Below are 72,089 nucleotides of genomic sequence, written 5' to 3'. Positions count from 1 at the left end.
TGTGTTAAAACATTAAAAGAAATTAGTTATATTATGTTAAAATATTTAAAGAAATTATTAAATTATTAAAACATTACAATATTGTTTTAAAAACATTAATTTAAAAGAAAAATATTACAATATTGTTTAAGAAGTATTACAATATTGTAATATTTAAAAACAATTAGTCATAGAGTCTGTTTAGAGCTCGTTTGGCCCGACCTTTTTAAGTCTTAAAAGTTACTTTAAAGTTAAAGTTAAAAATAAGAGCTTTTAAAATTAAGTTAAAGTTGTTTGGTTATGATTATTTTTTAAACTTTAGAGTTATTTTTAATTTTATTTTTTTCATTAAAATTATATATATATATATATATATATATATATATATATAATGCGTATTGATTAATTGTTGTATTAACATCTATAATATCTATAATATAGTGTATAGTTTAATAATATTATTATTGAAAATCATTATACAATAAAATAAGATATAATATACAAAACGAATAAAAAGTTGAACAAAACTAGTATCTACAAAAATGATGATGTAAACAAAAGAACAAAAAAATAAAACATAACTCTAGATGTTATGAACCGTAGAAAAAATTGAAAAATTGCAGTTTACTGCACTAGCGCAATTTTTTTAAAGAAAATGCTTTCGTTGGGATTCGAACCGCGACCACATGTTTTAAGCTCTTAAAAAGTTGGTTTCAACGCCTTTTTTACAAGCTCTTTTTATTTAATTTTTTGCCTTGAAAAAAAAGCTACTTTTTTCGTAAGAGCTTTATAAAAAATGTGTTTGGCCCTCCATCTCCTTATAAGGAGAAGAAAAGTAGATAAAAAGTTAAGTAGCTTTTAGCTTTTAGCTTTTCAGCTCGTATCAATAAAAAAGCTTTGTTTGATAACTGTCATTTAGCTTGTAGCTTGTAGCTTTTTTACTAGCTTTTGGCTTTTTTTTTCTCAAAAGCTAATTGAAGTAGCTTTTTAGCTTTTAGCTTGTTATCTTTTCTTCCATTTGTACCCTCAGTATTTTATTAAAAACTCATTTTTATCCTATATATTTTATTGTAATTTAAATTAAATTAATTGTGTTTTAATTGAGGGAATAAGAAATGTTAGTCATTATTTTTACGACAATAAATTTAATTTTATGATTATTATTATTAAAAACTAATGTAATTGAATTGAAAATTACAATATTATTATTTTAGTTATTTCGTTAAATTAAATTACAAAATTTATATGTTTACTATATATTTTTTTGTGTTATGTTTAATTTTATAATATTTAAAATATTTTGCATGTGATTATTAATGCGTTTATTTTTATTGAATAAAAATTAATAAAAATTATTTGTATTGATACTCGCATTTATTTTTTTGAATGTCCTTTTATGTCATTATGCATTTATCAGCTAATGTAACAGCTAATTTACCAAACACTCAAATTAGCTTATCAGCTATCAGCTATCAGCTACCAGTCACCAGCTACCAGCTATCAGTCATCAGCTATCAGCTACCAGCTAGCTTATCAGCTATTAGCTAGTTTTACCAAACAGAGCCATATTGTGTTAAAACATTTTAAAAAATTATTAAAACATTATTCTGGGCCGACCCAATCAATCTAATTGGGCCAACCCAACCTTCAGCCCAAGGCGCTTTGGACCACGCGTGACTACCTCCTCCTGACCACTCCGGGCAGACGCTTTGGACAACCGACCACGAGGCACACTCGTGCCCGGCAAATAGCCAGCCCTCGCGTCACCAAAACCTCCTCCTTAAAGGACGAAGCCAATTTCGCATAAGGGTACCCTATAAATAGCCCTCTCATAACAGAGGGCAAGGTAATCTTTTCCACCTCAAATTTTCTCACTTTATTGTACCTTGTGGAATACCTACTTACTTTGGCATCGGAGTGCCTTGCAGGTACAACCCTTTTTTCCCATCAATCATCCCGAACTTGAAGCCTTCATTGTTGTTGGCCATCTGATTCGCTCAGTAAGATCAGTGGCGCCATCTGTGGAAAACCTAGCTCCCCCGTTCCTTTTTCTTGCACCTTCTTGATCCATTCTTGCCTCCTGCAAGAACCTAGGAACTAAAGCTTTAATCAACTAATTACTCATGGCCGACAATAACGAAGATCCCTCTTCATTAGACGCTGCGATACTCAAGAAAAACGACATCTCCGTCGTTCTCCCTTCTAGAAACACCGTCCCTCGAGACGGTGTCACGGCGTCTCCTTCTCCAAAAGATCTCCAAGATGATCCATTTCATCATCTCGAAAATACCAGCGGGAAGGACAACCCCGAAGAAATTCCGGGCAACCCTCCTCTCTCCAAAGGTCAGAATCCCCAAGACCAGACCATGAACGATGTTCTGGCCGCCCTTGCCCAGACCAACGCGCTCATACAACAGCAAAACGATAGGATCGGGGCTCTCGAGCAGAAGCGCCGCTCTAAAACTCCCCCAGGTCGCAAGCCTCGTCCCTAACACGACGTAGGGACCAAGAAACGCCCTCGTTCCCCCTCCCCTAGAGGGAATACGGGTCCCTCCTCCAAGAAAGGGTCAGGCGACCATCACTCTCGACGCCAATCACTATCCCATCGGCCAAAGAGAAAATCCCGATCACCCCCGGCAAGGCACGACGACAGCCGGAGGCGACGCAGGCGTAGCCACACCCGATCTTCCTCACCGTTCGCCAGCGACGAGGAAGAGGAGCGCCATGGTTCTCTGTCCCTCGCAATCTTAGAAGCACCGCTACCAACCGGTCTCGAAAAACCCCCTCCGTTGGGAACATACGACGGGACCACTGATCCGGACGAACACATAGAGAACATTGACGCCCTTCTCGACTGCAGAGGAGTGCCCGGTGCCATCAAATGTCGTTTGTTCCCTACCACCCTGCGCAAATGAGCCAAGACTTGGTATAAAAGTTTGCCCGATGAGTCCATCACTTCATGGAAGGTGCTCAGAAAACTTTTTTCCAAACACTTCATGGCCTCCCGAAGACATCCCAAGTCAGAAGCCTCCTTGGAAGCCATCATCCAAGGAAAAGACGAGTCCCTACGAGCTTACATAGAAAGATTCAATAAGGAAGCCGTGCAAGTATCCACCACTGCCCACATGAAGAAATTCTTGCTCGAGCGAGGCCTCCGACCACGCTCAGACTTCGCCAAAGCCGTCGGGATCGAAACACCGGCCACTCTAGACGAGTTCTTCCTTAAAGCCTAGGTGTACATACAATATGAGGAAAAAGAGGTCGCTCACGCGGTACACAATTCCAGACAGGAAGAAAGCAGCAAGAGTGGTCGCCAAGACGACTCCCGTCGGGGAACGGACAAAAAGAAAGACGACAAGGGCCGGAATCCCAAAGATTACAAAGCCCCAGCTGGGAAGTTCCGAGAATACACCCCGCTCAACGCCTCAAGGGAACACATCTTAAACGAGTGCGCAAATGCTGAATTCCAGACGGGCAAGGTCCGCTTCCTTAAAACTATGCCTGCACGGCCGAACGTGGATAAATCAAAGTTCTGCCGATTCCACAAGGGCCACGGGCACAACACCGAGGACTGCATCCACCTAAAGGATGCCATAGAGATATTAATCAGGGAGAGACACTTGAAGCAATACGCGAAAAAGTAGGAGGCCGCAAAAGAAGCCAAACCAATCACCGAGGAAAAACCGGCGGAGGATACGCCCGTCATGCAAGTGGCCATGAGCATCACTAGGCCGGAAGACTTTTATCTCCCTGTCTGGGCCAAATCATCGACCGCCACCTCTTCTCACAGCAGATGGGAGATGTTCCCCTCTGTAACACCCTTCTAATACCCCGCATAAATAATAAATAATAATCAGAGTAAACATGAAAAAAGGGCATTACAACTTCCAAATAATTAAACAATAATACTCATGTCATGCCATAAAAGAGAACGTCAACCAAATTTATTCAGATCATCATGTTTAACACAGCGGAATTATCTTTAACATCTGAATAACAAACAGCCAAGTCACAGACTTAAGACGTTAACATAAAAATCCATCCAAAATAAAAAGTTTAACAAGTAACTCTAAACGACGCCCCCAGTGTTACACGACCAGAGCATGACACGGACCCAACTGACTCTAACGAACTACTTGACGAGCTAATCCTCACCAAGTACGAGAGCTACTCCTCAATCTGAAAAATAACAACAGTAAGGGTGAGTCTCATTCACATTTAACTAATGTTATAAGATATAGATAATAAAATATCATTTCACATGCCATTCACCCAATCACAGTTATGATCAGATTCAAACCATACAATCAGCAAGCAAACAACCAAATTAACACATATTATAACATTGGACAATCTTCCATTCATGTTATAATAGCAAAACAGCCTAATGCAATGCAACTACATGCATGTGGTACCAAAATCTGGGATAACCCAACTCACCGACCCACCATCGTCAAGGATACGGTAACACCCACTCACTAATTCCACACAATGGGAATTAGCTACCACTGATCCACCATCGTCAAGGACCAGCCACCAAAATGATTATGAATGCATGCATCAACCATAACATGCTCATCACCCACATACATCGATCAATGTCATAATCATCAATAAAACACATATTTCATACCAACAATACATGTATAATAAACACCAGTTATACCACGTCATCATACAGGTAAGACATTCATTAGTGAACCTATAAGCATATCCCACTACAACAAATAAGATTGAGTGTTTTAAAAATAATTCAAGCCACAACTCAAAACACCATTTGAGTATATAAATTATTTGATTAGCTTCACTGTACTCGAAACGGCACCAAAATCCGGCTTACGGTTTAAAAGTTACACATTTTTAAACTTTTCAAAACGGCATGTCGCAACAACTAACAGCACGCGGCGCCACACACATTCGCGGCGCGGAACGAATCGGAACAACGCCTTCGCGGCGCAAACAAGGTTTCGCGGCGCGGAACGAGAAGAAACTACGCCTTCGCGGCGCGGCCATACCCTCGCGGCGCGTACTGAGCACAACAAAACTTCCTGGCCTTCTGCCAAGCGGTTCGCGGCGCCAACTCCTGGACGCGGCGCGAACTGGCGATTTCCAGAACTCCGAATAGCAGAAAACAGCCTGCGATTTCGTCCCTCTTTCACCGAATCACTACCAAACCAATCTCATTCCAACCAGATTTCGCATACAGTGAAATAACACATATTATAACGCATTTATAATACATTCAACCATCCAATTATCACCATACATGATCAATACAATTATTATAACTCAATTCTCCCAAAACCTAACATTTCTACAACCTAAGCATAACCCAATTGATCCGAATAACACGATCAAATTCTATCATACTACCTATAATCCCATAATAGAAGATAAACGGAAGAGTCCCCCCTTACCTGAAGGTTGATTCTTCGCTCTTCCTCGGTCGCACTTCTCCGCTCCTCTTCTCTTTTCACGTTCAGACTTCTTTTCCCAAAATGCTGTAACCCTCTCTATTCCACAACTCCTCCTATTTTATTAAAATTGAAATAAAATTGTTTTAATTAGTAATAGGGCCTACCAATGCACCCCCTTCCTTACTAACCACAACTCAAGCCCAATTGTTTAATTCCTCATAATCTTCCATAATTCCAAATAATTCCCCATAATTCAATTAAATTAATTAAATTAAATTATGAAAATAAATGGAGTGTTACAACTCTCCCCCACTAAATAGTTTTCGTCCTCGAAAACATACCTTAGGCAAATAACTCTGGATAGGAATCCTTCATCTGACTCTCCAATTCCCAAGTCACATTCCCACCTGCTGGTCCTCCCCAAGCTACTTTGACCAGTGCTATCTCCTTGCCACGCAATTGTTTCAGCCTTCGGTCTTCAATCCTCATAGGCAAAGTTTCAACTGTCAGATTGTCCTTTACCTGTACATCATCGACTTGGATCACATGAGATGGATCAGCAATGTATTTCCTCAACTGTGATACGTGGAATACATCATGCAGATTCGCAAGCGTCGGTGGCAACGCAATACGATACGCCACTTCTCCCACCCTCTCCGTAATCTGGAACGGACCAATAAATTGCGGAGTCAACTTCCTTGATTTCAGTGCTCTACCAACACCAGTTGTGGGGGTCACCCTCAAGAACACATGATCTCCTGCTTGAAATTCAAGTGTCCTCCTTCTTTTATCATGATAACTCTTCTGACGACTCTGAGAAGTCTTCATCTTCTCCTGAATCATCTTGATCCTTTCTGTTGTCTCCTGAACAATTTCCGGTCCAATCACGGCACTTTCGCCAGATTCATACCAACATAAAGGCGTTCTACACCTCCGACCATACAAAGCTTCAAACGGAGCCATACCAATACTCGAGTGAAAACTATTATTGTAAGTAAATTCGATCAAGGGTAGATAACTATCCCAAGCACCGCCCCTTTCCAACACACAAGCACGCAACAAATCTTCTAGTGATTGAATAGTTCTTTCCGTCTGTCCATCCGTCTGCGGATGATAAGCAGAACTCAATCTCAGCTTAGTACCCAAAGCCCTCTGCAAACCTTCCCAGAATCTGGATGTAAACCTTGGATCTCTATCCGACACGATACTCGAAGGAATACCATGTAAACTCACTATCCTGTCAATATACAATTGAGCCAGCTTATCAACCAACTCTACATCAGTCTTCTGACCTTCTCGGATTTCCTCAAGAATACTACTAGTCAGCTTCAGCATACCCAATTTAACACTGGTAGGAGTGTCTTCACATACTAAACTCAAATCTCGGAATTGCTCAATTAAATCCAATTCTCTCACCATAAGCATAGACATATGCAAGGACTTCCTACTCAATGCATCGGCAACAACATTTGCTTTACCCGGATGATAATTCAGTTCAAAATCATAATCCTTGAGAAATTCTAACCATCTTCTTTGTCTCATATTCAACTCTTTTTGGTCAAAGAGGTACTTCAAACTCTTGTGATCACTAAATACTTCAAACCTTGAACCATATAGGTAATGCCTCCACAACTTCAACACAAATACCACTGCTGCCAACTCTAAGTCATGAGTCGGATAGTTTCTCTCATGCACCTTGAGTTGTCTCGACGCATAAGCGACTACCTGTTTGTCGCTACCCCGCGAAAAATGGAATCAGAGTCGCCACTAATATATTCATCCCATCGCGGGAAAGGAATATCAGAAACCTAACTCGAAATAAGAACACGGTCTTTCGACCAGAGAACAGGGCACGGGAGTCGGTTACGCAAGGGGAAGGTTCTAGCACCCCTCACGCCCATCGTACTCGATGGTATCCACCTATGTTTGTTTCTATCTAAAGGGTGTCTAATGTCTAAAACCTAAATGTGAATGCATGCAAAAGAAATACGGGGAAAAGAAGGAATTATTTACAAGTGTGCTCGCTTAGGCCCCGCGACCCAATGCCTACGTATCCCTTAAAAGGAATCAGAGCGACCGTAGTTCGGCTCCATAGTTTCCATTTGTTTTGTGTTTTTTAGTTGAACAGCGGTTAAGGTCACGATCCACGATGCTCGACCTTTGGAGACTTATACGCCTACTTTTGGAGAGGACTTAACTTGTTCTTAGGTGCCTAACAAGGCAAAAGAAAAACAATGATTTGGTTTGTGTTTTTTATTGTAATTCCACGATGACGAAGACCCTCTACAGGGCTTCGCATCGCTTCCTTACTCTGTTTTAAGTCAAAGCCTTTTATTAATCATTTTGAATGTTTTCTGGTTGAGTATTTTTTAAGGGATATTTACTTTGCGACTTAGATCACACCAAGAAAAAGAGTTTTGTTTTTGACTATTTAGAGAATGCACATCGAGGTCTACACCACAATCGATTCTCTAAATAACGGATAAGAAATACATCGAAATCTACATTCCAATCATTTCTTTCCGTTTAGTAGAAAAGAACGTACATCGGGGCCTACACCCCAATCATTTCTTTTCTACTAGGTGAGAAAGAACGTACATCGGGGCCTACACCCCAATCATTTCTTTCTCACTATACATCAGAAAAGTCACAGTGTGATCTTTGTTAGGTTTTTTATTAAGTATTTTAGAGTTGAAAAAGAAAAGAAATGAACAAAGGAGACTAACCTATTCTCTAATCCTAATAGTTGTTATTCTAGTCTAATTCTAATGTTAGTGACTAAATCTAAAAGGAGCATACAAATGATATTAACAAAATGGGCCAAAAATATGACCCAAGTCACACAACAAAATTATACTAAAAACGTACAAGGCTTAACATGGAAATGGCATAAAAGAATAAAAGAGGCAATTCAAAGATTAACCTAAAATACCACTATTTTTATGAGTTTTTTTATGAGAAAGTTCTATGACTAAAATCTAGCAATTAATTTCTAAACAAAACACCTAAAATCTAATTTAGAAAATGATGAATTTTATTATGTTTTCATTATCTAAAAAAATGTATTGTAAAATAAACCTAAAATCTACATGTTTTAATGGAATTAGGGGGGTAAACTTTGAAATAGAGGTGGTGAGTAGCAAGGGCGCAGGGCCCAGTCTGAGTTCAGCCCAATAGTTTTTTTGTTATAGTTTTTCTGAGCTACCAAAAATGGTAATGTTGGGCCATATGGGGTATGCTAGCAAATTCGTATGGGGAAGGCCCTAACAGATTCAAATCCTTTTCTCAGAATTTTGTTAATCAAACTCTACTCGGTTTCAATTAATCCAAACTAAACCAGATTTAATCACACTAAGTATGCATTAGGTTAATTAAAACATGTTAATTCAAGGAGAAATTGAAAGAGGGACTAGGTTGAAGAAATGTGACCGTTCACGTTGTTTCTCAGACTCATCTTCATCTCTAAAGCCTCCGAACGGCGCGCCGCTTGAGACCATGCCTCCTCCGGTCAACATCGCCGCCGTTAACACCATCAGACGGAGTGGACACCCCCTCTTATCTCGTGACCGACGACGTTCTCTCCCTCCAAGTTCTCTCATCCGTCTCTCGATTCTGAACGTTTCTGAAACTCTCTCGATTTCATCCCATACGAATCCCTCCGGTGAAGCTCTCATTCTCCTCGTCTCACTCTCTTTGTTCAAGCTCACTTCTCCATCTCAGATCCTCTCTCGATCTCGTCTCCCTTGCTTCTCCGACGTAATCTCGTCATTCCATCGGACTCGCTCTCTCATGATCTCGTAAAGAAATTCACGGCAAAGACGTCTTCTCCGATAACGAATCGGACCTGAAAATGGATTAGGTATGAATCATTATCCTTATCTTCTGTTCCTCTTCTCTCTCTATTCTTCTTTTGAATTTTCTGATGCAATGCGTGGTTGCGTATTGAATTTGCTTGCGATGCGAGGACCTGTGCTGTTGCGGATCACTTCGAAGTTTTAAGCAGATGCGATGTGGTGAGTTGAAGAATTGTGAAGATTGATGAAGAACGATGGTAGAAGATTCAACGAAGAGTATGTGGAAACCGTGAATTGAGAGGAGAATCGAATTGAGGATTGAAGGTTCAAAAGGTTAGTTGCAATTTTCTGTTACTTTTGTTGAATTTTTTTTTTATTGATATTCTGAATTCAAGAGGTTGGAGATAGGTTTTTTTGAACGATTTTCTGTTATGGATTCAATGAAGATTGATGGTGTGAAAGGTGATTGAAGAAGAAGGTTGCATAGAGGTTCAGAGGAGAAGATTGAAGATGGAATGTTGAAGATTGAAGAGAGTTAAAGTTACAGCGAAGAGAAAGATCGAGATTGAAGGTTCTGAATTTTTTTGAATGATAAAGATGGTGAAGAATTGGTGTCGTGAAGAAGAAGGTGAATTGTAGATGGTGATGATGAATGAATCGAGAGATAAAAATGATGAAGATAATCCAGAAAAATGCTGAATGGAGAGGGAACTCTGTTTTATAGAGGTTGAAGGAGGTTTGAGGTTAGTTCCTCTCTGATTTTTTCTGTTATGGTTTGTTATAGGTTAGTTAGAGTGAAATTGAAGTTAGTTACAAAACTGTTGAGAGGTGCCTGTGAGTTGGTTAGGATAGTTATTTCTGTTTTGGTGGTTAGAGAGTTAGTTGTTTAGCTACAGAATTTTGCTTTTCTTTACTCACTGCAGGGACTGGTTTTGAGATGCAGGGTTGTAATAATAAGATGATGATTTGGTGCTGCAGGGTTCGAATGCGGTTCAGTTAATTGTTGCAACAGGTCCCTTGCATTGCGTATGCAGCAGATTTTTTTGAGAGTGTTAGTGATTAGCTCGAGCTTTATGCCGTTCTTTATTTTCAATTCTGATTCGGCCCAATTAATTGCAAACTCACCCTTTCTTTTTAACCACTGATTGTAACTCCAACAAACCAGATGAAAATTTAAGGAACACTTTTCTATCTTCTTCATAGCATTTCAATGCATTCAATAGATTGTGATCTATTTCTCTAACTAGAGGTTCTGCTAAGTATTCAAATATCCCACCAAATTTGGCTTTTCCTGTTTCCTTTGAATTAACTGGTAGATTATGTGGACTTAGATGTTTTCATTTGCATCTGAAACTTACAGATTCAAAACTGCCTTGGAACTGATATGTTGTTTTCGTTTTGATGCAGGTTGGATGTGGAAAAGTTTGGCTTGACAGTAGCATATGGTGCAAATGGAATCCCCACACTCTTGGCACACATGATTTTGACATATACGGTTCGATGCGATACGGGAGAGCATGGTGATGTTGAAGACTTGGTGGAACTAAGTCAAGAGTAGTATTAGGATTAGTGGTCAGACTTTTGAAAAGCTTTGGGACCATTTGAGTTAGCATAGGGGCTGGTTGAAATGAGAAGATAATTTAGAATTTTGAGAATATTAAGGAGTAGCATGTAACTCCTTTTGTATAAACATTGTTATGTACTTGGATTTTGAAGATGTAAAAGAACATGACTTCTTTTTGAAAACGCAATGTAACATTTTCTTACATTCAATTGAATTTCTATATTTCCTTCCAATTGCTAATTCAAAAATCCTTCTCTTTTTCTTTCCAACAAACTCACGTGTTTCTTCTTTGCCTCCTTGTAATTTGAATGAAATTCACCATACAAATGATAAGCCAAGAATATAGCATGCCATGAATTTTGGTCAAAAGTCTCGGAAATGGTTGCAAATGCTTTTCTTCCCTCAATATGCATTAATAGTCAAGTTCCACTTGAAAAGAAAGATATCCCCACGCCTTTGATCAATGCAATAACCACAACTTGAACATAAACGGAAAAACTTTCAATGCTTAGGTCCAATGTCTCTAGGTAACCCAATATCCTCCTTTTCTGCCTAGCCTTTCATAAGACTTCCCCCAACAAACACCTTTTCTGCCTAGCCTTTCATAAGACTTCCCCCAACAAACACCCTAATTCAATTGAGATAGAAAAACACCCTCTTGTACCATAAGTAATATAAGGTACGTCAACCATACTCATCTGATTAAACCAGCAAGCTTGAAAGGATCCAAACATAGGGAAATAAACCCTGGCTCTTGACCATTGAAAATGTATGATGCAAAATAGCTTTGTATGATGAAGAGAGAGAACGCCATAGTGACCACGCCTCAAGACCTAGTTCCATAGTTCCATGCATTCAGAAGAAATAGTTAAGTCCAGCTTGTGTGAAGATGAGAGCCTTAAAGCCTAGAGAGACCTCAACTTCAAGATCCTTGGTCCCATGCCAAACTTTATTTGATTAATGAATGTATGAATGTTAGATGGCCTAAGTGAAAGATGCATATGAATGTGGAGTGAAAACCAGTTAGGAATAAATATGTGGGCAAATTTTGGGGTGCAACACTGTTGATTCTGCATCAGTACACCTCCTAATCCTGACAACGAAGCATCACAATACACAACAAAAGATTCCGTCGGATTCGGCAAAATCAAGATCGGCGCACTAGTCAACCTCTTCTTCAACTCTTGAAATCCTTCTTCACATTTCGAATCCCAAACAAACGCTTGACCCTTCCTAGTCAACTTAGTTAACGGTAATGCTAACTTTGAAAAACCTTCAATGAACTTTCTATAGTAACCCGCCAGACCAAGGAAACTACGGATTTCGGAAACTGACCTCGGAGCTTCCCACTGAGACACTGCTTCTACTTTCGTTGGGTCAACGGCAATACCATCCTTAGAAATTACATGCCCAAGAAAGCTCACTTCGTTTAACCAGAACTCACACTTTGACAGTTTTGCATAAAGTTTCTTTTCCTTCAATAGTTCCAATACCACTCTAAGATGATCCGCATGCTCTTTTTCATTCTTAGAATATATTAAAATATCATCAATAAATACTACTACGAACTGATCCAAAAAAGGATGGAAGATCCTATTCATATACTCCATGAAAACCCCCAGCGCATTGGTTACTCCAAATGGCATCACTGTATATTCGTAATGACCATACCTCGTTCTAAATGCTGTTTTCTGAATATCGTCCGTCTTCACCCGAATCTGATGATATCCCGACCTTAAGTCAATTTTGCTGAACACACATGCTCCAACTAGTTGATCCATCAAGTCATCAATCCTCGGCAAGGGATACCGATTCTTGATAGTAACCTTGTTTAGTTGTCTGTAATCCACACACAACCTCATTGAACCTTCTTTCTTCTTCACTAGTAACACCGGTGCACCCCACGGTGAGACACTAGGACGAATAAATTTCTTCTCAAGTAAATCTTCCAATTGATTCTTCAACTCATTCAATTCCGATGCCGACATACGATAAGGTGCCATCGACACAGGATTAGTTCCAGGAATTAGTTCAATAGCAAATTCTACCTCCCTCTCTGGCGGCAATTCTCTTACATCTTCTGGAAAGACTTCTGGAAATTCACATACTACCGGTAGGTCACTACTCACCGCTTTCTTTTTCACTTCCATGGATGCAATCAACATGAACACGACAGCCCCGTCCTTCATTGCTTCATCCACTTGTCTAGCCGTCATCGCTAAATCCTCAACACTGACATCTTCAGGAAAAATAACCGTCTTCGTGAAACAATTGATATGAACCCGATTAAATTGCAACCAATTCATACCCAAGATAACATCAAGTTGTTCCAACGGAAGGCACACTAAGTCCATTCCGAATTCTCTACCAAAAATATCAATTGGACAGTTCAAACAAGCGAACGAAGTAGTCACTGAACCCGACGCAGGAGTGTCAATGACCATACTTCCATTAATCTCAGATATTTCCAAATTCAGTCGTTTAGCACAATCCAATGAAATAAACGAGTGAGTTGCCCCAGTATCTATTATTGCAATTAAAGGAGTGCCATGGATAAAACACGTACCTTTAATCAACCGATCATCTGGAGTAGTCTCTGAACCAGATAAGGCGAACACCTTACCACCAGCTTGATTCTTCCTCGGCTTAGGACACTTAGGACTGATATGACCTTCTTCCCCGCAGTTGAAACAAGTTACATTGTTCCCTTTGCACTCAATAGCAATGTGACCTGCCTTTCCACATCTATAGCACTTCTTTTCCTCACTTTTGCATTCGTGAATGCGATGTCCAGGTTCTCCACACTTGAAGCACTTAATAGGGGCACTAGAGTCTCCCCCACTAGGCTTCTTCCAGCCTCCAGCTTTCTGGTTACCCTTACCATAAGGCTTACCACGATCCATATGCTTTTTCCCTTTCCTGTCGACTAACTCGCGAGAGTGCGACGACTTCAGTTTAATATTGTCCTCTTCAAAGATTCGGCTGCAGTCAACCAAATCGACAAACCTGCAAATCCTCTGGTATCTGATACCCTGTTTAATCTCATCGCGGAGACCATTCTCAAACTTAACACACTTCGAGAATTCACTAGCCTCATCATTATTGTAGTGGACATAATACTTTGCTAGCTCCACAAACTTGGACGCATACTCTGGCACAGTCATGTTACCTTGTGTCAGCTCCAAAAATTCAATCTCTTTCCTGCCTCTAACATCCTCAGGAAAGTACCTCCGCAAGAATTCTCTCTTGAACACAGCCCAAGTGATTGCAACACCTGCAGCTTGCAGTTCGTCCCTACTAGCCATCCACCAATCATCGGCTTCTTCAGACAGCATGTGAGTCCCATATCTCACCTTCAGATTTTCGTCACAATCAATCACCCGGAAGATCCTTTCAATCTCTTTCAGCCACTTCTGGGCGCCTTCGGGATCGTGAGTGCCTTTGAACAACGGAGGGTTGTTCCTCTGAAAACTATTCAGCTGCCTGTCAGCACCAATTCCAGCTCCATTGGCATTCCCTCCCAGCACACCAGCAATCATGCCCAGAGCCTCAGCGATAGCATCATCGTTTCTTCCTCCTCTTCCAGCCATTGTTCTGCTAAATATCAAACAATATCTATTAGAACAAGAAGTATCGACAGTGTCAACCTTACACTAATCGCATACGAGGGATTAACCGACACTAGACTCTGACTCAAACGACCGACAATGCTCTGATACCACTATTGTAACACCCTTCTAATACCCCGCATAAATAATAAATAATAATCAGAGTAAACATGAAAAAAGGGCATTACAACTTCCAAATAATTAAACAATAATACTCATGTCATGCCATAAAAGAGAACGTCAACCAAATTTATTCAGATCATCATGTTTAACACAGCGGAATTATCTTTAACATCTGAATAACAAACAGCCAAGTCACAGACTTAAGACGTTAACATAAAAATCCATCCAAAATAAAAAGTTTAACAAGTAACTCTAAACGACGCCCCCAGTGTTACACGACCAGAGCATGACACGGACCCAACTGACTCTAACGAACTACTTGACGAGCTAATCCTCACCAAGTACGAGAGCTACTCCTCAATCTGAAAAATAACAACAGTAAGGGTGAGTCTCATTCACATTTAACTAATGTTATAAGATATAGATAATAAAATATCATTTCACATGCCATTCACCCAATCACAGTTATGATCAGATTCAAACCATACAATCAGCAAGCAAACAACCAAATTAACACATATTATAACATTGGACAATCTTCCATTCATGTTATAATAGCAAAACAGCCTAATGCAATGCAACTACATGCATGTGGTACCAAAATCTGGGATAACCCAACTCACCGACCCACCATCGTCAAGGATACGGTAACACCCACTCACTAATTCCACACAATGGGAATTAGCTACCACTGATCCACCATCGTCAAGGACCAGCCACCAAAATGATTATGAATGCATGCATCAACCATAACATGCTCATCACCCACATACATCGATCAATGTCATAATCATCAATAAAACACATATTTCATACCAACAATACATGTATAATAAACACCAGTTATACCACGTCATCATACAGGTAAGACATTCATTAGTGAACCTATAAGCATATCCCACTACAACAAATAAGATTGAGTGTTTTAAAAATAATTCAAGCCACAACTCAAAACACCATTTGAGTATATAAATTATTTGATTAGCTTCACTGTACTCGAAACGGCACCAAAATCCGGCTTACGGTTTAAAAGTTACACATTTTTAAACTTTTCAAAACGGCATGTCGCAACAACTAACAGCACGCGGCGCCACACACATTCGCGGCGCGGAACGAATCGGAACAACGCCTTCGCGGCGCAAACAAGGTTTCGCGGCGCGGAACGAGAAGAAACTACGCCTTCGCGGCGCGGCCATACCCTCGCGGCGCGTACTGAGCACAACAAAACTTCCTGGCCTTCTGCCAAGCGGTTCGCGGCGCCAACTCCTGGACGCGGCGCGAACTGGCGATTTCCAGAACTCCGAATAGCAGAAAACAGCCTGCGATTTCGTCCCTCTTTCACCGAATCACTACCAAACCAATCTCATTCCAACCAGATTTCGCATACAGTGAAATAACACATATTATAACGCATTTATAATACATTCAACCATCCAATTATCACCATACATGATCAATACAATTATTATAACTCAATTCTCCCAAAACCTAACATTTCTACAACCTAAGCATAACCCAATTGATCCGAATAACACGATCAAATTCTATCATACTACCTATAATCCCATAATAGAAGATAAACGGAAGAGTCCCCCCTTACCTGAAGGTTGATTCTTCGCTCTTCCTCGGTCGCACTTCTCCGCTCCTCTTCTCTTTTCACGTTCAGACTTCTTTTCCCAAAATGCTGTAACCCTCTCTATTCCACAACTCCTCCTATTTTATTAAAATTGAAATAAAATTGTTTTAATTAGTAATAGGGCCTACCAATGCACCCCCTTCCTTACTAACCACAACTCAAGCCCAATTGTTTAATTCCTCATAATCTTCCATAATTCCAAATAATTCCCCATAATTCAATTAAATTAATTAAATTAAATTATGAAAATAAATGGAGTGTTACACCCTCCGCCATGGTCATATCGGGCGGGGGATTCAGCAAGCTCACCGTCGGATCCGTGAAACGAAAATTCGACGAGCTACTCTCAGCCAGTTCGAGCAAAGTCGCTGCTCTCGACCAAGGCAGTCCATCTTCTATATCCTTCTACAAAGAGGAATTGCCCGGTGGAGCACCCAATACCACCATTCCCCTCCTCATCCGGGCTCGGATGGCTAACTTTGACGTCCGACGCATATTGGTCGATCACGAAAGTTCAGTTGACATCATGTACTCCCAACTATTCAAAACGTTGCAGCTTAACGATAGCCACCTCACCCCCTACGTAGGATCGGACCTACAAGGCTTCAATGGCACGGTAACTAAACCGTAGGGCTTCGTCGAGCTCATAGTTTCCATCGGATCGGCGGAAACCGCGAGGGCCGTTAAGGTCTAATTCCTGGTCATCGACTGCCCGTCGATATACCAATGCATCCTCGAACGCCCGACCCTGGCCGAATTGATTGTTGTCCCTTCAACCGTGCATCTCAAACTCAAATATTACACAATCAAAGGACAAGTCGCAACACTCAACGGCGACATTGAAGCGGCCAGGAGATGCTTCGAAGCCTCTGCCAAAGGCTTGAGTACGATAAAGACACCAACTCAAGATAAAATAGCGACCAGCGCTATCTCCGAGGCCAACCGATCAATGCCGCGCATCGACACGGTCGACCTCGACATCCGTTTCCTGGGAGAACCCGAGTAGAGCGCAAACACAGGTACCTCAGAAGGGATCCTCTGGCCAATTCCGGACGGAGACTTCGAACTCGTGGCCCTCATAGAAGATCCAACCAGGGGAGTCAAGATCGGAGCGGACCTGCCAGACCTGGCCAAAAGACAACTCAAAGCTTGCCTCCGCGAAAACGCCGACCTATTCGCTTGGAGCTCCGCCGAGATGCCCGGGCTCGATCCAGAAGTTCCTTGCCATCACCTGACTATCGACCCCGCTTGCAAGGCTGTCGCTTAGAGAAGAAGAAAACAATCACCAGAGAAAACGGTTGTGGCCGAACTAGCTGTAAAAGACCTCCTAGAGGCAAAATTTATATTTGAGGCCAAGTACACCACTTGGCTCTCCAATGTTGTACTTGTTAAAAAATCAAATGGAAAATGGCGCATGTGCACTGACTACACCGATCTCAATAGGGCTTGCCCAAAAGATGCTTATCCTCTTCCTAATATAGATAAACTAGTCGATAATTCCGCCAGTTTTAAATTACTTTCATTCATGGACGCCTACTCCGGGTACAATCAAATACCCATGGCTAAAACTGACAAGAAATACACGGCCTTCATGACCGAATCGGGCAACTACTATTACAACGTAATGCCCTTCGGTTTGAAAAACGCCGGCGCGACATACCAGTGCATGATGAACAAAGTGTTTCGAGCGGAAATAGGCGACATGCTTGAAGTCTATATGGACGATATGATCGTCAAATCCCAAAAAGAGACCGATCATGCCGCTCATCTCAAAAAGGTTTTCGAGCAAGCCCGAAAGTGCAAAATGAGGTTCAACCCCAAGAAATGTACGTTCGGCGTTCGAGCAAGAAAATTCCTCTGTTTCTACCTAACAGAAAGAGGAATCGAAGCCAACCCAGATAAATGTAGGGCTTTTTCGGATTTGCCCACCCCGAGCTCAAAAAAGTCAATCCAAACCTTAAACGGCATGCTCACGTCGCTATCCAGGTTTGTGGCCAAATCCGCCCAGCATGCCCTTCCCTTGTTTAAACTCTTGTGCAAGGAAACCGCCTTCGAATGGACGGAAGAGTGTGAACGCGCCCTCTCCCATCTCAAGCAAGCCCTCTCCAGCCCACCGGTCTTATCTCGGCCTGAGGCCGGAGAAATCCTATATCTCTATCTCGCCGTATCCACCGAGGCCGTCAGCGCGACCTTAATACGAGAAACCCTGGAAGGCCAGAAACCCATTTACTTCACAAGCAAAGCACTCCAAGGCCCTGAGGTCAGATACCAGCAAATCAAAAAGGTCGGACTCGCATTAATAACCGCGGCATGGAGACTCAGGCACTATTTCCTAGCCCATACCATCGTCGTGCGAACCGAGCAACCCGTGAAACAATTGCTTGCACGCCCCGATATGGCCGGATGAATGCTCCGTTGGTCATTAGAACTTGCAGAGTTCAACATCAAATACGAAGGAAGGAAAGCCCTTAAGGCACAGGTCTTGGCAGATTTCGTGGCCAAAATGGCTTTCCCCGAAACAACAAACAACAACGCCCGGAGATGGACCTTATACGTGGACGAGGCGTCCAGCTCAACTGGTAGCGGAGAAGGATCATCCTAGAAAACGGGGAAGGAACCCTCATAGAAGTATCCCTCTCGCTCTCACTCCCAACATCCAACAACCAAGCCGAGTATGAGGCCCTGCTTGCCGGACTGCGCCTCGTAAACGACTTAGAAGCCGAGGAAATTGAGGTATTCACCGATTCTCAACTGGTCGCATCCCATATCTCAGGCGAATATCAGGTCAAAAGCGAAGCCCTCGCCGAATATATGGCCCTCGTACGAGAAAGACTAACCCGATTCAGGAGTGCAAAAGTAAAACACATCCCAAGGGAACACAACTCCCGGGCAGACATCCTATAAAAACTAGCTAGTACGAGGAAGAAAGGAGGCAACAAATCTGTAATCCAGGAAATATTGCCAAAACCCAGTACTGAATCTCCATCCGCATTAACACTCGTAAACGCGATAGGGGATGCGTCTTGCTGGATGACCCCCGTATATAATTACCTAACTAGCGACCTCCTGCCCACCGATCCCAAAGAGGCCTCCGTAATCCGAAGGAGATCCTGCTCATACGTCTTGGTCGAAAATCGCCTCTACCGACGAGGATTTTCCATTCCCCTCCTCAAATGCATAGATGAGGGCACAGTTCCCCACATACTCCGAGAGATACACGAGGGAATCAACTCGCAACACTTAGGCGGGAGATCTCTCGCCGGAAAGCCCTCTGAGTCGGATACTATTGGCCCACGATGCAAGACGACACCAAGGAATACGTAAAGAAATGCGACAAGTGCCAGCGTTTTAGGGGACATGCACCTTGCACCCCCTAACGAACTCAAGTCTTTGTCATCTCCATGGCCATTTGCGTGGTGGGGCATGGATCTCCTCGGCCCGTTCGTAACCGGGAGCAATCAGAACAAGTATCTAATAGTCGCGGTCGACTATTTCACTAAGTGGATCGAGGCCGAACCATTAGCCAAAATCACCTCCTTAAACGTACTTCGCTTCTACAAAAGAAACATCCTCGCCCGGTTCGGAGTACCCTTGACCATCATCACCGACAATGGCACCCAGTTCACCGACGGGCGTTTTCAAGAATTCGTCACGAAATTAGGAACCAAACAACATTTCGCATCAGCCGAGCATCCCCAAACAAACGGGCAAGCGGAGGCCGCTAACCGAGTAATATTAAGAGGCCTCAAAAGAAGACTGGACGAAATAAAAAGGGGATGGGTCGAAGAGCTACACAGCATCCTCTGGGCCTATCGCACCACCCCGCACTCCACCACCGGGGAGACCCCCTTCCGACTGACATACGGGACAGAGGCTGTGATCCCCGTCGAAATACATGTGCCCTCAAGACGCACCAAAGAGCCCCTCGAAACAGAGGGCAACATCGAGGCAATCAAAGAAGAGCTTGACTTGGTCGAGGAAATCCAAACTAGAGCCGCTCTACGCGAAGCCTCGCTCAAGCAAAAGATCGCCCTAAGGCATGACGCAAAGGTCATCAAACGGGAATTTAAAATAGAAAGCCTAGTGCTCAAAAGAAACCACAAAGATTCCCGAGAAGGCAAACTGGCCGCAAATTGGGAAGGCCCTTATCGTGTCCGAACAAAGACACAAAACGGGGCATATTACTTAGAGAATTTGCAAGGAGAAGAACTCGCTCGACCTTGGAGCGCTGAAAAACTTAAACAATACTACAGCTAAAAACACAGGTGCGGCCTGGTACGCGCCAAGCACCTCTAACTGAAACAAAACGACAGAAGCCTGCTCTCTTAATCGAACAGACTCCTTGTCCTTCGGGGAACCCAAATACCGAGCATCCCCGTCGTAATCATGTACCACGAAGGCAGAACGCCCCGCTCGCGAGGGGACCGTTCACGCCATGAGCCCCGGAGCTCAACACAATGAAATCCGAGACTCACCACACGCCAGGCGCATGTCCCCGGTAATCGACCACAGTTCCACACACTGGGCGATCAAGACATTATAGTCGAGCAAACCTCCCAAATATGCAAAATAAACACACAAAACACAACAATGATACTTTATTCATCATTCCTGAAGATTACAAAATGAACATCGAATGAAAGGGAAACGCTTCACTCCTCCCGACGAGCAAATTCCTCCGAGTGAAGATACTGGTACCAATCTTCATCCCATTCGGTCTCAGAACCATTCGCGTCAACCACGACTCTTACACCAGTCGCCCGAGCACGAGCGTCTGAACTCAAAGAACCATAGGAACGAGAAGCAGGGCCGGTCGAAGCCTTCTTCTTCCCCTTCACTTTCTTCACTCCACGAGAACACGAGGTTGAAGGTACCTTCTTTCCTTCAGCTCCACTCATCCCTGCGAGAAATGAAGAAAGAGAGGTCCATAAGACCTCCTTTTATAAAGGAAGAAAGGGAACATAAAGCTAGGGAAACGAACAAAGCCTTTAATGAATAAAGACGTTGGGAACCAGTAACACACCTCACAAAAACTCATAACGCATGCACACAAGTTCCAAGAAAACTAACAAAAGCGTTAAAAACTAAGTACTTTTAAATAAAGACGGGCAAAAAGCCCGATGATGTGCCCAACTACGGCCATAAAGACCGAGCTGGTAAATATACGTACAAAATAAGAATAGGGGGCATACCCCCCAGAAAATCATTACAAAATAAAGGCTCGCAGGCCTGACACTTAAACACATAAACTGAAAACCTTCAAGCACCTTCTTCAACGAGAACCTCCTCGGCTTCCTGCATCACTGGCTCCTCCCTGAAGACCGGAGAAACAATCTGGTCGCCCTCCACACGATGATAAGGCCCGGTATCCTCGGTCACCAACTCCACCCCAGGATTCTTCAACTTGAGCTGGGCCACTGTAGAGTTATAGGTGTCCTCGGCAGCCGCTACACAATCACTCCCTAGGACCCTGATATATTGGATCAGATCCGCCCGGGTTAAGAGAGCCCTCTCCTCTTCCGACTCGTCCTCAGCAAGAGCCTGAGAACGGCGAAGAGAGGCCTCCCTCACCGAGGAGGACAACATCGTTCCAAATAGAGTCCGAGAGAGTAAGGTGTATTGACCTTGTACATCAGCCAAGGCATCCTCCTTCGCACTCAGCCGAGCCTTCACGATCGCCAACTCTTCGCTCTGCTCCTTCAGCAGCTGCTCTCGGTCCATCAGGGCAGAAGTCTTCATCTTGACATCCTCCTCGAGCAATCTCACTGCTTCCACAGACAAAAGGGCCGAGCGAGCATAGAGAGTAGCCATCTCCAGAACCCGAACCAAGGCTGAAGCATCCTGCACGAGGAACCTTTGGCGAACAGAGGGCTCTAAACCCTCAATGTGAAGGGATTCCGCACGAGAAATGGTCAAAGAGGGCCCACCTTCGAAGAACCGGGGCTGGAGGAAGCACGAAGGAATGGTGAAGATATCAGCAACCTCCTCCTGAGTAAGGTCCACGACCTCGGTCCTCTGTCGCTTGCGACGAACCAATGCATCTTGATCCGACTGTCGACGAAGAGGGGAAGGAAGTACCGTGACCGGCCTCAAAGACTCACCCTGATCCGGAGTCCTAGAAGGGGAGCCAGCAACACCAGCAGAAGACGAGGAAGCACTCGAACCGGCGATAGGGGACCTCTGCACAGTTGCCAACCTGGGACCAACACTCTTCTTAACAACCCCCTTCAGCTTGCTCGCCTGCCTGAGCATCCGGTCATGACGTGCACGATCCATTGATTCTGCAAAGAAAAAGAAAACATGAGAGGCCGGCCCATCGGGAAATCACTATTAAAAAGAAAAAGCTATAAAAAGCGATAAAGACAAAACAAAAAACGGGATAAGGAAGGAAGGGGCAAATACCCAGGTAGGCAAAAGCCCCCCCATCGGTCCCCCCAGCCAAAAGTTCCTTTATGCTAATCACTTCCGGTTTCCTAATAGTTTGCCCATCTTCACCAACAACGGGTACCCCCGACCGATCCACTTTGGCAACAGGAGGAAGCCCTTGCACAAACTTCTGGAGAATAGCATAATCTCCCCGAGCATCCTCATCCAAATATGAAAGCTTAGTAATGTACTGATCGGTAGGGTACTCAAAGTGATCACGGGACCAAAAGAACCGGAACTTATGCCTGCGAGAGGTGACTGGCTCCCCTATATCGTTGAGCACCGGGCGACCGTGGATATCTAGGGTTGGTACTCGAACAAAAACGCTGTCTCGGGCCTCCGAGAAATGTGGGCGGATAAGGAAGAAGCGGGGCTTATAACCCTTCAAAGAATCCGAATAAGACTTAAATATTTTCTTGGATTGCTTCAAGGATACCCAACTGAAGCGACCATCTCGCACCGTGCGTTGCACACAGAATATATAAAAGAACAGAGGGATCGTCACCTCTATCTTTAAATGTGTGCAAACCAGCTCAAATGCTCGGATGAAGGCAATCGAGTTAGGGTGAAGCTGCCCAGGGGCTACTTCCAAATGGTTAAGAATGCCAACCTGGAACTCAGTGAAAGGAACGCGAAATCCCATCTCCCGGAATACGACCTCGTATATTGGAAGCAAATCGGGAGTGTACACGTCACAAATGCGATCCCCTTCGGCCAGGATAAGTACCGACCATCCTTCACCTACCTCCGTGAAGACGTCAGAATCATCTTCCACGAAAAAACTCTCGATATCCAGCGCCTCTTGGTGCACCCAGGCCAACCGGGGCACTTCATGCCGGGCTGGAGGAGTTGAAGACGACGAGCCCGATACCGTCGGACGAATTTCATCGGCCATATTCACCTGAAACACAGGGGAGAATAGTGAATTAGACACTTCAATCTAATCCACCCTTCCACCATCGTCCTAAGTGAAAGGGCACAACAACGGCCCAGAGACCAAATGATCTGCGTCCTTGCCCCCTCCAGAATTGTAAATTCCGAGCAATATGAGACTCGCGCCCAAGAAAAGGGGCAAAAACGCAGGCATATCAGAACGACGCATGTTCCTAGAAGAAATACTCTCAAACAACTATCAAAGTAACAAAAAACTAAACTCAAACGGAGGATTCTACCATAGGTAGCCGTGAACGACGAAGAAACCACCTATCTCCGCCATCCACCACCAGCTTCACCATATACTCTCACCAAAATTGTCCTAAGAATCTACCCTAGCCACATGCAAACGGTTCTAAAATGACAATCGAAGCATAAAATACGGGAAACAGGAATCGAAAGTAAACTTACAAGTACGATTCTGATAAAAAGGTTGAAGAATTGGTAGCGAACACCACATTAAAAGCTCACGGTCGGCAGCAGAGGGAGAAGAACGAAGCAACAAAATTTTAAAAATTTGGGGAAAATGTCAAACCCTGGTATTTATAGGCTGTTAGAGATGTCACATGCGCCACACGTGCAACACTGAAACGGCATGGCCATCATTAACCCTAATGGCCTAGGTATAGGGTAGCCATCATTTCATATTAAATGCGACGTGCCCCCCAACTAACTTCTCCAAAACGTTACGCTTCCTAACTCCCGGCCTGTCCCTTCCTCTCCTCGGAAACCTCAGGCCTATCCCCCTCGGATGCCCTGAGCGCGCGTCCCCGGCAGGTCCCCGGATCAACTTCCTCTAAGTCGTCACTCCCACGAGCAGGAGCAACGACTTGGGGGGCTCCTGTTCTGGGCCGACCCAATCAATCTAATTGGGCCAACCCAACCTCCGCCCCAAGGCGCTTTGGACCACGCATGGCTACCTCCTCCTGACCACTCCGGGCAGACGCTTTGGACAACCGACCACGAGGCACACTCGTGCCCGGCAAATAGCCAGCCCTCGCATCACCAAAATCTCCGCCTTAAAGGACGGAGCCAATTTCGCATAAGGGTACCCTGTAAATAGCACTCTCATAATAGAGGGCAAGGTAATCTTTTCCACCCCCAAATTTTTTCACTTTATTGTACCTTGTGGAATACCTACTTACTTTGGCATCGGGGTGCCTTGTAGGTACAACTCTTTTTTCTCATCAATCATCCCGAACTTTAAGCCTTCATTGTTGCTGGCCATCTGATCCGCTCGGTAAGATCAAACATTAATTCACAATAGCAGAAAAATATTGTTTTTAGATAAAATTAATTTTCTAAGAGTTAAGTTATTTTGTATTATTTATAAACTTTTTAATTATTTACCAAACTTACTTCTAGAATAGAATATCTCTCTTCTATATTATTTTCATATTAAAACATAAAAAATATTTTTTATTTTATGTTATTAACTAAATAATGTATTTAAAAAATGTTTATAGAATATCTAAAATTTTATCAAATAAACTTATAGAAATAACATTCTCTAAAATAATTAATTAAATAAAAATATTAAAACCATCAAATAAACATATCTTAATACCTAAACTATACCATCTCTAATACTTTTTACAAGATATCTTAATATCTAAGTTATAGAACCTCTAGTTTTTTAAATAATAAACATTTTATATTTGTAATTTATCATATAATTAATATATTTTATGAGAAAATGTAATGTTCAATAAATTTTTTAAAAAAAGTTACATGTTATAAAAAAAACAAAAAGTAACATTCTTCCTTTCCCTTTCCCCTTCAACCTGTAAGAAACGGTTTGCCGCGTGTGAGCTTTGTACACATCGTCAATGGTGGGACCAAGCTGACCTGGTTTTGCATGAGAAAAACCAGAGAAACTCAATAAACTTTCTTCTCTCTCAAACAAATCTTCCAATCACAAAATCTTCAAAAATCCCCTTTTCAGTTTCAGCTAGGTTCAGTTTTCACCCACCATTGATCCGTTTCAGGGTACCTTCGATTTCGATTACCCTTTTGTGCATATGCATCAAAGGTCAAAGCTTTGACAGGATCTTCCATGACCCTTGTATGCATATGCAACAAAGATCAAATTTTGAATTGAAAATTGTTCTTCTGCATAATCATCATTCAATTTTGAGCTTTGATTCATGGACAATCACGGCCCTCCTCGTCCATATGGATATCCAAACCCATATGCATACCCTCCTTACCCCTATCCATATCCATATTCATCATATCCACCTCCACCTCAATCTCAATCTCAATCTCAAGATCCTTCTGATCCACATCAACCTCCACCTGCAACCACTCCTTATTCACCATATCCACCAAATTCTTCATACCCCTTCAACTACAACTACTCCTATCCACCACATCCTCCAACCAACCCTTCAGAGTATCCTCCTCCTCAACAATCTCATGCTTATCCTTATCCTTACCCTTACTCTTCCTACCCTTATCCCTATCCTTACCAAGCCCTTCCAATCAAAGATGAACCAAAACCAAGCTCTCCTCATAGTGCTCCTTACCCTACTTTGAATGATCTTATGAACAATGTTCAGCTATCTGATAACAGACCAAATACACCTCCTTTATTGACACATTCCAATTCAGTTTCAACTGAAGAGAGACAAGAAGACTTTTGTGGTCATTCTAGTCGTAATTCCTTTTCAGGTTTTGAAAATTCCTACTATGATTTGGGGGGTTCTCCCAAACTTTCAGCTGCTTCATCGGATGACTCAGTGTTTAACCAGAGTTTGCAGATTGTTCCGGTTCAGAATAAAGGGTCTCTGAAGTTTTTGCTCCTGCATGGTAATTTAGATATATGTATTCATGGTGCTAAGAATCTTCCGAATATGGATATGTTTCATAAGACTTTAGATGATATGTTTGGCAAATTTCCTGGTAATGTGGGGAATAAGATTGAGGGAACAATGAGTAGGAAGATTACTAGTGATCCTTATGTGTCGATTTCTGTGTTGAATGCTGTAATTGGTAGAACTTTTGTGATTAGCAATAGTGAAAATCCTGTTTGGGAGCAACACTTTTATGTTCCTGTTGCACATGATGCTGCTGAAGTGCATTTTGTTGTTAAGGATAGTGATGTGGTTGGTTCACAACTTATTGGTGTTGTGGCGATTCCGGTGGAGCAGATATATACGGGTGAAAAGATACAAGGGACTTATCCTATCCTTAATAACAGCGGGAAGCCTTGTAAGCAAGGTGCTGTGTTGAGTATTTCCATCCAATTCATTCCAATGGACAAGCTGTCCATTTATCATCAAGGACTTGGAGCGGGGCCTGACTTTATCGGTGTGCCGGGAACATATTTTCCGTTGAGGAAAGGCGGAAATGTTACTCTATATCAAGACGCTCATGTTCCGGATGGATGCCTCCCTAATGTCATGCTTGATAATGGAATGCATTATGCTAATGGAAAGTGTTGGGCTGACATCTTTGATGCGATACAGCAAGCAAAGCGTTTGGTTTACATTACGGGGTGGTCGGTGTGGCACAAAGTTAGGCTGCTAAGGGATGCCGGTCATTCTCATGAAACGGATTTCACCCTTGGTGATCTTTTGAGGTCCAAGTCTTCCGAAGGAGTAAGAGTGCTTCTCCTTGTTTGGGATGACCCTACCTCAAGAAGCATTCTTGGTTATAAGACAGTAAGCAATGCAATTTATTATACGGCACCTGTTATTGTTTGGCACTATACAAATCCGAGTTTTACTACAAATAAAATTTGCTTACAATTGGATTAGGGACTTTTTTGTTTCTTGGCATGTAAATATTTTCATCCAGTATTCTCTGCTTATTATCTGTCATATTAACTTCTTAGTTCCCTTATCTAAATGGTTATTTTGATTATTTAATGTGTCGCGCTTTCCGGAATGATCTATGAAGCATAATTTATTTCAAGTTTGATTAAGACTCTTGGGACATTTTTATACATTCCTTACTGTATAGGGTTAGGATTTGGCCATTTGTTTTAATTATATAAAAAAAATCTGCTTTACATTCAGGATGGTGTCATGGCAACTCATGATGAGGAAACTAGACGATTTTTCAAGCATTCTTCTGTGCAAGTGTTACTTTGTCCTCGCATTGCTGGAAAACGACATAGCTGGGCCAAGCAAAAGGTTTGGTTTGACAATAACAGAATGACATAATTGAAACTATTTGTTTCACATCATTCTTTGTTTGCTCTTTTTACTAAGATTCTATATGTTTTTACATATTAGTTCGGTTTCGAGAATTTCGTATTAAGTTTCTTTCAATTATCAGGAAGTTGAAACAATATATACACATCATCAGAAAACTATAATTGTGGACGCTGATGCTGGAAATAACAAAAGAAAAATTGTAGCATTTATTGGTGGACTTGATTTGTGTGACGGCCGATATGATACTCCCCACCATCCCCTCTTTAGGTCACTGCATACACTGCATAAGGATGATTATCACAACCCTACTTTCACGGTAATATCTTAATTTAGACCCCTATTTGTTTACGTGATCATCACTAGATTTTCTTATCAAACATTTTAAAAAGCAACTAATGATATGGGGCTGCTTTATAACAGGGTAGTACTGGTGGCTGTCCGCGGGAACCATGGCATGACTTGCATTCTAAAATTGATGGTCCAGCAGCTTACGATATTTTGACCAATTTTGAGGAGCGCTGGTTAAGAGCTGCGAAACCTACAGGGATAAAAAAGTTTAGGAGTTCGTATGACGATGCGTTGCTCAAGATAGAAAGAATTTCAGATATTATCCCTATGTCTGACGCTCCTAGTGACGGTGATGATAATCCTGAAGCTTGGCATGCTCAGGTATTTAGTCAATTAGTACGGAATATATTTAGATTTTCTGTAAGTGATTATTTTTCTCATTTGCACTACTTCAAGGAAACTAATGATTGTGTATACCATGGAATGCAGATATTTCGTTCAATTGATTCAAGCTCTGTCAAGGGATTTCCAAAGGAGCCAAAAGATGCATCAGAAAAGGTGAATGGAAAGAGTTTCCATTTTCTTTCTTGATTTCAATTCACCATTTTTTCGCCACCATATTTGTAACGGGAAGTGTTAAACATAATTGTTTTTACAGAATCTTGTATGCGGGAAGAATGTGCTGATAGACATGAGCATACATACAGCGTACGTGAAGGCCATTCGTGCTGCACAGCATTACATTTATATAGAGAATCAATATTTCATTGGTTCTTCATACAATTGGAGCCAAAATAAAGATATTGGTAAGGAACTTCTTTCTAAACGCATGTTGTATTGTTGCTTGCCTTAAAGAATAAAGGCGCATGTTATATTTTACTGATTAAACATCTCTTTTGATGTTAAAATGACTTTATGTTTTTGCAGGTGCTAATAATTTAATTCCAATGGAGATTGCCTTGAAGATCGCTGAAAAAATAAAGGCAAATGAGAGGTTTGCAGTATACATAGTTATTCCAATGTGGCCAGAGGGTAATCCAACAGGTGCTGCCACTCAAAGGATTCTATTTTGGCAGGTATGGTTCTTCTCGCAATACGAAAGTTATAGAGACTAATACGAGTGCTTAATTCTTGTTTTGCATTTCTTAACCTGAAATGTTTTATCAATTTTTTTGCAGCATAAAACAATGCAAATGATGTACGAGACAGTTTACAAGGCTTTGATCGAAGTTGGGCTTGAAGCAGCGTTCTCTCCACAAGACTATTTGAACTTTTTCTGTCTTGGAAATCGAGAAGCCATAGATATGCATGAGAATATTGTTGTGTCTGGAATTCCTCCCCCACCAAATACTCCACAAGTATGAACTCCATGTTCCCCCTCCTTTTGTTGAAGTGTCTTAATAATTTGTTTTGTGGCATTTAAAAATGCAATTGTATTTCATGCTTGTGCTGTTTTGCCAGGTACATAGTCGAAATAACCGGCGGTTCATGATTTATGTTCATTCAAAAGGCATGATTGTTGATGATGAATATGTGATATTGGGATCCGCAAACATTAATCAGCGCTCTATGGAAGGAACAAGGGACACTGAGATTGCAATTGGAGCTTACCAACCTCAATATACCTGGGCGAAAAATCAGTGTTATCCACGTGGACAGGTATATATCTTATAAGCTATTGGCTTCTCATATTTGCTTAAGACATTGTTTACATACCAAATTTAAGTTTTAGTTATGGCATTTGAGCTTTTTCTCTAGGTTGTTTTAGACTTCTTATGTCGTTCAGAAACAATGAAAACAATGTTTACATTTAAATCTGTTTCTGATAATTGTTATCGATACATGTATTGAATTTAATTTATATTCTATCATGTTTAAAATAGTTGAAATCCAATGAAAACAGAAAATATGGGAAGTAAACGGACCCAAAGTTACTTCCTTTATTTGCCTTTCTTTCTTTTGGATTTTGTACGGGTATATTTGCAAAGGATGCTCAAGATTCACCAAATGCGGGCAATAGTGCCCGTTGCCCAAAGAGGAGGCGCTAGCTGCCCACCTACTGTGTGTGGGCGCCCATTTATTGCAATGCGCGCCCATTTTCGGGTTATATTGCCTGTTACCTATGATGGTTGCCCATTCATCGAAATGCCTGCCCATCTATGAAGATGTGGGAATGACGTGCCCCTACTCAGTAACGGAACGAAAAGGGCCACGTTTCCCAATATTATAGGGGAAATAACTGCCAATTTCCCCTGCTCTTGAAGGAGGAAAAAGGCTGTTACGGGTTTCTTGGGTTCTAAGATTCAGGCCCAAGAGGTTTTTATAAATATCTCAACCCTAAGGTTGAGAGGGACATTGAATTCTCTTTGAAAAACACCATAAAACAGAGCTTTTCACCTTTCCCGTGTGAGCTTGCTCTAACACCACAACATTCCTAAAAACCTCTGACAGCCCTTAACTACAAGGGGTTGTCACGTATTGTATTTTTAGCATGTACAATTAGCAATCTCAATATACATGGGCGAGAAAAAAGTCTTATCCACATGGACAGGTATATATTTTATAGTTATTGGCTTCTCATATTTTCTTAATAAGACATTGTTTATATACCAAATTTAAGTTTCAGTTATGGCATTCAATCTTTTTCTCTATGTTGTTTTAAACATCTGATGGCTTTCCTAAACATAATGGAAATCCAAGTAAAAAAAACTAAGCTATTTCCTTTACTATCCTTTCTTCATTTTGGGTTTCTAATCAACAATATAGAGGCAACCAGTGTTGTCAAATAGCAGCACTATAACATAGCGAATTTTGATGAATCTGCTATAAAAATTACGACGCAATCATAGTTTGGCTATAAGGACAATAGTGTAAGCTATTCTAGTTTGGCTATAAGGAGCGATTCAGGTGAGAACGAGAACACTTTGTTATTGTTAGAAATGAGAATAATCAATTATAGCCATTTGACTAAACTGTGAGAAATGAGAATGAGAAATGAGAGCACTCAATCATAGCTATTTTACATAGCTATTCGACTATGATTGACTGCTATTTGGCTTCAGCTTTTTGCCCGTAACACTATCTGCGATTTCACGTAGCAGAATGACACTGTTTTCAACATATTTTTTTTAGGTTTTAAGAGTTCTAAATTTAGCTTTTGAGTTTTGTGAAAATACTTGTGTATTTTTTGTCATGAATCAAGCAAAACAATAGATACTGCAATAACTACAACAGCGATGTATTTTTTTTTGTTATGTGTCAAACAAAATAATAGATACCGTATCAGTTGCGATACATGGTGTTTTTCAAAGTATATTATTTCTAGCTTTTTTCAATCATAACATGTATTATGAACTAAAAACAATTTGTTTCTGAAACTATACTATGTAGGTTCATGGATACAGAATGTCACTTTGGGCAGAGCATACGGGCACCGTCGAAGACTGTTTCTTACAACCAGAGAGCCTGGAATGTGTGAGAAGGGTTAGAACGATGTCCGAAATGAACTGGAATCAATTTGCATCAAATGATTTGACTGAGATGAGAGGACATTTAATAAAGTACCCTGTAGAAGTTGATAGAAAGGGTAAGGTTAGATCTCTTCCTGGTCATGAAGAGTTCCCTGATGTTGGAGGAAAGATTATAGGATCCTTTATTGCCATTCAAGAGAATCTAACCATTTGATGAGTTTTTTACATTCCCATTGATGGTTATTATTAGAATAGGATGAAAGATACAAGCTAGTGTGATATAGAGCTTCTACCATAGCAGGTCCAGGATCCGACCCGGTATCTGACACAAGCGGTTACATTCAATCATTTCATTTTCATCGTGTTAGTATATCAGTGGTAGTATTGTATCTGGTGCTTGTTCCCGACCTTATAGCGGAAGAATCATTAGAATAGATTGAATTGAAATTACAAAATACAAGTTAAACAATTTTGGTATGTATGATGATTGAGGAAACACTATATTCCATGTATAGTAATAAATCATTTGAGGTTACTCTTTTCCCATTCATTCATGTAGATTTGAAAACCACTATTATCAATCAATGTTTGTCATCACCAAGATTTCCCTCAAAATCTGATTTGAGTTTAATGGACATGCGCTGATAGTATAAAATAGTTCAAAAAAACCACCGCTGTTCAATAAAAGTCTAAAATAGTTTTAGACTTTTAGACTGCCGTTCAAAAAAACCACCGCCGTTCAATAAAAAATCATCAGTCTGTCATGTCATATCTTCGTGATTTGGTGAAATATATGTCAAGTATGGATTGTCATTTTTTTTATAAAACTCCACTTATAAGACCAATCTTCAAACTCAAGATATGTCATATGCAATATTGCATCAATAACTGCATCTATATTCCTTAAGGATTTGCTACCCCTTAGAATATTTTTGCAGAGGTTTTCATCCTCTTATCTCCTTTAAAGGTACGGTTGTCTACAATTCATACACCAAATTAGTTTCATTTCATGTGGTCTCTTATAAGCACCACCATTGCGCCCTGACATTGTTTCCCATAAAAAAGGCATCACAGTTAGTCTATAGGCACATTGTGAAAGAGGATATTAACTTTATGGTCTTTTTGTGGTTCTCTGAGTTAAAGGATCATCTTGTGTTTTTGCACGTGGTATGTTAGCCATTAGCCATGCAAAAACTATTTCTGAATGGTTGTTGTATCTCTATTAGTCGGTTTGTGTTAGATACACACAAATAAGTGCCTAATGCACACACTTAACGTGTAGGTATCCTACATCCCTCAAGTAAAATAAGTTTGTTCATGCAAAACATATGAAGGTTTGTTTCTTTCATGTATAATAATGATCTGGATTAAGACTTTTTCTTTACGGGTTATCAATGACAATAGTAACTCTTGAAGTTTTTAGGTTAGAAATAAGTACTTAAAATAGAGCTGTTTTTTTTTTTTTTTTTTAGCTTTTATATCAAATTCTCTAAGGTTTAGAAGTCTTAAGACGTTCCTTTGAGAGCACTTGTCACATGAGAGAGTTGTCAATAAATTATTATATAATGATCTAGGAGAATCAAAAGATATATATTTCTGAAGTCTCTAAAATCGACGTTCTTTTCAGGTTGTCCTCTTTCTTGAGAGAGATGTCAATCAATTGTTATCTATCGATCTAGGAGGATCGAACGACCTATATTTCTGAAATCTCTAAGACTGACGTTCTTTTTAGGTTGTCTTCTTTCTTGAGAGAGTTGCCCATAAATTATCATCTAACAATCTAGGAGGACCGAATGACCTATACTTCTGAAGTCTCTAAGACTGACGTTCTTTTCAGATTGTCTTCTTTCTTAAGAGAGTTGTCAATAAATTATTATTTAATGATCTAAGAGGATTGAACGACCTATACTTCTGAAGTCTCTAAGACTGACGTTCTTGTTAGGTTGCGCTCTTTCTTGAAAGAGTTGTCAATAAATTATTATTTAACAACCTAGGCTGTTCTCTTTATGCTTAGGCTTGTGTCCCCAAAATTTTAGGGAATTAGTAGTCCAAAACAAAATATATAAGGGTTTATTCATTACAACGTATGTATTTCTCACAAAATCTATGAAAATTCGAAAATGTATTTGTCTAGAAGTTATCCTCCTGACACACACATTACATTCGCTTTCGTTTGACCTCACACAGTAAAGTTAAAGAAGTGTTTAAAAGTTATCTTGAACACACTCATTACTTTTTGTTGTTCATTTGGTCTCAATCACTAAAAGCCAAAGGAGTTTGTCTAGAAGATAACTTCTAGATTATCTCCTGAACACACCCAAACAAAATCAATTGAAAAAAAAAAACAAGGGTGTTGCTATATGTAACACCCGTTTTTAGTTTAATTATTTATTTTATTGTGTGTTGTGTGATTTATGTGTTAATTATGTGATTAGTTGGCTTTATGTTATTTTATGGGAATTAGTAGTAATGTCATGGTTAGACTATTAGCTATTGGACCTAACTTATTGTTAGTGTTAGTAAGTGAGAGATGCTAATTAAGGCCCATTAGTGATAATAAGTTAGTAAGTTAAACAAAACAAGAAAATTTGAGAAAATAGAAAATTAGAAGATCATTTGGTGAAAGAAGAGAAAGAAGGGAAGAGGAGAGAAATCTAGGTCAAATCCCAAATTGGAGCATATAGTTGTCTTCAATCCAAAAACCCAAGATAATGGTGGGATTCTTTCATGATAAGGGATGGTATGATGATAGATTATGGCGGGGTTTTGATTATATGCTTAGTATCCATGATTGTGAATTAGAAATTGTTTGGGTTAGTAAATTCATGATTTGGAATTGGTAGCTTACTATTTCTTGAGCTCTATGTTAGAATTGGTATGTTAATCCTTAAATGATGTGAAAACTAACTTGTATTGATGATTCTATGCATGATTCTATGCATGATTCTATGGATGAATATGAAAATAACATGTGAATTGGTGAATATGTGTTGATTTTGGTGAAACCCTAACTTTGTAGATTTTGATAGATTCATGAAATGTTTGAGAATTAGAGCATGTTTAATGTGATGTAATGATGAACCATGGATAGTAACATGATAGAAACTTTACATATGTGTTGAGATTATGTTTTGGTGAAGTTTTGTGGATTTTGGGACAATTCCCATATGCTGTCAAACAGAATTGGAGTTCTCTGTTTTCGTTCAGTTCGAGTCGCAAACCAAGTTCGGGCCGCGAGCACCCTGTTTTTGTTCAGTTCGAGCCGCGAACCAAGTTCAAGCCGCAAACTGTAGGCAATTTTGTGAATAAATCATTTCGGTCATAACTTCTGATCCGTAACTCCTTTTTACTCATCGTTTGAATCTCCGTAAAGCTGAAATCAATGCCTATCTGATGAAAATGATTTGAATGACTTTTGAAAACTCTTCTTGAATTGTATTTTCCCTATTTGGTGATGTATTATGAAGTTGAATAATTATGTATGTTTGTATATCGTAAAGACGTGATTGAGAAGTGATGAATTACTATAATAGTAATGATATTGTTGTTGCCATTGAAATCTTGGCATTAAGTCAATGTTGTTGAGATGATGTTGTTGTGTATTATGAATGTTGTATTTTGTGGATGTGCATCATTGATTCATATCCATTGCATAGTTTGAGACGGCCGGAAAATGGCAACCATGACGATGGCCTGAAAATGGCAACCATGACGATGGTTTGAAAATGGCAAAGTGACGATGGCCCAAATGACAAATGTTTGAGACGGGAGTTTTACTCCAAATGGTACCACATGCATACGCATAATGTTGAGTCGCATTGGGTTGCATTTTGAATTGTCGTGATTATGAATTGAGTATTATTATGTGTTGATGAAATAATTGCAATTTGAATATGTTGTTATGGTTGATTAATAACATTGTTGTTGTGATGCAAGTGCTTAAGTTGAGAAGTGGTGAATTGTGTATAATCTTATCTTTTCTATAAGTATTATCATACGTTCCTTTATACTGTTTGATATCTCACCCCTTCTGTTTGAATGTTACCCTTTGTTGGTAACATGCATGTAACGGTGTGGAGTAGCCGTTACAGTGAGTGGTTCGAGTTGGTGTCTCTACTCTGATACGTAGCACTCGGGGGGGATTGACGCTTGTTTCCTTTTGTTATGTTTATGTTGGATTATTATGTTGTCTTATGAAGAAGTTTGTGTCTTGTATTTTCATGTTGGACTAAGATGCTAGTATTTGATGTTTATGAGTTTATGAGTTCCGCTGCATTGTTTACCAAAGTTGAATTAGTTATGAATTCTCCCTTTTGGATATATGCTATGTATCTGTTTAATGAACTTTTATATGAATTGTTTTATTTAAGTTGATAATGTGACGCCTCAAGTATGTTGTTTTGAGATTTTTGCACTCTGGTTTTGTTATAAAACCGTTGGGTAGATTTGGGGTGTTACACTATAAGTTAACTTTTGAAAAGGGAAATTTTGGGTTTTTATAGGGTCAAAGAAAAATACATAGGATGTACGAGCAATCTTCACACAAAAATGTTGACTAAGTGACTTCAAACACAAGAGGAGGTGAATTGTGATATAAATTTTTTTCAAAAGTTTAATTAAATAAAATGATTTTTAAGAAGAAATTAGATAATGATGATGAAGAAGAAGATATCAGATAAAGGGATAAATGGAAAAAAATTGAATGGACAAGGAAGAAACACATAATTTAATATTGATTTGTCCCAAAACCATGTAGCCTATGTTTAGTCCCTAAGAATAGAACCTTGAGAATTCCACTATCATCTAAGACTTTATCACATGTTTAGTCTATAACTTCTTACACCAAAATTTTATCTCAAGTTCAACTTGCAACCTTTATATTATATTAGTTCAAGAAAACATCTTTCTTTTGGTTTTACAATAACAAAATTAAAAGTTACATCAACAAAATACACAAGTTGCTAGTAAGCAATCACTCTCTCAGAACTAAAACTTTAAGAAGTGTATATGAATTTTTTGGAGTAAGGAGAAGGTAGAAGAGAAGGAATTTTTTAGAATATTTATGTGTTTTCAAATGAGCACAAGGCCTACTTTAATAGTAAAAAATTTAGGCAAAAATAGGAAATTTTGGGAAATTTCCATATGGTCTGTAATTGAATATGCTACGAAAATAATCGAAAATAATCGTTAACCCCAACCTCCATCAAGAATTTCGTCTTCTCCGCCAACGACCAACAGAAGACTGTAACTCCGAAGTGGTTCGGATACAAGATTCGACCCCCACCAGAGCCTCCACCATCGGAATCGGAAGACATGAAATATTTGAGGTCTTGTGTTAGTTTTCTTGTAATGACTTATTTTATTGTGTTTGTGTTGTTTAGACTTCTATTTTTCTTTGTCTGTGTTGTTTTGTGGTGTGCTTTGTTTTTAGATTTAGGTTGTTATCAGTTTGTGTTTAAGGTGTTTGATAAAATGCCTCAAAGAAACTTGAATGAGGGAGATGTGTTCTTGAGCAAGAATCTAACTAGGGTGGCTGCAAATCAAAATACTCTTTCCAGACAACAAATGATTCCCCTACAATTTGTTAGTTTAATCTTTCTTGAGAACCGGTATAATCGACTTGTGCATGAGATAGTCAAAGAAATGATCCGTAGCTGGATAGATTTAAAGATTTTGGTTCTAAAACTCACTTGTATCATGTGGAAGATCTCTGTTTGGTTGCTTGGATTGAAGAAGTGGATTGGTAACACTCTTTTGGTTTCTATTTTCTCAAAGCATGTTGAAGTCCTTAGTGGGAGAGGTTATTTTATTAGTGTTGTTGTTAATTTGTGGATGGGAAATGCCCAAACACAATATATTTCTCTTTGTTTGTACTCTCACTTTTACATCTAATGCAAGAGTTTGTTTACTGTAAAAAAAAAAAAAGACATTTAAATAATTAAGTAATGTTTACTTTTTCCATTCTTGTCTCCTATTATATCATGACATATGACATTCATTTTCCAGTTTTCTCCAATTAAATTACAATTATATATTATACACTCATTCTCTCATTTGATTTAAATTTCAAATCTCTCTTACATTTTTTCTCACGCTTTGTCACTTTCATTTTAATTTTTTTCTCTATATATTTATTTTCACTAAAAATACTAATAATATATTTTTTAATTTTAATAAAATTAAAATTTTATTTATCACATGAATCATTATCAACACAACATATATTTTATTTTAATCAACCATTCTCTTAACTTTTTTCTTTCTCAATCTCACGAGTCATTTTCTTCCTCTTTATGGATGATTATTTAATACAATTAACTTTATATGATTATTGTTCATTTTACAATTAAGTAAATTGTTTCAAATTTTACATTTGTATCTAAATACATTTTATATCACATCAAATAACTTTTTAATCTCACGGATCATTATCAACACAGTGTCTATTTTATTTTAGTCAACAATTGATTTGATTTGAAAGACAAAATAATTATTTCAAAATATCATTTTAATTTGTCTTTCTTCATCTCTTGAGTCATTTTCCTTCTTTTTTTACATTATTATTTAATACAATTGAGTCTATATAATTATTTTACATTTTACAATTAAGTAACTCATTTCAAATTTACATCTGTATATAAATATATTTTATATTGTATCAAATAAACTTTCTATTTTACGGATCACTATCAGCACAATATCTTATTTTAATTAATAGTTACTTTAATTTAAAAAGTTAAAATTCTTATTTTTAAATATTAAATATTTCTTCTTCTTTTTTCATCTCACGGGTCTTTTTTTTCCTCTTCATTTTTTAATACAATTGAGTTTATAAAATCATTTTATATTTTAAAATTAATAGTTAATTTCAAATTTAGACACCTATTTAAATACATTTTATATCGTATCAAATAAATTTACTTGTGCGGCCGCACGTGTATCTGTCTAGTAAGTTGTTTGAAAATAGATGAAGTTTTGAAAAATATTTTGAGTGCATGTATAATTTTAATACTTGGAGAGTAAGACACCTAATTTACATATTGATTCTAACAAAATATTAAAACTTTAGCTTAAGATGAGATGGTGTGCTTTCAACAGTCAACTTTGTTTCTTGATAAAGTTCATGATGTTTGATCTTTGTTGCTTCATTATCATAAAGATTATTTCGCTTTTTTGAAATATCTTTATTCTTTAATGATGTTCATGATGTTTATTCTTTGATATGTCATCACCAAAACCTGTATACACATAGAATCATATTCTCCCTTTTTTTGATGATGATAAAATATCTTTCAATGAAGTAGTTTGAAAGAAATGTTAAGATGAAGAGAATTGGAGTTTTGACTCCACCTGAAAAATATAGCGAGTACACTCCCCATTGAGAGCATACTTTTTCCTTTGACATTATCAAAAAGTGGACAAGAAGAAGTAAGGTAGAAAATGCACATAGAACAATTCATTCAATGCATGAGTTATTCAATATTTCTAATCGAGTTCGTATAAAAAAACAAGTTCTCTTTAGAAAGAGGTTTGGTAAGAATATCTACGAGTTGATTAGATGAATTCACAAACGCAATTTAGCAATCTTTTTTAACATGATCCCTAATAAAATGGTGTCTAATCTTAATGTGTTCGGTCTAAAAGTAAAACATCATCTTTTTTAGATTCACGACGTTAATGTTGTCACTACTTAATCGGGATAGTTTCAAGATTAATACTATTATCACTTAACTGTTGTTTCATTTAGACTATTTGTACAAAATAACTAATTACAACAATGTATCCCGCTTCAATTGTGGATAACACGACACTTGCTTTTTTTTATCCATTTTACAAGAAAATTCCATTAGTATTTTGTTTCAAGTGAATTTTCTAGCAAGTGACACATTCTACTAGTATTTTTCTTATCCATTTTACACCTTGCAAAATCTGAATAAGAATACCCAACTAAAATGGAATTCTTCCCTTAAAGTACCATAAATTCATATGTGGTGTGCTAGTGAGACACCTTATGATACATTTAACTGTAATGAGGTGTGATTTTTTTAGTTAACAAAATTGTCTTCATCTTGTTAAGTTTATGCTCTTCTGAGCACCATTGACCCAACTTCAATGATCTAAAACACAACATCACTATATTGAATATTAGCTAATAGATGATAATGAATTATCATCTTGTAATCCATTTAAAAAAAATTCTAACTCATCACGATGTGATCGAGGATCATCAATTGAATTAAAAATATCAACAACCTAGTAAGATATTAGAAAATCGTTTTCTCACCTTTGGAGATCGACTTCAATTCTTATTTAAGTTTCATGGATCTAACATTTATATGAGTAAAGATAAATTTGTGATTTTTATTTCCCACATGATGCGAATGAACACATCTAACAACGCGAAGAAATATGTTGATGGACAATGTTGTGAGAAGCCACACAAGGAGAAGTGAATCTTGTTGCTCCCATGTGAGACACACATGGTTTTTTGACGTCTATACTGCGATATTCTTCACTAAAATATTAATGAGGAATAATTAGATTGATCATATAACGATGGAGTTTATGTGAGGGTACAATACCTTCAATTTGTTGTTTCTAAGATTAGAACATTATCTTCATCTAATTTGCATGTGATTAGACGTGCGAACATCTTAAAGATGTTCATCAAATTACTATTGAGCGCAATTTGCGTTGAAGTACTATCAAACATGATTGAAAATTGTTTCAAACTCTTGATATCATATTAAAAATAGAGAAATCGAACACTAGAAACAATTTGCATTTTTGTTATTTTATAATTATAAAATGTAAATGTTAATTACATAACTAATGAAGTAAGTTTATATAGTGTAAGTAACTAAGTTGTGTTGACTAAGCATACTTAGTTACACTATGTTATACTAGTAGTTTATTACAAGTTCAATAGAGACTCCTTGGTAAGCTACACTTAGCAGACACTCTATTAAAAGATTTTGTACCGTTTTTTTATGAATCACTTTACTATTTTTAGTCACCATTGTAATAGAATTAGTTAAATGATTTGGATTGAGAAAAAAAAAAATCTAGATAATACAACATATCTACCAACAACACTCCACTAAAGAATAAGTTGCACCAACAACAAAAGTGTTCATTTTCTTACAACTACTAGAAAGCTCCACAAAAGTAACTAACCAGCATGGCAAGCATCCGATACCGTTTATTCTCTCTTCCCCCTTCACCTTTTCTTCAGGCCAGGCAAACCAAAGCCAATAGAAAGGTTCTTAACCTACAACAGGGCCCCACACAAAAAAAAAAAACCCACGTGTCGAACTGTAAAGTGGTACCCCACCTGTCCACATTTAACCACTCGACACGTGTCACATGTCCCAAGTAGGGACCACCTTAAAAAAACCATCTCTCGGGAACTGTTTCAAAACGGTCCCGTTTTAGGGCAACCCCATTCGGCCATTCCCCCTTGGGGCCCGTACCCACTCTCACATGTCACCAATATGACTGGACCCACATCCATTTTCAAAATTAAAATATACAAAAAAAATATATAAAAAACAAGATTAATAATCAATAAAGGATTTTCGTAATTGATTTCAAGTACATTCATATTTCATAGTATATAAATTGGATACTAAAACTTAAAATCAAGAATAAAAAAGCTTCATGAATAACAGTTATTCATATTATAAATTTTTAATTAATTTTCTTGTTATATATTTCTAAAAAGTAAACGAAGATTGGAATAATAACAGTACTAGTACTACCCCACTGCACGGTTCACGGAGCCAGCACCACCATAGTGGGTCCCACCCTCCCCCACTCTTCGTGTTAACGCACGTGGTCCCCACTCTTTTTTATCCACTCACGTGCGCACGTGGTCTTCTCCTATCTCAAACGACGTCGTACTTGTAGCTCTCTTCGCTTTTTCGTGTTCTCAATGCTTGGAAGAAGAACGCGACAATAACTGAAGCTCTTGTCTATCGAATATCTCCAATGAAAAGTCTCTCAGCGTTTGAGGGGTGGTTGTTGCGGCGGTGCTCGGTGCTATGACGGTGGATCTCGCCGGGGATTTTGATGACGGGGAAGTTGAACATGGGATGGATAAAGTGGAGGCTTGTTGGAGTTGGACTACGGGTGTTACCATGGAAGAAACGAAACCGGAGATTGGTCTAGCTAAGGTGAAAAACTGAGGCTGATTTGCTGGGACCACAAAGAACGCGTTTCCGGTTGGAACGACGGCGTTTGATGGTATGGCCCACACCGGGACCATGTTTTGCGGTAACGGAATTGCAGTTTGTTGCGAAATTATCGCGGTGTTATTGTTCATGTTCATGTTTGTGTTTACGTTGGAGGTTGTTATTAAACCTGCGGAAACTGAAACGGCGCTCTCGTTTATGTCCACGTAAGCACTGTTCGCTGGTCGTTTACGTTTCTTTTTTTCTGGTGAATCATCGGATTGTTGTTGTTGTTGTTCCTGGTCGGAGTTTTTGTTGGGGGAAGTGGTTGGGATTTTGAGAGTTCCGTTGACGGACATGGCTATGGCGGGGACGGTGCCGGTTCCGGTGGCGGCAATGATGGCGGGCTCAGCGTGCTCGAGAAGCCACCGGATTGTTTCGCCGTCTGATTTATGTCCGAGTTCTCTGGTGAGTTGGAAGATCCTAGCCGCACACGTGGCAGGCATTCGAATCCTCCGGCCACGACCTTCTACTTTGGTGTGACGGTCTTTAGTGGAGGCTCTTTTTTGAACAGGTAGTTGGGCTTGGGCTTGAGCCTGGGCCTGGGTTTGGTATTGAGCCTGAGTTTGAGCTTGGAATAACGTCTTGTTCACGTGCATGGACATAGGTAACCCCGCCTGCACCGGAATAGCCTTCGGTATGGCCTTTATCGCCGACCCATCTTCGGTTTCGGGTTCCTCTTTGGGTTCTCCGAGAGTGAGATCAATGTTTCTTGAATCTTCTTCAGCCATGAATCAATAAATAGAATTGAAACTTGATCACAAAGACAAAACAACTTATGAGGAAAGTGACTATGAAGATGTTTTGTTATTAGTGTTTACTAACTTAGAATGCGAGAGTGAAGGTTTGTGTGAGTATATATATAGCACAAGAGAAGAGAGAATGAGTTATGAGATAGAAGAGTAAGAGGGTTATTTTTAATATAGGAATAGAGAGAGAGGGAGGTAGTAACTAGTGATATAGAGGATGGGTCCCTTATGATACCGTCTCATATGAAATTACATGGAAAAAAAATCTACGGTGATCGTTATTGGACCTACTATGATAAGGACTAGTCCATGGGATGGGTCCCATCTTATGGGGTTAGTGTTAGGAAGGTTTTGTTGGTCAATGTTATTCACTTGTTTGGCAAACAACACAAAAATAGGTTAAAAAGAGAGTGAAGATGAGGAAGAGGGTGAAAAAGAAGAAAAAGAAAGAAAAAAGAGTATGGAACTCGATAAGATTCTTTCTTGCATGATTAATTGATGATGGCATGAACTATTTGAAGGATAAGGAAACTTATTCTTTTCATTTGGATAAATATGTTTCTTTTTGTGACCTCATACTATCTATTTGATGATCTTTTTATGTGGGAAAAATCAAAATGGATTAGATTTTGTGTGACAAAATGGAGTTAAAAAGTTATTATGTGTAAAGAATAGTTACTTTAACAAAACAAAATAAGTAAGACATTGAATGTCCAATGTACAAAATTTATTTAGAATTATAATTTTGGTTTAATTCGAAGAAAAAGTTTCATAAAAATTAAAATCATATAAAAATATAGTATTGAATGGTGATTTTAGAAGATCTTATGGCATTAATTCCCTAACATTTTGCTTTTAATGTATTGTTTAATTTTGGTGTTGTACGAGCCTTCACAATTTTGTTTATTTATAAAAAGGATATTTAGTTGGATTCTAAAGTTTGAGTTTTATATATAAATACTTTTTTTTATCTTGATTTTTAAATAATATAAACAAAAATTATATATAAAAATTGTAACTTAGATCGAGTTTAAGAGGTTACTAGTTATGTGTATCAAATGACATATATTTAACCCTTAATTGATATGCAATACTAAATGATTTAAAATAGTTGTTCAAGTTGAATTGAATTTGGTTCTTGAAAATGAGAAGTAGTCTAGTGAATCGTGTGGATTATAATACTTGCAAATATTTTATGTTTAAATTATTAATTTATTAAATTTATGATTTGAGTCATGATGGTTGATTCTCCTTGTAATTTTTGTTTTTTTTAAAATAATTATAGTAGGAGCGCATATTTAAATCAAATATCCGCGGTATGTTAAATTTAATTTTGCTTTTTCATTACTGATATCCTCTTTTCGTTTCAAATTATAAAGAAAAAAAACATATTTTTTCTCAAAATATAAGAAAAAAAATTATTTTTCATATTTTTAAGATAGAGTTTAATGGACATGCACTGACAGTGTAACAAAGTTTTACACTGTCATCCAATAAAAAAACAACAAACTGCCATGTCATCTTAGTAATTTAAACATAACAGTATGATTTATTGGGATACATGGTCGTGATTTGTTGACAGTGTAAAACTTTTTTACACTGTCAGTGCATCACCCATTTTCTCTTTAAGATAAAATTAAATGTAAATTGCATTTGGTTTACATTTTCTCTCATCTTTTCTATAACCAACAATCAATCAAATTTGTTGTTACATCTTTTTAAGCACTTTATTTCACTAAACCCACAAATTAAATAATTATATTTATATTTATTTTTTATAAGTCTTATATTTTGAAACGGACAGAATATTAATTTATATTTTATTAGTAGATGAGATACATATATCTTTTTAAAAATATTAAAAGAATTGTCCATACCCATTTAATTGATCGTATATATAATGGACTACGACGTGAGAGTTAGATTGATGTTAAAGCACGCAAAAAAGAAATACACATTTAGTCAAAAACAACGAGTGTAAAATATGAGAAACTAAAAACCATGATGAAAAATTAAAAGAAAAAAAGAAGAAGAAATTATTAGATGGGGCAAGAGATACATAATGTGGAAAATTCCCTTTGCCGTAGGATATTAAGATAAGAAATGACATCATGAAAAAATGAGCATGAGAAGGAAATTGTTACACTTTTAGACTAAGAAAGTTTAATGAGAAACAACAACATAATTTCAGTGGAAGAAAACAAACAACATAAAGAGAACGGACCATAGTATAATGAGAAGGACAGCAATGACTAATACTTGAAAAATCGAAAAGTCAATACTACTAGAGCGTTTGTTGCGTACTCCCTCCGTCCCAAATTATAAGAGAAAATCACTTTTTAGATTCATTGAAGAATTAATGTATTTGGTCTTTATATAGACCAAATACATTAATTATTCAATGAATCTAAAAAATAATTTTCTCTTATAATTTGGGACAGAGGGAGTACATGTGTATTTAAGTTACCGCCATACTTTTTTTTAACTTGCACACCATATTTTTTTAATCCAATTTTAAGATACAAAATTTTTTTAATATATTGGAAATTTTAAATTTATGGTACATATTAGGAATTTAAAATTTATGGTATCAGTTTTTTTTTTTTTTAAAATACCAGAAATTTTAGTTAATTTGAAATTTCTGATACATATTCAAATTTATGGTATCACAAATTTTTTTTTACAAAATATCGGAAATTTCTAAAAATCCGGTAAATTTTCCAAAATTTCTGGTATTTTTTTGAAATTTCCGATAAAAACTCCCGAAATTTTTTTAAAATTCAGTATTTTTTCGAAATTTTCGGTAGAAACGTATATTTTTTGAAAATTAGTGACTTTAAACAGATGTATAATTACGGTGACCTATACCGCGTATCGCCTTGGTGATGGGGTCATACCTGACTTGAGTCCAAACTCAGCCCACCATCTTGCTCTTAACCAGCATTTTAAGAATGTACACAGTTCCTCAAGCATGAGGTATGAAGAGGGCAGAATGCTTAAGGATAAAATTTTCGGATTGATCCAACTACATTAGTCGCCCAAGCCTCTAGTTAGGTTTTTGTCAATTCTTGGATGTACACAACCCTCCAAGCATGAGGCCAGAAGGGTGAAGTGCTTAAGGATAAAATTGTCAAATTTATCCAAAATTGTTAGTCGCCCAAGCCTCTAATTAGGTTCCCCATAATTCCTAGATGTACATAGTCCCCCAAACACAAGGTGTGAAAAGGTGAAGTGCTTAAGGATAAACTTGTTAGGCCGATCTAACTATATTAGCCTCCTAATCTTTCAATTAAGGGTGGTGTCGTTTGGGCTAATCTGCTTGCATTACTTTAGTCCTACTACGGGTACAATCGTCGTGATTATCTTATTTGTCATGTTATTACACAAAGTTTTATATTGTTAACCTTCTCAGCATAAAGTTCCAACCTGTTCTTAAGGGGTATCGGACTATGAGGTTATCGAGATATGTTCTATAATCCTCCTTCTCTTCTCACCGAGAACACCTTAGGTACAAAATGGACACATGTCAAAAAAACCTTTGTTTTAGCTTTCCGCACATGTGGTTCTCGTGGGAGACGTGTTACTTCTAATGAGATATGTGTCCGTCGTTGGACCCTTCGACTTTTGTGCATTGAAAATTGCCTCAAAGTCTCATGATTGCTTTTATTGGGACTCGCAACACCCTGGTTGTTATTATTGCCCCTTACTAATAGGTTTTTAGCGTTACATCTAGCAGACCTTTGTCGAAGGACTTAAGACAGACCTTGTGGAGAGCGCGTGAACGACCTCATTTCCAGAGATCTAGGTTTTAGTAAAGACAAAGATGAGGTTCTTTGCTTCTATCCCGACTTTGATTTATCCGGGTTGGATTATTTCAAGGTGGTGGTTGATGGTCGCCTGGTAGACGAGGTCGATTCAGAGCCGACTAATGAGTCAGATGCCTCTGCTGAAGTCGAGCTTGTCACTGAGAATCAGGAACCCAAGAAGAGTAATGTAGAGGAAGTGAGGCGAGAAAACGGTGGTGTCAGCCTATGAGGAATATATTTTTTTTGTTTCTTGTTTAATGAATTTATCGGTCCCTTAAAGGACTTGATGTAATGGTACTATCTTGTTATTTTAATAAAGTATTTGTAGAATGATTTTTCTTTTGTTTCTTCAATTTATATTTTGTCAAACACTTGTTTTCATGATACTTGATTTGAGAAATGTTTACTTTTTACTCCTTTTCTTGATTCACTGATTAATGCTCCGCTGAAGTCTTGGGTTAAACGGCTCGGGGAGTCTAATGGGTTTCGGTCAATGCCCTCCATGGAGGTATTGGGTTAATACGACTCAGAGAGCTTAGTGGGTTCCGGTCAATGCCCCTGTGGAGGTCATGGGTTAAATGACTTGGATAGCCTAGTGGAGTTTGGTCAATGCCCCATGTGGAGGTCTTGGGTTAGAAGACTTTGAGAGCTCAATGGGTTCCAGTCAATTCCTCATATGGAGGTCTTGGGTTAGACGACTCGGAGAGCCTTGTGGTTTCCGGTCAATTCCCCTTGTGGACATCTTAGGTTAAACTAATCGGAGAGCCCAATGGGTTCCGCTTAATGTCCCTTTTGGAAGTCTCGTGTTAGACGACTTAAAGAGCCCAATAGGTTTCGTTCAATGCCCATGTGGATGTCTTAGGTTAAAATACTCTGAGAGTTTTCTGTGTTTCGGCCCATGTCTCACTAATACCTAAAAAAATTACTTAAACGCCAAGGGTGCCTCATTAAAAATCCCTTCCATTATAGGGAAAAAATTACCACAAGACGCTATTTATCAAATATTCTAAAAGTACATTTTTACAATTTATTCTCAATAATTGAAAATCTTCTTAACTAAAATAGTGCTTAAGCTCGTTGCGTTCCAATACTGTAGAAATTCCTTTCTTTCTAGGCTCTCCAGCTTCTACACCTCGTGTGACAGCTTCTGAAGTGCATGTGTGGTCCCTCCCAGTTGGGAAGTTTTTTGCCTCTTATCGCTAGATCTACCACTTGTTTCAACACTAGAACACCCTTGGCTTTATTTTCTGGTGTACCTCCTTTCTTCCTTTTACTTTACTATGTATTTCTGGATGTGAGAAATTTCTCGGACTTCTTTGATCAGGTCTGTTGCACTTTCCAACTAGAGCTAGTTGTTCTCATCATTAAAATGTTCTTGTCACCATATATAGTCGTTGATTTCTACTGAAAGCATGGCGTAGGATTTATAAACCATCATGAATGAGGTATCTTTAATTAATGAATGTAGGGTTGTCTAGAAAGACCACAACACTTCGTAGAGATGTTCAACCCACAAACCCTTGGCTTTGTCTAACTTCTTCTTCATTCCCAACAGTACGACTTTATTAACAGCTTTAACTTGTACATTTTCTTAGGGATGTTTGACTAATATGAACTTCATGTGGATTCCCTAGTTTTCACAAAACTCCATCACAGTCGAGCAGGGGAACTGCGTCCCATTTTTGAAAACTATGGTTTTGGGCAGGCCGAAACGACAGATGATGTTCCTCTAATAAAAATGTCTAACCCTTTATGCCGTTATTTTGAACCCTGCCTCCGCTTCCACCCATTTAGTAAAATAATCAACCCCAGTCAATATGGACTTTAGCTGACCCGGTGTAATGGAAACGGACCCAATATTTCCATTCCCCATTTTTAAAATGGTTATGGCAAGATAACTGGGTGCCGCAACTCGGGAGAGGTATGAATGAATGATGCATACCTTTGGAACTTGTTGCACTGATTAACAAACCTGACATTGTCTCTAAGAATCTATTTCCAGTAGTATTCGTCCTTAGAACTTTGCTTGCTAAAGATCTCTCTCCGATGTGGTTTCCACATATACCTCTGTATACCTCATAAAAAACCATATTTACTTCCTCCTTAGGGATACATCTTAGCATGCGCATTGCTTTTTCCATTTTGTAAAGTCTTTCTGCCACTGTGACATATCTAGTAACGAGCCGTCATATTTTCCTAGCCTCCATCACTTCCTCTGGTAAAGACTTTTTCGTTAAGTATTCGATGATGGGAGTCATCTAGCTTTATCCACTCTCAATCATCAATATCCCTGTGGCTTTGGTACTTAGATTGTTGAGAGTATCGTGTATTACTGTTATGTTTAATCTCAACTTTTTAGTATTGACGAGCTTTGCCAATAGGCCATCCTAAACATTCTATTCACGGGGAACATGCACTCTCTCGAAGGTCTTGAATTCCTTTGACATCTTGAGTATATCTTGTAGTTATTTGGAAAGAAATGGCTCCTTTGTCTAATAATCTCCTCGTACCTGGTTGGTGACCAACTAAGAGTCACTTTTGGCTCGGAGGTGAGTAGCTTCTACTCCATGGGCTAATTTCATTCTCGCTAAAAGAGCTTCACACTTATTTTGATTAATACTGCCCTTGAAGTTGAAAACACATAGATTGCTCCAATAGTGCCTCCTCAGGTCCTTCCGATATGATCCCCGCTCTGCTCCCTTTTAGGTTCGATGACCCGTCAACTAATAAGAACTAGATACGTGGGGATTATGCCTCAATGGGGGTTCTGAACTTGACCTAGAAGTCTCCCAGAGCTTGAGATTTGATGTTGCTCATGGGTAAGAAGTTTATATCATACTCTGATGGATCTACTGACCATGCCATTATTCTGCCAGTCGGGTATGGATTTTCAATACCTACTTGATCGGATAATTGGTTTTAACAATGATCTAATGTCCTTAATTCCCTCTCTATAATCATGATTACCGAAGGCAATTGTTTTATCTTTTGATAGTGCAACTCAACCCCCTTTAATACTTTGCAAACGAAATAGATCGCCATTTCTCCTCTCCGCCTTCCTGGACCAGAACTAAGCTTAAAGCTTTCTACGTGATGGATAATTATAGTATCAATAACATCCCTTTCTTAGATAAGGTAAGGAATGGTGGAGCGTACATTAGGTTTTTCAAATCTTAAAAATCCTTCTCTCATTCCTTTGTCCATTAAAAACTTTTTGCCTTTTTCAGTGTAGCAAAGAAGTGGATGGACTTGTCGCCCACACAAGATAAGAATCTAGAGAGTGATGTTATCCTTTCTGTCAATTGTTGAACCTCCTTTATTGAAGTATGGATTCTCATGTTTATAATTGTCTGAAACTTGTCTAGATTGACCTTTATTCCCCGCCTAGTTAGCAAGAAGCCTGTAAATTTTTTGGCATGTACCTCGAATGAGCATTTATTTGGGTTCGCCTGCATATTGAACCTTCTGGCCATCCGAAAGTGAGTAGTTTGGTATTCCTCGATTCATGTGTGGATAGTTTTTAGCCCTTCCATGGGGCCCAAGCTATATTTTGAGGGGGTCCCACGAGGATCTAGGTCCACATAGTGGATTTTGTGCGGGTCTGACAATGGTTCCCTATTTATCTCAATCGAGTGTTGAACGATGTATAAACTAGGTATAGCTTGATAGAGAAGTTGTGCCTTTGTTTCTATTTCTCTTGTACGAAACTAAAGTATTATATTAAATCAACATATGTGTTTGTTTATTTGCATTTTTATATTATCAAACATATGTTGTCGAAACCCATTCTACATAGTGGAATTGGAAAATGAGCACTAGCCTTAACCGAGCATTCACATATGAATGTTGTTGTTGATTTTGTATTGGTATGATGATGATCTTTTGATGTGTGATTACATGAAGATTTTAGTATTTTGTGATGAATTGATGTGAAAAGAATCAAAGGATGATTTGGGTTTTGATTGGGGTTTTGGGGTTTTGATCCTATAAATTAACAAGAAGTATGTTAGGGTGATGTAGTTGATAACAATAATTTAAGCATGTATTAGAAGGCTTAAAATTGTCTAAACTAAAGGAAAAAGTGGATTTTGGGGTCAGGAAATCACAGAAAAATTCTGCATAATACAGCTATGCGTCGACTCGAAGAATCCTTGCGTCGGCGCATGCAGGAAAAACACCCAGTATGAATCCACCGGAGGGTCGACCTGAGCATACCCGAGGGGGACAGAATCAACTATGCATCGACCTAAGGAGGCTATGCGTTGGCGCATCACATACCAAAAATCCAGCATGAGTTGACTCATGCGTCGACCTGAGCGAACCCGAACGACATCCAATTTTTGACAGATTTTGTTAAGGCCATAACTTTTAAATCGTAACTCTGATTTATACATTGTTCGAAGCGTTAGAAAGATAATGAAATGAACTATATCATGATAGAATAAAATGATTCATAGTATGTAATTTTCTAGTGCTTGCGTTAGGATTAAGTGATGAACTATGTGGTGTTAACATAGGAAGTAAGCCCTTTGTTATGAATTGACGTAACCATGTCATAGTGCAACTTGAATTGTGTTTTTCCTTATGATGATACAGATATTGGGATGACGATGTGTATCTTCCTTATGATGAGGTAATGATTCCCCACGATGAATTAACAATAAGTATGATTTTATTATAAGGTTGAATTAACCGTGTCATGTCGTTACTTGACTTGTGTACTATGATGTTTGACGTTATTAAGATGATGTGATGAATTGATGTTGTTATGACGATGAAGTGATGACCTATATTTGCATATGTTGAAGGCTTATGCCTTGTGGTTGTATAATTGGTGTCATTGTATTGCATGTTGTGTAGCATACATTGCATTCATGATGGCTTGGATTGGCAAATTAAGATGGCCTGTATCGGAAAACTAAGATGAAGGCTTATGCCTTGTTGCTGCCTCTATTTATTGGCAATTATGATGGGGGGTGTATACCTTATTGGTACCACATGCATTTGCATAGTCACTGGTTTAGTTGCATTTTTCATGATGATGAGTGACGATGAACTGATTGGTGATGAATTCTTGTATAATTGATTATGTGATGATGAGTTGTGTAATATGGAATAATTTGTACTACTTATTAATAAATGATGTTGACATATTGTGGAGTGGTGAATTGTGTATGACTTTGTTCTCATATACTTGTTATCATACACTTCTTTAGATTGTTATGATATCTCACCCCTTCTATTTGAATGTTACCCCTATGTTGGTAACGTGCAGGTAATCAGGAATGAAGGATAGTTACCTTCAAGTAGTTCGAGTTGGCGTCATCACTCTGATACGTAACACTAGAGGGGGTGAACGCTATTTGCTTTATTTGTTGGATTTAATTTGGTTGTTGAAGTTTTATGAGTAACGATGTTGACTATTGTCAAACTAAGTTGTTGTTGGTTTTTAATTGAATTCTTGATGATTTCTGCTGCGTAATAAAACATATTTTGAAGAGTATATTATTTTTATCGGTTCACCCGACTTAAATATGTTATGTATCTGTTATTAAATTATGAGCATGTATCAGTATTATGAAGAAAAGTGACATCTTGGTTTTGATGTATTGTTTTGAATGAGATTTTTATACTTTGATTTTATTAATATTCGATGGGGGTAAATTGGGGTGTTACAAAAATTATCTTTAGAGTAATATCAATAGAAAATTCATACATTGTATTCAAGGTCGCAAAAATTCATACATTTCTTTATAGAATTGGAGTACCCGAGTCAAAGAGCGAAACAGTTTGTGAGAAACATGTATGAGTTTGCGTCTCTTTATTTCATTGTATTTATGTTTCCTTAACTGGAACATTCTTATTTTAATGTCATTTACTTCACATTCTCATTTCATATCATATATTTCACTTTTCATTCATCGACTTTATATAAACTCTTCTTTAATTAAAGTTTCTGTTTTTGTGTCTAATTTTCATAAAGAGCCATAATATCCAAGCATTTGATCATTATTGCATTTAAGAAACATGTTTGGACACGCTTACATCACACAATAAATGACGATAAAGACTTGTCTAGGATATCGCGACATTACGGTGGCCTATGCCGCTCATAGCCCTGGTGATGAGGGTCATACCCGACTCGAGCTAACCCGACCCGCCACAATTGCTCTTAACCACTATTTCTGAGATGTTCATAGTCCCCCAAGTATGAGGTTTGGAGGGGTGAAATGCTTAAGGATAAAGTCATCGAGCTAATTCAACTACATTAGCAGCCTAAGCCTTCAATTAGGTTCCCGCCAATTCTTACATGTACAATGTTATTGATTTTTGTTGTTTTTAAAATTGAATTAAAGATAGTTTAATCCATATGTGTTTTATTATATATTCTTGTTTTATGTAGGGACTAGACTTAGTCGAAGAGAATGGATTCATAGTCTATTGATGTGGTTTTGAGCTTTTGATGTGGTGGAAAGGGGAGTGACTCATAAGGTTAACAATTCAATACACAAGTCAATAAGAGTGTGAAAAGTTGATTTTGAATAAAAAATATCAAACCTATTATCATATTACAGACCATTGAATTTAAATGGATTGATTCAAATTGAACTCTTTTATGATTAAGTTGTAATAAAATGTGAATTGGTATAGTTCTATTTATTAGGCTCACATGCTGACATGTGCCCAGGAATATTTTATCTCCACTTTTAAAAATTAAAGTAAACAAATATAACTTAAAGGTTTGGTGAACTAACAAAAAATGACATATTATGTTAGAGTGTTCTAATATGGGTTTGGATCAAATGCAATATTGAAGACTTTGTTATAGGTGTTCCTTCTTCTTGTTCTTGTCGGGGAATCTTCAGAAAAGAGGCAGTTGATCTCATGGGAAGCTTTGCGAACTTCTTGGGTGTTGGCAATGCATTATTTGCGGAACTTACTGCAGCCATGGTAGTAGTGAAGCATGCTTGGGAGAGAAAGTGGGATAATCTTTGGATTGAATTCAATTCCACAATTGTGGTGAAAGCTTCCACCAACTGTAAACTTGTTCATTGAAAAATAAGATCTAGATGGTCGAATTATGTATGTATTACTCTTAACATGAATTTTTTGGTCACTCATATTTTTAGGGGAGCCAATGATTGTGTGGATTCGTTAGCCACCATTAGTTTCATATCTAGAACTAACAATTGATTTAATTTTGTGCACAGTGATATTGACAAAGACCTTATATAGCTTGTTCTTTGTCTTTCATAGTACTTGATCTATTTTTTTCTACAAAAAATTCAAGTTGATCAAAATTAAAATTGCGAATCAATAAAAAAAAAACTAACATAAAACTAAATAGGCAAAATACCCTTTTTCGTCCCTTAACTTTGACTTGGGGTCCATTTTGGTCCCTCAATTTTTAAAAAGTTCAAATAACTCCTTTATCTTTTAAAATGGTCTCACGTAAATCCTTTCCGTCTATTTCATGGAAACGGCCGTTTGGAGTTGCCAGCGTGGCATATGACGTGGAGCTTCTTCTCCTTCATTAAAAGGAATGTTACAGAGAGTAACGTAAACCAAATTGGGGGCTAGGGTTTCTTGATTAAGAACCATCATGTGAAGAAATTAGGGGCTGTTAGGGTTTTCCAGAATTCCAGAACAATGAAATCGTCCATTTCTTCTTCATCTATGTTCCAAGGAAGCCATGAAAGTTTGATCTCCCTGCTCTGCACGACGACGAATCTGCCATGGAAACCAGTTTGCTATTGTGGAGATAAGCCATTCTACGAAGGGCAAAGACGGCTAAGAGTTTTGGAAGACAATTTTGGGGGTGCCCTCATTTTAAGGTACGTTATTTGTTCACAGAGTGTTGGTTTTTTAGATTTATGAAATTGAACATGAATGTGTGTGACATGTAGGGACCTGTGCATCCTGGGTGTGGGTTTTTCGAGTGGTTCTGCGAAGAATTTGAAGATAACAAAGGGCAAATCATGATGGTTAGGTTGGAAAAGCTTGGAAAGAATAATGAACACATACAAGAGGAGGTTGACAAAATGAGATTGTCAACTGAAGAAATAAGGAAAGAGACTGATCACATACAGAGTCAATTGAAGAAGATGATGAATTTTGGAAAATGTTGTAGCTTGATGATTGTCATAATTTTGTTTGTAACCTGTTTTTTTAAGGATTAGGTTATGTGTTAGTGAAAGAGTATCAGTTTGCCTGGTTCTCAGTGCCAGTTATGAACAAATTGAAAGCAGTATGGAATCAATAAATTTTGAACAAATTGAAAGCAGTTATGTACCAGTTTTATGAACCAATTATGTACCAATTAAGTCTTGTAATTTTGAACAAATGGAATCAATAGATTTTGAACAAATTGAAAGCAGTTATGTACCAGTTTTATGAATCAGTTTGGTACCAATAAAGTCTTGTAGTTCTGAACAAATGGAATCAATAGATTTTGTCTACTTATAATGCATCCAAAACAGTTCAAAACAGTTACGTATTAAACCAGTTATGCATTAAACCAGTTATGCATTAAACCAGTTATGCATTATGTACCAATTAAGACTTGAAGATTACATATGACTACTTAAGACTTGAAGATACATGTTCAAAATAGTGATGCATTAAACCAGTTTGGGTTCCAACATTACTTAAGACTTGCAGATTACATGTTCAAATAGACGTGTTCATAAAAACCATGTTCCAAAAGTGGTTCCAAATGTGCTAAATAACCAAAACAGACAAATTACATAAACCCACAAGTGGTTCCAAAAGTGCTAATTAACCAAAACAAAATCTAAAGTGCTAGACATTCTTCTTGGATGAGGCTCTCTTTGTTGGTGTTGTCCTCCTAGTTGTTGGCCCAATTTTTGATGCACCTAATCTAGTGGTTGGTCCTGGTGGTACCCAAGGAGTGTGTGGCCTTCTCACACCCAGCTTTTTTGCCTTGCTTGTTGTTGCCTTATTTGCAGGCCCTTGTCTTGTTCTGGATGTCTGAGAAGCTGGTTGACTCTGTTGTGCAGCATGTGAAGTAGCTTGACTTTGTTGAGTAGCTGGCTGTGAAGTAACTTGTTGAGTAGCTGGTTGTGAAGTAGTTAGTTGTGATGATTGTTGAGTACTTGGCTGTGCAGGTCCTCGAGGAGTCTGTTGTGATGTTTGTTGATTAGTTGGTTGTGCAGGCCCTGTCACCTTACATGTAGCTTTGTTGTGCCTTGACTTCTTGCATATACTGAATTTCACAATCAGACCTGTCCTCCTAATTTTTTTGGCAGTCCCATCAAGTTCTCCTTGTCAAGATTCCTCTTCTTCTTTGGTCTTCCAGGCATCTTTCTGTACTTTGGAGGATGCACATCTGGGTATTGTGTCCTTACCCATAAGTTTGAACCATTCACAGGATATATAACTGGTTTGTAGACTGCAATGTGCCTACTCTTCCTATAATACTCTGGAATGAAATCTTCAAATTTAAAGTTCCTACTCTTCATACAAGATAATGCATGAACACATGGCAAACCAGACAACTCCCACTTCCTACATGAACATATGTGGTCTTTCAAGTTCACAGTGAACATGTCAGTTGGATCTTGCACATGCTTAACTTCAAAAATATGTTCATCAGACATCCTACACAATAGAATAACCAATTGTCACATTACAGCTCATGCATAATGAAATACAAGAATTAGGCAAACATATTTATACCTTACAATCCATGTGTTTGTGTAGGTACTTGTTTTTTCCACTTGTTTTCTGATGTTTGGCAGCACTGCATCATCAGGCAAATTCTCAAACCTCATCCTATTCCTAGCTCATCTCTCCATAAAATAATTCTTGATCTCTTCCAGCATTGTTACTAAAGGCTTGGACCTTGAATCAAGGATCACACTATTGAATGCCTCAGACATGTTATTGAGTAGAGTATCACATTTGTTAGTTACCTGATCACAACATATGTACATGTTCAAATTTCAAGTTATAGCAAGTTACATGTTCATATTATCAAACAGGTTCATATTTCAAGTTATAGCAAGTTACAAGTTCATATTACCTTAAAGTGTGATTTACTCCAGAATATTGGAGATGTCTTCATCATATGTAAATATGCCTCATCACTAATAAGTCTCATAAACCTCATTTCTCTCTCCCAAGCTTGTACATATGTTGACCTTGCAGCCTTCCAGATAGCATCTTTCAACATTTTACCAGGATACTTCTTCCTAAAGTTATTATAAAGGTGCCTCACACAGAATCTTTGTTCAACAGCTGGAAAAAGCTCATCCATTGCTGGTAGTAGACCCTGAAATTTCACATAACAATATAATGCATAACTAAACAATATAATTCAGGACCAAAGACATAATTCTGAACAAACAATATAAACCATAACCTTTTGTTGGTCTGAGATGAATGTGTATGTCAAACACTCTTCTTGAACACCTAGGTCATCAATCAACAACTGCAAAAACCAGGTCCAGCTATCTCTGTTCTCTCCTTCTACAACTGCAAATGCAACTGGGAGCATCTGGTCATTTGGATCCCTCCCTATTGCAGCCAGAATCTTCCCACCACACAACCCCTTTAAAAAACAGCCATCTAGACCAATGATGTATCTAGATAACTTGAAGCTTTCCTTACATGCTGCAAAGAAAACATACAACCTTTTGAAATATGGTTTTTGGTCCTCATTACCTTCTGGGACTGGATCAACATTAATCTTGATAGTAGACCCTGGGTTAGCTCTTAACAACTCATAACAATAATCATAAATCCTTGTATAACCCCCTAATAAAGATCCATCAACCATGTCTCTATCTTTAAATCTTGCCCTTATAGCCTTAGTCTTGTTAACACCCACATTCCACTTCCTTTGAGCCTTTGCCTTAATGTCCTTAATCTTCATCCTTGGATTGTTTTTCAGAGAATTTTGAATTCTCTTGCTCAGCCATTTAGTGGTCAACATTTTCACATTATACTCTCTACTGCACTCATGCTTGTCAACCAATTTCCTTAATTGCCATGTTTCTTCATTTGGCAATTTAGCACAATAGGCTTCCCATTGACACCCTTCCTTGCATTTAACCCTCATCCTCACTTTGTCATTCTTTGTAAACCTCATATTTCTCCCACTTTGCACAACATATGATGTTATAGCTTCCTTGAAGTCATCATTTGACCTAAAGTACACTCCAACTTCCCATTTGTAATCTGCCATGTCCTTCTACACATTAAACATTGGGTAACTTTTCTTTCTAACATCACCATCTTCACTATCACAACCACTTTCAAGTTCCTCACTGTCATTTACTATTTCCTCTTCCAAACCATCATTATCCAATTGTTGTTTGCTTTGTTCCCCCTCTATATCTTCAAGAAGATCATCCAAATCTTCTTCCTCTAAATCATCAAAACCATCAGATGAATCATCAAATCCCACTTCCATAGCACTCTCATAATTTTCATCAGCACTATCATCTCCACTATCAGTAGTAGACCAATCATTAACCTCTCCCACATTGTCCTCATCCCTCACAACATTATCCTATTCCCTCATAATATTCTCTTCATCCCTCACAGCAATGCCCTCTTCCCTCACAACAGTGCCCTCTTCCCTCACAAGATTCTCTTCATCCCTCACAAGATTCTCTTCATCCATCAAAACATTTCCCTCTTCCCTCACAACATTCTCTTCATCCCTCACAACATTAGCTTCATCCTGACCAGCCACTTCCTCATACATTTTTGACATTAAATCTTCTTCAACATGTGTAATATCATCCTTATCCCTAACAACAGTCTCTTCACCCCTCACAACATTCATTCCTTCTGCTTCTATAGGCATATCACAAAATTCTGGCTCAGCTACTGTGTGTTGAATATATATGCCAACCCTTAAATGCACCCTATAAAGGTCAGCTATATCTAAGGCCCCTTTATCATCAACTAATTCAAGCATGCCTTCAGTAGGATCTCTATACCAAATTCTCTCAAACTCTCTATAACCTAACTCCTTAAGAACACCAACAAATTCAAAATAACCCCACGTGTCTGCATCTATTCTCAACTTTGCAATGTCTCCTCCTTCATACTGACCATTGTTAATATCAACGAATCCACCACTATGATGTATGGTTAAATTTAGGAACTCGTCCATTACACCTAAAGCAAGGCAACCCCTAAATAAAGATCGTGTTTTAAAAACCCTGAATCAGAACAAACAAACCCTAAATAAAAACCGTGTTTTAAAAACCCTGAATCAGAACAAACAAACCCTAAAATAACATCCATGAGATACGAACGAACCCTAAAAGCGAACCCTAAATACGAACCCTAAATACGAACCCTAAATACGAATCCTAAATACGAATCCTAAATACGAACCCTAAATGACATACCTGTTTTGATTCAGTGGCGTCAATCCACACTCTTCCTTCAGATTGCAATGTACAGATGGTTTTGTTCCCAGAGCTGGTTTTGTTCCCAGAGCTTCTTGAACCTTTTCGTCTTCTGTGGAAAAGAGAAATGAGACTATGTGGAAACGAGACTGTGCAAATGCGACTTGTATAATATAAACATGTAATACTGTATTATCCACATCAGCATTCATAAAGGCCACGTAGATAATAAAATAACGAGACAACTAACGGAACCAAACGGAAGGATAAACGTGAGACCATTTTAAAAGATAAAGGAGTTATTTGAACATTTTAAAAATTGAGGGACCAAAATGGACCCAGAGTCAAAGTTAAGGGACGAAAAAGGGTATTTTGCCAACTAAATATTATTAAACATATTTGAATGTTTTTTTAAAATCAAACACCATATTTATTTCTCAAAAGTGAACTAAATATCACACACACACTCTTTTAGAAAATGATAGTAAGTTTTTTAAATAAGAGGATTGAAGTTGCCCTTAAACCTATTAATCTTTAATATATTTATATTATATTTTATGGAAAAATTATTATTTATATATATATATATATATATATATATATATTGTTGTGAATTCAATGCCACGAACAAAGTATAAAATAAGGGATGAATAAAGGACAAGGAAGAAGAGGAACACAAGATTGGTTATAACTACTATTCTTTTACTTTCTCTTAAAACAAGATTACAAGTTTACAAGAATAACAAATAACCTCTCTCACCCCAAATTAGGATTTGCAGCTTAGCATTGATGAGAGACTAGTATGCTATTTATAATAAAACCTAACATACTAACTAATGGGCTTTTTTCCACAAGGCCCATTACACAAGTCAACTTAATAAACAAGCTAACTTAACAAATTAGGGTTTAAACACTAAAACCTAATTTAACATGCTAACAACCCTAGCATCTTCGACACAAGCATGTGAACAACCTTCGACTTCATGCTTAATCCTGTCGAACCAAGAAGCTACCCTTCGACCATACTAGAGTTCGATCCAATATCTCACAAATCTCCACCTTGGATCTAACTCTACAACATCAAGGAAACAAACTAGCTTTCTTTGTGCAGCTTTATCAACTGCATACAGTGGAAAAAATTGCAACTCGGCAATGTCTTGGTGATCATATCAGCAGCATTATCTTCAGTCGAAACCTTCAGCACTTGGACTTCTCCACGCTCGATTACTCCTCTGACGAAATGCAGTCTCACATCAATGTGCTTAGTTCGCTCATGATAGGCTGAATTTTTCGACAGGTGTATTGCACTTTGAATATCACATTTAACAGTGATACCTCGACCTTGAAGTTTCAGCTCCTTCGCAAAACCTTCAAGCCACAATGCTTCTTTCACAGCTCCAGTTAGGGCAATATACTCCGCTTCAGTGGTTGATAGAGCAACAACCTTCTGAAGCGTTGCTTTCCAACTAATTGCAGTGCCAAACATAGTGAAAACATATCCAGAAATAGATTTTCTGGAATCCATACAACCTACATAATCAGAGTCGACATATCCTTCTATTACTGCATTACTATCTTCACCCAAGGCTCCACCATAAATTAGGACTCTATTCAGAGACCCATTTATGTACCTTAAAATCCACTTCAATGCTTGCCAGTGAGCCTTTCCAGGGTTCGCCGTGTACCTGCTTACAAGACTTACTGCATATGCTATGCCGGGTCTAGTACAGACCATAGCATACATCAAAGAACCAACTATATTAGCATATGGGATGCTATTCATATAGGCTCTTTCGACATCAGTATTGGGACACTAATCAATACTCAGCTTGAATTGAGGGTTTGTTGGAGTCATAACTGGCTTCGAATTCGACATACCAAACTTTTCGAGAATCTTCGGTAGATATGCCTCTTGAGATAAGCATAACTTCGACTTCTTTCTATCTCTTCGAATGTCAATTCCAAGAATCCTGGAAGCAGCTCCCAGATCCTTCATATCGAACTCTTTATTGAGTTCAGCCTTCACTCTCGTCACATCTTCAACATTGTTGCTTGCTATGAGAATATCATCCACATAAAGCAACAAAATAACAAATGACTTCTAATGAAATCTCCTATTCAACATTACCAGGTCGAAATCTGAAGTAAACGCAGTGGTCGAACTGACTTCTAATGAAACTTATGCGTGCCATGAACTTGTCGAATCTCCCATTCCACTGTCGAGGAGATTGTTTCAGCCCATACAAATATCTCTTTAACTTGCACACACAATCTTCCTTCCCCTTTTCGACATACCCTTCAGGTTGCCTCATCAGGATCGTTTCATCTAGATCACCATACAAGAACGCAGTTTTCACATCCATCTGTTCCAGTTCAAGATCAAACTGTGCCACCATGGCAAACAACATTCGAATGGACCTATGCTTCACAACAGGAGAAAACACATTATTGAAGTCGACACCTTCTTTCTGAGTGAAACCCCTTGCAACTAACCTTGCCTTGTATCTTTTCGACGTCACTCCTTCAATTCCTTCCTTAACTTTGAAAATCCATTTACAGCTGACTAACCTTGCCCCAACAGGTTTCTTGATCAGTTCCCAAGTATGATTATCATGAAGAGATTTCATCTCATCATCCATGGCTTTCAGCCATTCAGTCTTATTTCGACTCCTCATAACTTCCTTGTAGTCTCAAGGTTCTTCGTCTAGAACCTCACTTGCAGAGATTAAGGCATAAGCTATAAGATCTGCATACCCAAGTCTCTGAGGTGCCTTGATGACTCTTCTCGACCTATCTCTCGACAATAGGTAGTCATCGTCAGTTTCCTCAGCTTCCTCAACATCTTCTACTTCTTCTTTGACTTCATCAGGGATATGCAATTCAACATCAACATGCTTCACCTCAACAGGAATCTCTACCTGTTCCAGCTCTTCGTCAGATGTTTCTGTACTTCGACCAACATCATCAATTTTCTTAAAAGCCATTTCAGCTTCATTGAAAACTACATCTCGACTGGTGATACACCTCCTGTGACCTGGCTCTAGGCACCATAGCCTATAAGCTTTGACTCCATCAGGGTATCCCATGAACATACATTTCAGAGCTCTAGGTTCGACCTTGTCTTGCCTAATATGAGCATAGGCTACGCAGCCAAATACTCTCAGTTTGTCGAGATCTGGTGGATGTCCCGACCAAACTTCTTCAGGTGTCTTCATATCTAACGCTGTCGAAGGACATCTGTTTATCAAATATGTTGCTGTCGAAACAGCCTCAGCCCAGAACACCTTCTTTAGTCCAGCACTAGTCAACATGCATCTGACTCTCTCCAAAATAGTTCGATTAAACCTTTCAGCCAAATCATTTTGCTGTGGAATACCTGCAGTAGTTTTGTGCCTTGCAATACCAGAGGCAGCACAAAAACTGTCGAATGCCTCATTGCAAAATTCAAGGCCATTGTCGGTTCTCAACCTCTTGACCTTTCTGCCAGTCTGATTTTCAACCAGAGTCTTCCAACTTTTGAAATTCTCAAAAGTTTCATCCTTAGTCTTCTGGATGAATACCCATAATTTTCTAGAATAATCATCTACTATGGATAGAAAATACCTTGCTCCTGAATGTGATGGACACCTTGCAGGCCCCCAAAGATCAGCATGGATGTAATCAAGGGATCCATGTGTTCTTTGTTTGCCTTTGTTGAACTTCACTCTGCAAGATTTTCCAAGTACACAGGGTTCACAAAACTTCAGCTTTTCGACTTTGTCTCCACCAAGCAGATTTTGTTTTCCTAATTCGACCAGACCCCTTTCACTGACATGGCCCAATCTCATGTGCCAGATTTCTGTCTTCGACAAAGGTTTCGTGGATGCAACATTTGTTGAACCACTTACAACTTCAGCCTCAAGGGTATACAAGCCTTGTTTCTTCACGCCTCTCAAAACTTCCTTCGAACCCTTCATGACTCTTAAGATACTTTTCTCTCCTTGGAAAACATATCCTTTCTTGTCGAATTCACTAAGAGAAAGTAGATTTCTCTTCAAATCAGGAACATACCGGACTTCAGTCAACAACCTTATTGACTCATCATGGAGTTTGAACCTCACAGATCCAACACCTGCAATCTTGCAAGCCTTGTTGTTTCCCAGCAATACTGATCCACCATCTTGATCACATAATTCCTCGAACAAGTCTTTGTTTGGAGTCATGTGCCAAGTGCAACCTGAATCCATAATCCACTCTCTTCTCGAGTCACTGCTTGAAACCACAAGAACATCAGATGATTCGAAATCATCTTGAACAATGGCTGCATTGCCATTATCCTTACCTCCATGATCTTTCAGGCGTTTAGGGCACACCTTTCTTGTGTGACCCTCCTTCTTACAATGATAGCATCGAATGCCAGATGCTTCGCCACTGTAAGACTTCGACTGGATTTTGCCCTTCTTCTTGTCAAACTTACCATCCTTTCGTAAGAGTTTTCCTTTAACGGCCAAACCTTTGCCAACAGTCGAAGGTTTATGCTCCTTTCGTTCGTTCAAGTCCTTAGAATACAGGGCTGATTGAACTTCATCAAAGGTCAGGGACTCCCTTCCATACAGGAGAGTTTCTTTGAAGTGAGCATGTGATCGAGGCAAAGAACACAATAGTAACAGCGCTTGATCTTCATCATCGATCTTCACATCAATATTTTCAAGATCTAGAATCAGCTTGTTGAACATATCCAACTGCTCAGCCAACACTTTGTCTTCAATCATCTTGAATGAATACAAAGCTTGCTTCAGGTAGAGTCGATTTACCAGTGATTTGGTCATATACAAACTTTCAAGTTTCGCCCATAACCCTGATGTCGTCGTCTCCTTTGATACCTGCCGGAGAACCTTATCACCAAGGCTCAACAAAATTGCGTTGTGTGCTTTCTCGATCATATTCGTCTTATCCGCTGCCGTCAATTCTGCATTCATGGCTGCCTCTCCCTTCAACGCTTCCAAACAATCCTGCTGAACCAGTAGGGCTTTCATCTTCAAGCGCCACAGACCGAAATCATTCACTCCGATGAACTTTTCAATCTCATACTTTGTTGAAGGCATCTTCTCCACGGTCACCGCACCAATTTGTTGTGAATTCAATGCCACGAACAAAGTATAAAATAAGTGATGAATAAAGGACAAGGAAGAAGAGGAACACAAGATTGGTTATAACTACTATTCTTTTACTTTCTCTTAAAACAAGGTTACAAGTTTACAAGAATAACAAATAACCTCTCTCACCCCAAATTAGGATTTGCAGCTTAGCAATGATGAGAGACTAGTATGCTATTTATAATAAAACCTAACATACTAACTAATGGGTTTTTTTCCACAAGGCCCATTACACAAGTCAACTTAATAAACAAGCTAACTTAACAAATTAGGGTTTAAACATTAAAACCTAATTTAACATGCTAACAACCCTAGCATCTTCGACACAAGCATGTGAACAACCTTCGACTTCATGCTTAATCCTGTCGAACCAAGAAGCTACCCTTCGACCATACTAGAGTTTGATCCAATATCTCACATATATATATATAATTGTAATGGGATGTCTTAAAACTAATATAAATTAAACGCCTTAAATTAGATCATATCAAATTCTTTAGGGTTAATAGGTATTTACACCCCTGTAATGTTAGCGAGTTTTGCTTTTCCCCCCTCCGTTGCCAAAAGCAGGTTTTGGCAACGATTTTTTTGAAAAAACTGTTGCCAAAACCTGCATTTGGCAACAGAGGGGGGAAAAGCAAAATTCGCTAACATTACAGGGGTGTAAATACCTATTAACCCAATTCTTTATTCAAATCATCCCAATCGGACAACAGGAAATTTTATTTTTAAATTTATTGATTTTTTCTCAAAATTGTTTCAAATTGCATTTTTATAGTTGTTGAAAAAAATAACAAAACATAGAAAAAAAAGAGGAACAAAATAACAACACAAGAGATTAACGTGGAAACTCTAAAATCGGAGAAAAAACACGGCCGTTGTCAATAGACAACCAAAGAATAACACTATGTGAAAATTGTTACAACACATAATATACCCTCAAATACACCATGCCCCCAGTACATTCACACCCTCTAAAATAATTATTTAACTACATCTCACAACACTATAATACAAGAGCATAAGGAGAACAAAGAAAGTCAAATACAAGCTTAAAGTGCTTTTGACTGGTGTATTTTGTAACGAAGAACTTGAATCCTATATATAGCCTTGGATTCCCACTTCCATCACTAAAATAAGGGAAGTGGGACTTAAAAGAACTTTTAGTCCTATATATAACCTTGAATTCCCTATTCATTCACAAAACTAAGCGATGTAGGACTTCTTCAAACATGTATATTTTTAACCAACCCCAACAATCTTCATCTTGATTGAAAATAATACATAAGCTTTCATTGTCTTCACCGACAATCATACTCCACCATAAAGAGTATCAACATGAATATTTTCAATCAATCTCAACAATCTCCACCTTGATTGAAAATAATACATCAACTTTCATTATCTTCACTGACAATCATACTCCACCATAAAGAGTATAGTCACTTGAAACTACACCACTCTAAGAATTTTCTCATTGTCTTAATCGACAATCATAGTTTTAAAAACTATCATACTCTCTCGTGAAGAATATATTTCACTTGAAGATAAATCACTTCAAGAATTTCACATTGTCATCACCGACAATAATATACTTTATCATGAAGAATAAATTTCATTTGAAGCTAAACCACTCCAAGATTTTCACATGCCGAAAACCAGGTTGAAAACTTATGGTGTAACTTCCTTGTTGGCAAAAAACTCTTCAACCACCGACATAATCTTGCACCTTGTGTAATCTTGATTGTAGCAACACATATTAGACTTGAACTTTCCACAAGTCAAAAAATAATTCTTCCATCAATTTTCTCTAATCCAAACTGCACAGCGGAACTTATGACTGCAGCTCAACAACTGTTTCGCAACACCACCCTTCTTTTCTGATGTGGACGATCAGACAAAACTGCAACCATAGAGCATACTAAGAACTCTTATCCCCGGATCGAACCAAAAGCTTTGATACCAGTTGTTGGGAAAATAACAAACATAGAGAAAAAACAGAAACAAAATAACAACACAAGAGATTAACGTGGAAACTCCAAAACTGGAGAAAAACCACGACCGTTGTCAATAGATAACCAGAGAATAACACTATGTGAAAATTGTTACAACCTATAATATACCCTCAAATACCCTAGGCCCCTGTACCCTCACACCTTCCAAAACAAATATTTAATTATATCTCACAACACTCTAATACAAGAGCATAAAAGAACAAAGAAAGTCAAAGTACAAGCTTAAAGTGATTTTGACTAGTGCATTTTGTAACGAAGAACTTGAATCCTAAATATAGCCTTGGATTCCTACTTCCAACATTAAAATAAGCGATGTGAGACTTAGAAGAATTGTTAATCCTATATATAGCCTTGAACTCCCTCTTCCTTCACAAAACGAAGCGAGGTGAGACTTTTTCAAACATGTATATTTTTAACCAACCCCAACACTTATTTCTTAAGAATTTTGTTTGATCCCCCTTGTATAGCTTTTTCTTTGTCTTTCAATATACTTGATCTATTTTTTAGCTAAAAAAAATTCAAGTCGATCAAAATTAAAATTGTGAACCGATAAAAAAACCTAACATAAAACTAAATATCATTAAACATATTTGAATGTTTTTTTTTGGTCAATCAAATACCATTTTCATTTCTCAAAATTGAACTGAATCACATAGAGACACTCGATTTTAAAAAATGATAGTAATTTTTTTAAATAAGAGAATTGAAATTGCACTTAAACCTATTAATCTTTAATGTATTCTATATTATATTTTTTGGAAAAATTATATATATATATATATATATATATATATATATATATATATATATATATATATATATATATATATATATATATATATATATATATATATATATATATATATATATATATATATATATATATATATATATATAAAAGAAGTGAATTAATGTAATATACATTGTCAACTTTGAATGTAGTCTTTTATTTTTTTTCTTAGTTGTAGAATCATTTATATTAAGTTTGGCAAAAATATATCAGACATATTTTAAGTTATTTTATTGTAATATCAGTGGCGGAGCCAAGAATTTTAGGAAGTCTAGGCAAAAATTTTACACCATTAATTATTCATCTGTTTTAATTTTCACATCCTATTTTTATTAATTTTGCCCCTGATTTTATCTAAAAATCGACTATTAAATTGGAGGGAATACAAAGAAAATAAGGCTTGAACCCGGACGCCTTTCCGGACTAGCTGGGCCTTGGCTCCGCCCCTGGTAATAGTGTGGTCTTTAAGTTAAGTAACGTGCGTGTACTATTGGAATTTTTTTTAAATCTTAGATTAAACCAATCACTTAAAATACATAAAATTACAACAAAATTTATATTTTGTCATTCTCTATATATAAAGTAGCATCTAAAAAAATATAAAATTAGATCCTAATTCAACTAAAAAAATTTAAAGAATTAAATTGTTAAAAGAAAATTTAAAGGATCAAATTATTACAATAAAATAACTTAAATGACTCCTAAAATAATTAGACAATATCTCAATCTACTTCATAATACTCTTAGGTATCTAGCAAAATTTTATTTTTGTCCTCCGCTTTCGGAGGTGTATATTCGAAAGCAAATTTTTTTATTTAACGTTGAATTGTTTTGTAAGTACATCTATGGAGCCGCTTAAACAACATTAAATAAAGATTTTGTAGATGTACCTACGGAACAAATCAATGTTAAATAAAAAAAATATGTTTTCGAAGATATACTTCTAAAAAACAAATGGTATTTTTAGAAATGCACGTGACCTGGAGAAATCCTAAAAAATGGGATGAGAGACTGTCAAATAATTATGCCATTAAGTTTATATGTCTCTTATTTTTTATTGAAATTAGAATTAGACGGTTGGCGGTCACTGTTTTTAAGTGAGTAGTGATTGGTCTATCACTTTTTCAACTTGTCTCTCTCTCTCTCTCTCTTTAAGTTTTCTTTTTTTACATTTTCTATTATTTAAAAACAAAAGAATAGTTTAAAATAATAAATAAGAATGGATAAATATTAGGTTTAAATTCAGTTTTAGCCCTTCAAATTTTCTAATTGTTTAATTTTAGCTTTTAAGTTTTAATTGATTGATTTTGGTCCTTCAAGTTTTTCAATTGTTTGATTTTGACCTTTCAAATTTCAATTGATTTTGGCCCTTGAAATTTGTCAATTGTTTAATTTGTGCTTCTCAAATTTGTCCTTTTTTATATTTGATAGTCCTTTTATTTTTAATCAAAGGATATATTAATTCAAAAAACTATTTACAAAAAGCGATCGCAACCAACCCAGCCCCAAAGACAAATCTACAAACGAAGCCAAAAATCAAGCAACTAGACCATAAGCATGGCTAAGTGCTTTCTAACTTTTTTGTTCTCCCAAATTCTATATATCAAGGTATCTATAATCTCTTTCACTATATTGTTACTATCTCTATCCTTTCCAAAGACCTTCGCATTTCTGTATTTCCAAGTATGGTATACGGTTTCCGTAGCAGCACACTTGAGGATAGTGCCCTTCCAACCTTTTCCTTTGCACCTCTTGATAAGCCAAACAAGTTTCTCCTTCCAATTAGACAGCGTATGCGGGATTTGGATCCAATTGAGAATATTATACCAGATCTGTCATGTACCAGGGCAGGGAAAGAACAAGTGATTGGTAGTCTCTACCTCCTGACAGAACACACACATGGGATTATCATTCAAGTTGAATCTATACATTCTCTCTTTTGTGGACAATCTATCGTGGCACGCAAGCCAGAAATTAAACTGGGCTCGGGGCCTCGCCATATTATTCCACATCATTTTGCTCCAAGTGACAGTGGGCTCATTTTTTATAGTAAGATAGACATTCTTTAATTTGAGTTTGTCCACCTGTATAACAGTATTCAAAAGTTGGTATTCATCCCTATGTTTGAGAATTTTCTTCATGATCCAAGAGAAGCTCTCCGTACTGACCATGTCCATCACATTCTCCTTCTTAACATAGTAGATTAAACTTCATCTTTTTTTTTTTACTTTTTTTTTCTAATTTTCTTCTCTACAATTTTATTTTTTTCTGTTTTTAATAGTTAAACTTTTAACGAAATATCTTAAAAATTTTAATTATTTCATTCAACATATACTTAATTTTAAATGGTTTTGAAAACAAAAAACATAAACCACTAGCTAATTAAAATAAAAAAATAGAATTGTAGAAAAGAAGAAAAAAAGAAAGAAAAAAAAGCAACAAAAAATAGAGGAAATTAATCTATATACCATTAGGAAATTATCAAATATAAAATGAGACAAATTCGAGGGATCAAAATTAAACAATAAAAATTTAGAGGTCAAAATCAAACAATTAAAAAATTTGATGACCAAAATCAAACAATTAAAAAAATTGAGATGCAAAAACTATATTTAAACCTAAATATTGATATAAATAAAATTTAATAAATAGATTAATAAATATACATTCACTTTAAAATAATTTTAAAATAATTTTAAATGTTCATTCAATAAAAGACTAATACTTTGTTAATGTTATATTAATATATTTTAAAAATACATATATGGTTTGAATGAATACATGTTACACATTGGTTGACAATTCACTACAAAAAATGTTCTCTGCAGCGACGTGGATTACACGTCGCAACGTGCAAAATCACGTGGCAGCCAAAAAGTAGCGACGTGAGCATATATGTCGCAGGAGCACGCGTGGCAACATTGTAGCGACGTGGAGACCACGTCAGAAAGTAGCGACGTGACTCCCACGTCGCAACAGGATTACATAGGAAACAGCCCACTTCACACACAGCAGGTGTGGCAGGTGTGGGGAAGTGTGTTTGTTGACCAATGTAGCGACGTGTTTCCCACATCGCTACATTAAATGCTTTTTTTTTTAAAAAAATTTATTCACGCTAGATTTGTTTTGTTTTATAGATTTTATATAATTAATTAATATATAATAAAATATAATATATAATAAAATATATATAATAAAATTTATATATAATAAAATTTATATAATAAAATTTATATAATAAAATCTATAAAATAAAATTTATATAATAAAATCTATAAAAACTAATTTATGTAATAAATTTATATAAAATAAATTAATATAATAAACATTATATAATAAATTCAATTAAATAAAATTAAAAATTTAAAACTAATATTTTAATGAATTAAAATGTAGAATATTTTACATAAAAATAAATTTAAAACAAATAAAATACAAAATGTTTTTAAGAGGCATCATCCGGAAAATAATTATCCGGATTAAAATCATCAGCCACCCCGTCATCCTCCGGCTCTTGAGGAGGAGCATTACTGTAATTTCCTCCTCCTTGCATAAACCGTCTCATCTGCTCCTCCATCTCAGCTTGCTTCTTCATAATGCCCTCCATCTGTCGCGCATGCTGCTCCTCCATATCAGACTGCTTCTTCCGCATCATCTCGATCTGGGCCTCACTTTCGCGTCTCGCCAATTGCCTTACTAATTCAGTTTGTTCCTGTGTCAGATTTGGTTGACGCGATCCACCCTCTCCATCCTGAACTCTTTGGAACAGATTACGGTCACCAGATCTATAGCTGGACGCCAAATTTCCAGCCCCAAAAAAGCAACCATTAGGCCCTTTATCTTTAATAACCTCACACCAAATGTAGTGATCAACATCCGCGTTAAGCGTCTCCCCCTCTGCTGGCATGAATTGAGGATTATTTTCCAGAAAAATGGCAAGTCGTCTATCATATTCTTCCTGCACACATATTCAATAAAAAAATTAAGTTAAATATTTAAATGCATATTTAATGATACTAAATAAATATATACATATTATAAATTAAAATATATTAAAACGTTGCCACGTGATTTTCACGCCACAACTTATGATTTGCCACATGATTTTCACGTGGCAAATTATCAATTGCCACATGAAATTCACATCACAAACTCTGTATCAATATAAAAAAAATAAACAACGTAAATTTCACTTACAAGATACATCCTCGTGCGCTCGTCGACAACACCTCCCGATCTCCTTGTCCGGGTCCTCGAAATCAGCTCAGGCATCAATGGTCTTCTCCCCAACTGCTTAGCCTAAATAATATAATTAAAAATAATTAGTAAATTATATTATGAATAAAGAAGTAACTTAAAAATTTTAAAACTTTTACCAATCGTCGGGCATGCTCGGCGCTGCTAATACTTCCAACTGTGTTGACACAACCGCCCTTTTCAGATGCCCTCATCTTCTTAAAAGTTTCCGATTTAGCCCGGAATTCTGGAGTCCTCCAATATATTACAAGCTCCTGAAAAACCTCCTCGCCTATCCAGCTAGGACGGATGCCGTGAAGCTCATAATTCTCCCTTACTCGCCGCAGCATATCAGACATTCTTTTAGAGCATCTGGTATTGAAAACTTTCTGAACACTTTTTTCACTCAAAGGATCCCACACACATTTCTCCTGCAATAATGTTGTATGACATTAAAATAAAATGTTAAGTAATTATAATGAGAATTTTATTTAAATAACTATAACTAAAACAATAAATTAAATGCATAACCTATATAAATAACAATACCTTAAACATTCTAAACCATTCATCTTTATTTTTGACGTCCCCATAGCTCTTAAAAGCTGATTTATACATCTGCTGAATTATATAGTTAACAATCCTAGCAGCAGTCCGACTCGGCGTAAAACTGAAACAAAAAATGAAAATGTTAGATATAAATTTATATAAAAAATGAAAATGTATACATACTATAAAAGTTTTTAAATAGGAAACTTACTTGCTTCCTTCGGGATGAATCCAAAATCTACCGTCAACGACATGAATCTCATCGGGATCATCCCTCCCACGAAGATCAGCTCCGTCTATCTCATCAACTGCCTCATCAACCTCACGGGCTGGTACATGTGTGGGATGTGGGGTGCGTGAGCCTCCAACCTGTGTGGGGCGTGGACTAGGAGATCGTCCAGCCTGTGTCGGACGTGGACGGGGAGATCGTCCAGCCTGTGTGGGGCGTGGACTAGGAGATCGTCCAGCCTGTGTCGGATGTGTACTGCTGGATCCTCCCGTCTGTTGAAAGGAGGAAGTCATCTGCATGGGATATGAAAAACCAGATCCTCCAGTATGCTGGAAGGATGAAGGCATGCCAGTATGGGCGAATGGAAAGCTGGGCGGGGGCACACCAGTATGTGTGAATGGAAAGCTAGGTCCTCCCGCCTGCTGGAAGGACGAGGGCACACCAGGATGCTGGAAGGATGGCGGTACCGCTGAGTACTGGAAGGATGGCGGTACCCCAGACGGGAACGTGTGGGAGGAGAGTAATGGGGTAAAAGCCTGAGTACTGGCTAAAGACATA

At 37.9% G+C, this 72,089-nt stretch overlaps 3 protein-coding genes across 3 annotated transcripts; 1 reads left to right on the top strand and 2 right to left on the bottom strand.

The window, feature by feature from the left end:
- Positions 1-25,266: 25,266 nt before the first annotated feature.
- Positions 25,267-31,947, top strand: LOC131633115 (phospholipase D gamma 1-like). Its single transcript, XM_058903826.1, has 10 exons — positions 25,267-27,145; positions 27,503-27,619; positions 27,765-27,959; positions 28,064-28,312; positions 28,421-28,489; positions 28,590-28,737; positions 28,859-29,007; positions 29,110-29,289; positions 29,393-29,590; positions 31,322-31,947. Exons 1-10 carry the CDS (start codon positions 25,628-25,630, stop codon positions 31,613-31,615), a joined length of 3,117 nt encoding a protein of 1,038 aa, XP_058759809.1. The 5' UTR covers positions 25,267-25,627; the 3' UTR covers positions 31,616-31,947.
- Positions 31,948-40,977: 9,030 nt separating this feature from the next.
- LOC131633117 (transcription factor TCP9-like) lies at positions 40,978-42,536 on the bottom strand. Its single transcript, XM_058903828.1, has one exon. The coding sequence runs from the start codon at positions 42,362-42,364 to the stop codon at positions 41,333-41,335; it is 1,032 nt and encodes a 343-aa protein (XP_058759811.1). The 5' UTR covers positions 42,365-42,536; the 3' UTR covers positions 40,978-41,332.
- A 12,454-nt stretch (positions 42,537-54,990) lies between these two features.
- On the bottom strand, positions 54,991-57,397 carry LOC131633092 (uncharacterized). Its single transcript, XM_058903808.1, has 5 exons — positions 56,573-57,397; positions 56,234-56,482; positions 56,053-56,123; positions 55,434-55,809; positions 54,991-55,329 (listed from the first exon to the last, which is right to left on the bottom strand). The coding sequence occupies exons 1-5, from the start codon at positions 57,395-57,397 to the stop codon at positions 54,991-54,993; spliced, it is 1,860 nt and encodes a 619-aa protein (XP_058759791.1).
- Between the last annotated feature and the right edge of the window lie 14,692 nt (positions 57,398-72,089).

This window comes from Vicia villosa, unplaced genomic scaffold (assembly GCF_029867415.1).
Source record: "Vicia villosa cultivar HV-30 ecotype Madison, WI unplaced genomic scaffold, Vvil1.0 ctg.001069F_1_1, whole genome shotgun sequence".
Classification (NCBI taxonomy): domain Eukaryota; kingdom Viridiplantae; phylum Streptophyta; class Magnoliopsida; order Fabales; family Fabaceae; genus Vicia; species Vicia villosa.
The sequence above is the reverse complement of the archived record's forward strand: the minus strand, read 5'-3'. Positions and strand labels throughout refer to the sequence as shown.

Bases quoted from the DNA above. Each gene is read 5' to 3' on its own strand.
- LOC131633115 (XM_058903826.1), top strand. From the start codon at position 25,628: ATGGACAATCACGGCCCTCCTCGTCCATATGGATATCCAAACCCATAT. The intron at 27,146-27,502 runs GTAAGCAATGCA...CTTTACATTCAG, and splicing joins GCATTCTTGGTTATAAGACA to GATGGTGTCATGGCAACTCA. The intron at 28,313-28,420 runs GTATTTAGTCAA...CATGGAATGCAG, and splicing joins CTGAAGCTTGGCATGCTCAG to ATATTTCGTTCAATTGATTC.
- LOC131633117 (XM_058903828.1), bottom strand. From the start codon at position 42,364: ATGGCTGAAGAAGATTCAAGAAACATTGATCTCACTCTCGGAGAACCC.
- LOC131633092 (XM_058903808.1), bottom strand. From the start codon at position 57,397: ATGGCAGATTACAAATGGGAAGTTGGAGTGTACTTTAGGTCAAATGAT. The intron at 56,124-56,233 runs GTAATATGAACT...TGTTGTGATCAG, and splicing joins GGAGTAAATCACACTTTAAG to GTAACTAACAAATGTGATAC. The intron at 55,330-55,433 runs GTCTGATTGTGA...ACATCACAACAG, and splicing joins CAAAAAAATTAGGAGGACAG to ACTCCTCGAGGACCTGCACA.